Source organism: Bombina bombina, chromosome 7, assembly GCF_027579735.1.
Source record: "Bombina bombina isolate aBomBom1 chromosome 7, aBomBom1.pri, whole genome shotgun sequence".
Lineage (NCBI taxonomy): Eukaryota > Metazoa > Chordata > Amphibia > Anura > Bombinatoridae > Bombina > Bombina bombina.
This window is the reverse complement of record NC_069505.1, coordinates 507,492,674-507,564,762: the sequence shown is the minus strand read 5'-3', so window position 1 is coordinate 507,564,762 and position 72,089 is coordinate 507,492,674. Positions and strand designations below refer to the sequence as shown.

Below are 72,089 nucleotides of genomic sequence, written 5' to 3'. Positions count from 1 at the left end.
TTGTGATATATGGAAGCCTTATTATTCTATAGTAGTTCTGCTTACTATAAACCCAGTAAAAAAGAGTGGTGTCTTGCAGGGGAATAATATATTTTATATCATGCTACTGTCCCTTTAATTAGAGGCATGCACCTTTTTCTCACTCTGCCTATTTAACCACACCTCTGATAACTTTTAGTTGCTTGTTATTGTGGCATGTGTTCACTTCTCTGGAATACAGCACCTAAAGCCTATTCATTTGTATTAAAGGGACAGTCTAGTCAAAATTAAACTTTCATGATTCAGATAGGGCATGTCATTTTAAACAACTTTCCAATTTACTTCTATTATCTAATTTGCTCAATTCTTTAGATATCCTTTGTTGAAGAAATAGCAATGCACATGTGTGAGCCAATCACACAAGGCCTCTATGTGCAGCAACCAATCAGCAGCTACTGAGCATATCTAGATATGCTTTTCAGCAAGTGATATCAAGAGAATGAAGCAAATTAGATAACAGAAGTAAATTATAAAGTTGTTTAAAATGACATGCTCTTTCTAAATCACGAAAGAAATAATTTGGGTTTCATGTCCCTTTAACTGAAGTACAAGACTTGCCTGCTCATTTTCTGAGCATTCTGGATTTTCATTTACTCAGTAGCTGCGATAGCTGTGTGCAGTTCTGCCTTTCTCTGACACACCTTTCTCACAGTCTGGATCACAACCAGACCTGCAGACTGCATCAGCCGCCATAACGTGTCTCCTCTGAGCAGAGCCTGCTCTATCTGGGATCCCAGCACTGGTAACTACACTATATGCAATATTGCGTGACAAATGTAAGTTATTTTGCTACAAGTCTAAAGTAACAACTTATAACGTGTAATTTGTATTATTCTAACAGCCTTAATAGTAATCTACATACCAGTAGCCTGATTTCTAATGCTGTGGTTTCCTACCTGTATCCTTAACCAGTGTTGGTAACAATTGTTATGCTATTAACCCTTTGTGGCGCTTGGGGCTATGTGAATATATGACCTGCTCTCACATGTTATCAAGGGTTAACATACTAAACTGCCTATTTACTGACACTTATATAAAAGGTTGTATAAGGATCATAAGCAGGCTACAAATACATAAGAAATTAGATTAACCCCTAATTCCTTAACTCTGTAAAAATAGATTCAGTAAACAGCATTACAAAATAACAAGCCCTAAAAAATGGATCCTACAGAGCTGTCCTCACATGTGCACAACCTAAACCAAAGGGTAGAACAATTAGCACAGGGACTAAGGGAATTACAAATTCAAAATGAAACATTAAGGGGTGTAATTAAAGACACAGCAACACAAAAAGTTCAGTTAACTGAAGCTACTAATGAACCTAATGTTATCCCTCCTGAGAAATACTATGGGGATTGATCCCTTTTCAGAGATTTTTACAACTCATGTAATTTGATGTTTGACCTTAAGCCAAAAACTTATGCCACAGAAAAACAAAAGGTCTTGACTGTAATATCTTATCTCCGTGCAGAACCAAGGTCATGGGCAAATTCATTTTATGAAAATAATGACCCCATACTTAATTCCTTAGACTCATTTTTTAGAGCTATGGCATTGTTATATGATGACCCACTTAAGCTGTTAACAGCAGAAAATAACATGAGATCTCTGAAACAGCTTAAACGGCCAGTAGAGGACTATATAGCTGATTTTAAAAGATGGGCTAGAGACAGTGAATGGAATAACATTGCCCTAAAAAAACGGTACAGAATTGGCTTGTCTGAGGCCGTCAAAGATGAGCTTGCTAGAGTAGAGATTCCTGACACTTTAGATGAATTGATGTTACTAAGTATTAATATCGACAGGAGGTTAAGAGAAAGAAAGCGAGAGAGAGGCACTTTAGAACCAATTAAAAACAAACCTTACAACACCCCCTCATACCCATCAACAACTGAACCTATGGAAGTGGGGTTGGCTAGGGGCCCCCTCAAACCTGAAGAAAAGGCAAGGAGACGACTCTTGAATTTATGCTTATATTGTGGAACCAAGGGACATGGGGTTAAGGACTGCCCTGCCCTGGCAAGGACTAAGAAAGGTAACAAAAAAGACATTCATTATGATACTGTTTGTAACCTCTCTATTTCCCATTACTGTCATCTTCTTATTACTATACAGTGGGGACACCATCAGACTGAAGTCACAGCAATAGTGGACTCTGGCGCCTCAGGTGTATTCATAGACACATCACTCATCACTGTAAATAAAATACCCACTGTTAAACAGCAATATCCAGTCGTTTTGCGTGTATTTGATGGTACTTCTTCCTCAAATGGTCCCATCACACATCAAACCACACCGTTACTACTCACTACAAAGGAGGGTCATACAGAACATATAGTATTTGATGTTACCTGTTCACCATTATTCCCTGTAGTATTAGGTCTGTCATGGCTTAAACTCCACAAACCAGTTATTAACTGGGACACGCTCACTATCACACTAGATTCAGACTATTGCAAGGATAATTGTTACATCAGTCACATTCTAGCTTCCACCACTAATGACACAATTCCCACACAATACCTAGAATACACCGACGTATTCAGTAAAAAGGAGGCAGAAACTCTGCCTCCACATAGGACATATGACTGTCCCATTGAATTGCTTCCTGGTTCACCGATACCAGTAGGTCGTGTATAGCCCTTATCACAGCCTGAGTTACAACACCTCAAGGAATATATAGATGAGAATGTTAGGAAAGGATTTATAGCACCATCCACTTCCCCTGCGGGTGCCGGAATATTTTTTGTCCATAATAAAGACAACTCATTACGCCCTATTATTGATTACCGAGCACTAAACAAGGTTACAAAAAAGAACAGGTATCCGCTACCGCTGATACCGGAATTAATAGAAAGACTTTCCTCAGCCAAGATATACACTAAATTAGACCTAAGGGGGGCCTATAATTTAGTGAGGATCAGAAGTGGTGATGAGTGGCTCACCGCCTTTCGCACACAATACGGCCTATATGAATATAGGGTGATACCGTTTGGGCTGTGTAATGCCCCCACCACATTTCAGTTTTTTTGTGAATGATGTATTTCATGATTTATTGGATGTATTCATTATTATTTACCTAGATGACATACTGATATACTCAGAGACACTAGAACAACACATACAACATGTAAAAATAGTGCTGGATAGGCTCAGGAAGCATCACCTATTCGCAAAACCGGAAAAATGTATATTTCATACTACTCAGTTATCATTTCTTGGTTATAACATCAGTCCCCAGGGCATACAAATGAAAGATAATAAGATCACAGCAATCACTAACTGGTCTGTTCCCAACTCAAGGAATCCTCAAAGCAAAGTGTGGAAAACAGCACCAACAGATATGTGGCTTGTGGGGCACGGAACCCAGGATCTGCCTTATCCTGCAAATACTTCAAGTAGCAAAAAAGATTTGTTCCAGCCACCAATAGTTAAAAAACCTTTATTTCTTCATATAGGGTCTTTTGACAAACATACAACGTTTCAGACCTGCTATAGGTCCTTAGTCATGTATCATACATGACTAAGGACCTATAGCAGGTCTGAAACGTTGTATGTTTGTCAAAAGACCCTATATGAAGAAATAAAGGTTTTTTAACTATTGGTGGCTGGAACAAATCTTTTTTGCTACCCAACTCAAGGAAACAAGTGCAAAAATTCCTGTGTTTTTCTAATTATTATAGGAAATTTATACAGGGTTTTTCTGGAATAAAAACCACTAACCAGATTGACCAGTACAGCTACAAAATTCCAGTGGACTCCTCAGGCACAACACTCATTTGACCTCCTAAAACTTAAGTTCACCACTGCTCCTATCCTCCGCTTTCCGGACCATAATCTACAGTTCATTCTAGAAGTGGATGCAAGTGACTACGCCATTGGAGCCGTTTTATCTCAACGGGAATCCTTGGAACATCCTATGCATCCTATCGCTTATTATTCCAAGACGATGTCCTCCTCAGAACTTCATTATCCAATAGGTGAGAAGGAGCTATTGGCAATCAAAGTTTCATTGGAACATTGGAGGCATCTCCTAGAGGGTACAGAAAAACCAATCATAATATATACCGATCACAAAAACTTGGAGTACCTACAAACCACTCGTACCTTATCTGCACGTCAGGTTCGCTGGAGCCTCTATTTCTCCAGGTTCCACTATCTTATAATGCATAGACCCGGATCTCGTAATGGAAAACCTGATGCACTCTCTAGGTTGCCACCTCAACCAACTAAAAATACTACACCAGGTTCTGTTATACCAAATACTCATATAATTGCTATGAACATATCCTTCCAACAACAAGTTCGTGTAGCACAAAATCAAGATAAGGAAAAGCCTCTGCATAAACTAACAATACATCCAGATAGATTGTATTACCATGACCAGATGTTGTACATACCTCCACAACTTCAAAATGAAGTACTATCTTATGTTCATGATTCGGTTCTCTCAAACCATCTGGGTGAGAAGAAAACCTTAGAATTATTACAGCGTAACTTTTGGTGGCCAAACATGACTCACACCATTAGTAATTACTTAAAAACTTGTACTATCTGTATACAAACTAAGCCACAACACAAAAAAAGGTATGGTTTGCTACTCTCCCTACCAATAGCAACTAGACCATGGAGTGATATAGCTATGGATTATATCGTTGAATTACCATCCTCTTCAGGATATATAATGATACTAGTTATCGTGGATCTATTCACAAAGATGGCTCATTTTATCCCTACAGAAAGACTTCCAACTGCTTCCATCACTGCTCGCCTATTCCTTGCTAACGTAGTAAAACGTCATGGATTACCTGATACCATAACATCAGATAGAGGAAGCCAATTTACCTCCAGATTCTGGAAGGAGCTCTGCAGCCAACTAAACATTAACCAAAGACTCAGTTCTGCCTTCCATCCTCAGTCCAACGGACAAACTGAGAGAGCCAACCAATGGTTGGAACAATACCTACGCTCTCATTGTAATGAACAACAGGATAAATGGACAGATTACCTTCCTTATGCAGAGTTTGCTTATAACAATTCTGTCAACTCCTCTACTAAATACTCACCCTTTTATGCGAACTACGGATACAACCCTACTTTTCACCCTCTTACAGAATCTACCACCAATACCTTAACTACTGAACAACTTGTGAGGGATCTCGCCAAGATCCATGAGGTCATGAAGCATAACATTCAAGAAGCCCAAGCAACCCAAAAGTTTCATTATGATCTCAGGAGACGTGAACCACCCACCTACAACATAGGTGATAAAGTTTGGTTGTCAACAAAGCATTTGAACCTTCATGACCCATCAAAGAAACTCACCTCTCTATATATAGGTCCTTATTCAATCAGCAAAATAGTGAATAAAAATGCTGTGACTCTCAGCCTCCCATCAACTATGCGTATACACCCGACTTTCCACGTCTCCTTACTAAAGCCATACCATCAAATTCGGGGTAAGCCTTTGCAGGTCCCACGAGTTGATCTCTCGGATCATCCGGAATATGAGATTTCTGAAGTTCTGGACTCATGACGACGTGGACATATTCTTGAATATCTCGTTCATTGGAAGGGCTACCCCCATGATGAAGATTTGTGGGAGCCCTCGACTAATCTTCGTGCCAACCGTCTGGTATCTCTATTCCATCGTCGCAATCCGGACAGGCCGTCTCCGTGAACACCTTTGGCGTTCCTTGTGAGGGGGGTACTGTCATGCTACTGTCCCTTTAATTAGAGGCATGCACCTTTTTCTCACTCTGACTATTTAACCACACCTCTGATAACTTTTAGTTGCTTGTTATTGTGGCATGTGTTCACTTCTCTAGAATACAGCACCTAAAGCCTATTCATTTGTATTAACTGAAGTACAAGACTTGCCTGCTCATTTTCTGAGCATTCTGGATTTTCATTTACTCAGTAGCTGCAATCAGCTGTGTGCAGCTCTGCCTTTCTCTGACACACCTTTCTCACAGCCTGGATCACAACCAGACCTGCAGACTGCATCAGCCGCCATAACAGCGTGTCTCCTCTGAGCAGAGCCTGCTCTATCTGGGATCCCAGCACTGGTAACTACACTATATGCAATATTGCGTGACAAATGTAAGTTATTTTGCTACAAGTCTAAAGTAACAACTTATAACGTGTAATTTGTATTATTCTAACAGCCTTAATAGTAATCCACATACCAGTAGCCTGATTTCTAATCCTGTGGTTTCCTACCTGTATCCTTAACCAGTATTGATAACAATTGTTATTCTATTAACCCTTTGTGGCGCTTGGGGCTATGTGAATATATAACCTGCTCTCACATGTTATCAAGGGTTAACATACTAAACTGCCTATTTACTGACACTTATATAAAAGGTTGTATAAGGATCATAAGCAGGCTACAAATACATAAGAAATGAGATTAACCCCTAATTCCTTAACTCTGTAAAAATAGATTCAGTAAACAGCATTACATTTTAATACTACAAATGTAAAGTGTTTTTTCACTATAGGCAGGTTGTTTCGCCCTTATTGGGGCTGTTCAGTATGATGTAGATGCTATGTTATTGGACTCAAACATTGATTTTAGTTTTATGGCTATATGCTAGTTTTGCTGATGATTACATTCATTTTGTAACCACACTTACAAAGTGGGAAATGAATGCTTGAGCAGAACAGCAGCACCAACCATAGACAGCCTGTTTGGTCCGTTTGGGGCTCATTCCTCCATTGTATTAATCTTAGCAAAAAATAAATATACTTATGTGTGCAAAATTGCAACACTTAGAATTCAAAATCCATTTCAATATAATGGGCAGCCCTATAGCAAAGGGTGGAATGCTCGAGGACATCAGCATCAACCATAATGACTTGAGTGAGAAAGAGTCAGAAAGTAGCAAAACAGGCTGCCCATGATTGATGCTGTGTTATTTAAGCCACATGTATTTCACAGTTTGCTACACTACTGGTTTAAACTGACAGGAGCATAAGGGGTGCCATATTAAAAATGCATTTTGAATTAGTAATACATTCTGTGGAATCATTTTTATATTCTATCCATTGTATATGTATTCCTTGCTGAACTAATTAAATGGAGGGTTTATCTCACTATCAACAACAATACATTTATTTGGTACAATGGGAGTCCCTGCTTTAAAGGATTTCCATGGGTGCAAGTTCAGACCCTGTTCCAATGAGCTTACAATCTAGTGTTTCAGTGCTTTGCTCAAAGAGCTTACAATCTAGTATTTAAGGAGAACTTACCTCTGGGTATTTACAGTCTAGAGAAATAAAAGAAATCCCACAATTGGTGGCAAGCGACGGGATTCAAACCGCACAGCAAGTCGTAGGACATGTGATGTATATGAACAGACGGTGAATGGGGACAGATTATACCAGACTAAAGAGAACTGCATTGAAGGAATTACTGGAGGCGAGAGGAATTATTGCCAGCAATAAAACCAAAGCAAGGCTGATTGCAGAGCTCATGGAGGGAGACCGGGTAGCAGGTACGGCCGTACCCATGGCGAACAACGAAACTGAATTCCAAAAAGAGATGCGGACCCGGTTGGCTTTTTTTCCGCTACCCCATTCGGAGGAGCTCCTGACACGGACATCAGCAGACGTACACGAGTACTTGATGGTAACCCGACAAACCACCCCGAGACCCGGAGAGGTGCTACCAGTACACTCCAGTGCTGGTACAGGGAAAGCTAAGATTCCCTACCACGCATTCAAGGATCATACCGACACGGAGGATATCGATGGGTACCTACAGGACTTTGAGCGATTATGCCAACTGCATAATATTAGTACCGCTGACCAAGTTCCCCTACTGGCTGGCAAGTTATCCGGGCGGGCCGCTGAAGCCTACCGCACCATACCAGATGAGGACAGCAGGGACTACCAGAAGGTAAAACAGGCCATCCTGACTACATATGCTATTACCCCGGAGGCATACCGACAGCGGTTTCCGAGACCTGAAGAAGCTGGAGAAAGATACCCACACTGAGTGGGCGCATCGGCTAACCAGGGCCGCTAAAGGCTGGTTGCAGGCAGCCCAAGTTACCCAGTTGGAAGACCTTTTACAACTCCTGTTGATGGAGCAATTCTTCCAAGGGGTGTCCACTGAATTGCAAAACTGGCTGAGAGATCGAAAACCGTGCACGGTACATACCGCAGCGACCTTGGCCGACGAATACCAAGACGCTCAGAGAGCTCAACGAACACAGCAACGCTCCAGTATTGGGGTCACCCCAACCCCCACTGCAGCTCTCACACCTCTGCTACCCCATCCTGGAGGGGTAATCTACCCACCCCCTCCCCGATACCAGACTCGATCAGCTTTCCGTTGCCATCTTTGTAACCAACAAGGGCACATTCAGAGAGACTGTCCCAGGAACAAGAACCGATCCACCTGGAACAACCAGAACAACTTGTCAAACAACCGGGCAGCTGTACACTGCTACCAGAACGAGCCCCGACTACAGACCCAACCTGCAGTCTTCCACGAGGAACCCTTGGGCATCTTACATGAGGTAAACCCAGTACAGACCGCTTCAGACAACCTACAAAGCCACCGCCAGGTGGTCTATATAGAGGGCCGACGTGTCCAAGGGCTGCGTGACTCTGGGGCCACCATAACCTTGCTCCGGCAACATTTAGTTTCCACCAATCAACTCGCCGGAGACTGTGTAGCTGTCCGGGTGGCCGGGGGAGCCATTTATAAGATTCCCACGGCCAAAGTACACTTGGATTGGGGAGCAGGGTCGGGGAATGTAGAAGTGGGCCTTATGCAAAATTTGCCCGCAGACGTTATTTTGGGCAACGACTTAGGGGAGCTGACTTCAGCGTTTGCACCCCGAACCTCCCCACAAGCAGCGCTGCCCGTGGTTACCCGACAACAGGCCCGCACCAACGCACTGGCTGATCACTCTGAGGCTCAGGTAAGCAATCACCCCCCTAATGTCTCTTGGGCCCCTCCACTAGAGTTTGGTAGCGAAGTGGCCACTGACCCCTCGTTGCAAGTATATAGGGATAAGGTAGACCAGAATCAGGCGGGGTTGGAAGGAGAAAGGTACAGTTGGGACAAGGGGTTACTGTACAGGTATGCAGAGAAGATAGTGGCTGGATCTATTCCCCTGTCCGTTCAGCAGTTAATAGTACCTCAGAGGTATAGACGAGAACTGCTACGGGTTGCCCACGATATTCCGCTGTCAGGCCACCTAGGAGTTAGTCGGACGAAGCACCGCCTAACTCAGAATTTCTTTTGGCCAGGGATCACCAAAGATATTAGGCAGTATTGCCAGACGTGTAACACCTGCCAACGAGTAGGGAAAAGAGGAGACCGATATAAGGCGAAGCTACACTCCCTCCCCATAATAGAGGAGCCTTTTAGTCGAGTGGCGGTGGACCTCATTGGCCCCCTAGCCAAGCCTAGCCCCTCGGGGAAGAGGTATATACTCACGGTCGTGGATTATGCCACCCGATATCCCGAGGCAGTGGCTCTGGATAATATTCATGCCGAGACCGTGGCGGATGCCCTCATCAGAATCTTCTCCCGCATGGGATTTCCCCGGGAGATTATTTCGGACCGGGGCACCCAGTTTACGGCCGAGATTACCCACCAGTTGTGGAGAGCATGTGTGGTGAAACCCATTGTAAATTCCGCTTATCACCCCCAGTCTAATGGGCTCTGTGAACAGTTTAATGGAACACTAAAACAGATGCTCCGCACGTCATGGATACCCAGAAGAACTGGGAGCGGTTTCTACCCCATTTGCTTTTCGCCTACCGGGAGGTACCTCAGGAGTCCACGGGGTTCTCTCCCTTTGAATTATTATTCGGAAGGAGGGTACGGGGTCCCATAGACTTAATCTGAGAGCATTGGGAGGGGGAAGTCACTAGTGACGGTACTCCTATCGTACCATACGTGCTGGAGTTTAGGGAGCGCCTGGAGGCCCTGACTCGGACCGTCCGCTCCAACCTTCAGGCGGCTCAAACCCGTCAGCGCCTATGGTATGATAGGGGCGCCAGGGACCGCAGTTTTCAGACTGGGCAGAAGGTGCTAATCTTAAAACCGGTCAAAAATGATAAACTGCAGGCCTCCTGGCAGGGCCCATACAAGGTAGTGGAACAAATCTGTGACACCACCTATGTGATCGGCCCATGTACTGGAGCAGGCGGTAGACGCATGCTCCATGTAAATATGTTGAAGCTGTACCATGAGCGCGCAGAGGAGGTGAATGCTATTTGCGCCCCTGCCGCGGACGACGCAGACAGTTTACCTCTTCCCGACCTCCTAGGAATGAAGAACCGGAACGAAGGTCTGGGAGAGGTACAATTGGGTGAGCGGTTAAGTCCTCGGGAATGAGCTCAAATAGCAGAGCTACTGCAGGAAAAGAGAGACACGTTCTCCAACGTGCCTGGATATACTCGACTGGCCACCCATAGGGTAGAAACCCCAGGTCACCTCCCCATGCGTCAACCTCCTTACCGCATACCAGAATCGGTGAGAGAACATATGCGGAAGGAGATTGACGAGATGCTACAGTTAGGAGTGATTGAGCACTCGGACAGCCCCTGGGCCTCGCCGGTAGTTCTAGTGCCGAAGCGGGACGGCACAACCCGCTTCTGCGTAGACTACCGGAAACTTAATGATAAAACCGTCTCTGACACCTACCCTATGCCCCGGATAGATGAGCTCCTAGATAAAATGGCTCGAGGCCAGTACCTCACCACCATAGATCTGTGTAAGGGGTACTGGCAGATCCCACTAGCCGAGGATGCCATCCCCAAATCAGCGTTCGTCACCCCGTTTGGCCTGTACCAATTCAAGGTCATGCCATTCGGGATGAAGAACGCTCCGGCTACTTTCCAGCGAATGGTAGATCGGCTACTGGATGGGTCCCAAGAGTACGCATGTGCCTATTTAGATGACATAGCTATATTTAGCAGCTCCTGGGACGAGCATTTGAACCATATAGGGGCGATCCTAGATCGCATTAGGGAGGCAGGATTAACCCTTAAGCCTAGCAAATGTCATATAGGGATGGCGGAGGTCCAGTACCTAGGGCACCGAGTAGGTAGCGGGCAGCAGAAGCCTGAACCGGCCAAGGTAGAGGCCATAGCCAAGTGGCCCACTCCCCGTACCAAGACCCAAGTGCTAGCCTTTCTAGGTACCGCAGGCTTTAATAGGAAGTTTGTACCTAATTATAGTACCCTAGCCAAACCCCTCACCGACCTCACCCGTAAAAACCTTCCTAAGATTGTTACCTGGAGCCCAGAGTGTGAACAAGCATTCCAAGAACTGAAAAACGCTCTCGTAAATGCCCCTATCCTTGCTGCCCCGGATCCAACTAAACGCTTTCTCGTCCATACAGACGCTTCTATGTTTGGATTGGGAGCCGTGCTGAGCCAAGTTGGGGCTGATGGCAGTGAGCATCCTGTGGCCTACCTAAGCAGGAAACTTTTACCCCGAGAAGTTAGCTACGCCGCCATCGAAAAGGAATGCCTGGCCGTGGTGTGGGCCCTCAAGAAACTTCAGCCATATCTAAATGGACAACAATTTTCCCTGCTCACAGATCACAACCCGTTGGTGTGGCTGAACAGGGTATCCGGAGACAATGCCCAGCTGTTGTGCTGGAGTTTGGCGCTGCAGCCGTTTGACTTAACAATCCATTACCGACCTGGGAAGCAAAACGGCAACGCCGACGGGTTGTCCAGACAAACTGAACTTGAACCTTGATCTGTGAACACTCCTCCGGACCTCCCCAAGCCAATCCGTTGGGATCAGACTGGGTATGCTGGCTTGGTTCTGGGGGAGCATTGTGGCAAAACTCACCACTTATGAACTATGCAGGAATTGTTATTTAGGCTAATGGTTAAACTGTATGTTACACTGTATGTTACTGTTTAAACTCCCTGCTGTTTCAGTTGGGAAACCCCTTGTAGGGGAGACTGTTTTTAAAAAGTGTTTGTTTGTTTTTTCTGTTAAAGAAATAGTTGTTGTTGACTCCCAAGCTATGTGTCGTCTAGTTCTTGGTGGAAAGGGGTTATTATTACAATTACCAAGAGTAGTTACTTGCTTGTCTCTGCTTACTAAAAAGATATTACAGATCCTACTGCCTCTCTGCTACAATTACCAAGAATAGTTACTTGCTTGTCTCTGCCTACCCAAAATATATTACAGATCCTACTGCCTCTCTGCTACATGAACCTCCTAGGTTTAGCTTTCAACTAAGAATACCAAGAGAATAAAACAAAATTGGTGATAAAAGTAAATTGGAAAATTGTTTAAAATTACATTCTCTATCGGAATCATTCAAGTTTATTTTAGACTAGAATGTCCCTTTAATATCAGTTTATTAAAGTTATAGCAGTGTAAGTGTAATTATGCTTTATTTTTGGTGTTATGATTCAAGTTCTAGTGTCACAGAGATGAAATGGTTAAGAAAAGGAAAAGCACATCTGCACATGTCTGTAGACTCTTGGAGCAGGATCTGTATTTACAATCTAGTGTGGTAATGAGATGTCTTGATCAAAGAGCTTACAAACTTGTTAATCTTAGAAAATTTTACCTTAGATACTTACAATTTAGTAATATAAAAATCCTTGAAGGACATCTGCCATCAGTGCGTATACTGCAGGCCAGATGCGCATCAGTCGGATCTGAATTTATTTCAGATCGCCAGTTGTCTTTTCTTCATCTGCGTCAAGCAGAACAAACAGCTGCATCAGATGCTGCACCTTACAGTACAGTGTTTAATGAGGGTCCCAGCACCAGTGAGTTTGCAGTATATAAATTGCAGACCCATGCCGTGGGGTTTATATTCTAGGCCTTTACTAGAAGTCCTTGCTTTAGAGCATTTGCAGACTAATAATGCAGTAATTCTTTCCATCCTTGAAGCTGGTTTAAAGCCTTTACTGCTAGCTGCAAGTCTTATAAAGATATGTAGCGGAAGCACAGAAAGGCATTTATGTGTCCTACAGTTATGGCTATAATACTTCTAATGCTATAATATGTTTAACATAATTAGTTTAGAAATTAAAATATTTATTAAATTATATGTATTTTTAAAATTAAAGGTGTGAAGATAATGTTGATGATTATTATGTACGGTTTGTATGCTATGTATTGTCTCAGGTTGCCATTTGCATTGTGTTGGAGGTGGTCACTGTTCTTCATACCAGCACATATTCAGAGGTGCTGTACCATGGAATAGTATTGGCCCCCTGTACATACCACAGTATAGGGTAGTCATTGAGGGTGTATTAGACACCCTGTTAATAACATGGTATAGTGTAGACTGGGAGGGTACATTAGGCATGCTGTACATGATATGCTGTAGTGTAGGCTGTGAGGGCGCATTAGGCAGGCTGTACATTATATGGTGTAGTGTAGGCTGTGAGGGTACATTAGGCATGCTGTACATGATATGGTGTAGTGTAGGCTGTGAGGGTACATTAGGCATGCTGTACATGATATGGTGTAGTGTAGGCTGTGAGGGCGCATTAGGCATGCTGTACATGATATGGTGTAGTGCAGGCTGTGAGGGCGCATTAGGCATGCTGTACATGATATGGTGTAGTGTAGGCTATGAGGATGCATTAGGCACGCTGTACATTATGTGGTGTAGTGTAGGCTGTGAGGGTACATTAGGCATGCTGTACATGATATGGTGTAGTGTAGGATGTAAGGGTACATTAGGCATGCTGTACATGATATGGTGTAGTGTAGGCTTTAAGGGTACATTAGGCATGCTGTACATGATATGGTGTAGTGTAGGCTGTGAGGGTACATTAGGCATGCTGTACATGATATGGTGTAGTGTAGGCTGTGAGGGTACATTAGGCATGGTGTACATGATATGGTGTAGTGTAGGCTGTGAGGATACATTAGGCATGCTGTACATGATATGGTGTAGTGTAGGATGTGAGGCACATTAGGCACGCTGTACATAGCATATAGTGTAGGCAGTGAGGCACTTTAGGCACACTGTACATAACATATAGTATAGTGTAGGAAGTGAGGGTGCATTAGACATGCTGTACATGATGTGGTGTAGTGTAGGATACATTAGGCACACTGTACATAACATATAGTATAGTGTAGGCAGTGAGGCACATTAGGCACGCTGTACATAACATATAGTATAGGCAGTGAGGCACATTAGGCACGCTGTACATAACATATAGTATAGTATAGTCAGTGAGGGCACATTAGGCATGCTGTACATAACATATAGTATAGTGTAGCCAGTGAGGTACATTAGGCACGCTGTACATAACATATAGTATAGTGTAGGCAGTGAGGCACATTAGGCACGCTGTACATAACATATAGTATAGTGTAGTGTAGGCAGTGAGTACTCATTAGGCACACTGTACATAACATATAGTATAGTGTATGCAGTGAGGGCACATTAGGCACGCTGTACATAACATATAGTATAGTGTAGGCAGTGAGGTACATTAGGCATGCTGTACATAACATATAGTATAGTGTAGGTAGTGAGTCACATTAGGCACGTTGTACATAACATATAGTATAGTGTAGGCAGTGAGGCACATTAGGCATGCTGTACATAACATATAGTATAGTGTAGCCAGTGAGGTACATTAGGCACGCTGTACATAACATATAGTATAGTGTAGGCAGTGAGGCACATTAGGCATGCTGTACATAACATATAGTATAGTGTAGTGTAGGCAGTGAGTACTCATTAGGCACACTGTACATAACATATAGTATAGTGTATGCAGTGAGGGCACATTAGGCACGCTGTACATAACATATAGTATAGTGTAGGCAGTGAGGTACATTAGGCATGCTGTACATAACATATAGTATAGTGTAGGTAGTGAGTCACATTAGGCACGTTGTACATAACATATAGTATAGTGTAGGCAGTGAGGCACATTAGGCACGCTGTACATAACATATAGTATAGTGTAGGCAGTGAGGCACATTAGGCACGCTGTACATAACATATAGTATAGTGTAGCCAGTGAGGCACATTAGGCACGCTGTACATAACATATAGTATAGTGTAGGCAGTGAGGTACATTAGGCACGCTGTACATAACATATAGTATAGTGTAGGGCACGCTGTACATAACATATAGTATAGTGTAGCCAGTGAGGCACATTAGGCACACTGTACATAACATATAGTATAGTGTAGGCAGTGAGGGCACATTAGGCATGCTGTACATAACATATAGTATTGTGTAGGCAGTGAGGCACATTAGGCACGCTGTAATATAGTATAGTGTAGGTAGTGAGGCACATTAGGCACGCTGTACATAACATATAGTATAGTGTATGCAGTGAGGGCACATTAGGCACGCTGTACATAACATAGTATAGTGTAGGCAGTGAGTGCTCATTAGGCACGCTGTACATAACATATAGTATAGTGTAGGCAGTGAGGCACATTAGGCATGCTGTACATAACATATAGTATAGTGTAGGCAGTGAGGTACATTAGGCACGCTGTACATACCATATAGTATAGTGTAGGTAGTGAGGCACATTAGGCACGCTGTACATAACATATAGTGTAGGCAGTGAGTGTGCATTAGGCACGCTGTACATAACATATAGTATAGTGTAGGTAGTGAGGGCACATTAGGCACGCTGTACATACCATATAGTATAGTGTAGGTAGTGAGGTACATTAGGCACGCTGTACATAACATATAGTATAGTGTAGGCAGATCCCTGTGAGGGTACATCGGAAATAGCCAACAAAGCATCAGAGGACTCAGTATTCACTTTGATTCCTGTCCTACTGCGTTTGCCCTGTAACACTGGTAACTTAGATAATACCTTTGTAAGGGTAGTTGACATAACTGCAGCCATATCCTGCAGAGTAAATGAATTAGACGCGGTTGAGGAACTCGGCGTCGCTTGGGTGGGCGTTAAAGGTTGTGACACTTGGGGAGAATTTGGCGGCATATCCTGATTCTCTTCAGACTGAGAATCATCCTTAGGCACACTATCTTTACATAAGATATGCTTTTTACATTGTAAGGCCCTTTCAGTACAAGAGGTACACAAAGTAAGAGGGGGTTCCACAATGGCCTCTAAACACATAGAACAAGGTGTTTCCTCAAGTTCAGACATGTTAAACAGACTAGCAATAGCCACAATAGTCGTCTTTAACCTTATTTATTGATTCAAAGAATTTTTAGAAAAAAAATGTACTGCGCCTTTAAATAATAAAAGCGCTACAATTTTTCTGTACTGCACCAAAACGAATTTTTAGCACTAAAAAATTACACTGAACAGTTCAAATTTGCCAAAAATTGTTGCAGCATATGAGAAAAGCTAAATCATCATGTATAGAGACTTATTATTATGAAAATAAACTTTTAACAACGATAACAGCCCCTGCACCTCGCCACAGCTCTGCTGTGGCGCCTACCTGCCCCCAGGGTACTCAAGATTGACTCAATAACGATCCGGTGACTGAAATTCAACTTTAGTCCCCACCGGAGCAAGTGCCTGCTGCCTTCTAGAGAGAAGAAAACTTTGCGTCTGAGCACGCAAAATAGGCCCCGCCCACCATGGACGTCGCATCAACTGCCTTCATAACCGCATGGGAAGCGGTTTTTAATAAGCCATGTGGTCCCCTTCACTCACACTTATATCATCCAATATTAAATATATAAAGTGCCACAGCTGCCTTCCCCAGTGTCAAGCCCCCATTGAGATACACATACCGTAGCAATCAATATGTATAAAACAGAAATTTCAGTAACCCCCTAATCCATATAGGTCTACTGCTTACCCCTTCCCTTACAGGGAATAATATAAGCCTGTTCTGATATAACAAGTCTCCTCAGAAATAAAAGACTGAACATACCTCAATGCTGCTTGTAGCATGACACCGTTCTCCACACTTGCACTACCTTCAGAAGCTCTGTGGGAACCAGAATGGATCTTAGTAACGTCTGCTAAGATCATCAGCCTCAGAGCAGAAAAAAGATCTCTTCATTCCCCTTGGGAATCCAGACTGACGAATTCTCCCTGAGGAAAATAGTACTCACCGGTACCATTTTAAAATAAAAAATTTCTTGATTGAAGAATCTAAAACCAACACCTCACTTTACCTCTTCCTATTACTAACAGAGGCAAAGAGAATGACTGGGCGTGGAGGGAAGGGAGGAGCTATATATACACAGCTATGCTGTGGTGCTCTTTGCCACTTCCTGTTAGCAGGAGGATAAATCCCACAACTAAGGATGAAATCCGTGGACTCGTCATATCTTGTAGAAGAAATACTGTTAGCATGTTCTTACATATAACATATAGGGAGAATGTGTGACTGGCTAAAATAAATGACACAATTTGTGTATGTATTGTTAGCCTGCGGATATATGTGGGAGAAACTGGTACTTACCAAGGAAATGTCCACTCCACTGGTCTTACCCAGTTAAAATTCCTGAGAATGCAGTAATGAGCCTATCCAATATTGTAACAGTAGAAGATATACAAGAGTACATCTTCATGGTGAAGCAGTAGGGGGCTAAGAAACTATCCCAGCAATGTCCGCGGCAACTCCAGATGGAAGATTTACATTGCACAGCCAGTATTCATCCTAAATCCCTCTTTTGCAGGTAAACTATTTATTTGAGAGACATTTTTTAGAACAATTATTCCTTGGATATCAAATAATTCTTAACAACTCCATCTTCAGGTCTATGGCTTGACAAGGCAAAGGACTTCTGGGAAGAAAGGGAAAGTGGGAGGGATATTTAACCCCTTCAATGCTGCCCTAACTGTCCTGGGCTTTAGCGCCGTTAGGACCGCATGGAACGCCCTAGCCATTTGGCTGTCCTGAAGCCATATAAGCTTATTAAATGGGATTGCGGGCTGGAGGGCGTGCCTAGCGTCTTATGCACTCCCCCCTGACCAGATCCAATTATTGAAATAGCGTGATTTAAATTTTTACTTATTTGTTTACATCAGAACTTTGTTCCGATAGACAAAGAAATATAAATTCCCCTAGTATATTTATGGGTGTTAAAAATGTGCACTATATTTTCTTTATTTATTTTGCCACTAGAGGTTGGATTGCATCCTGCAAAATATTGAACTCTGACCCTACAACATACTACATAGTGTATTCTGGATTAGTGCAGCAAATTATATCTTACGCAAATTGGGATACAGTAGAGGAGATAAAAATAACCATACAAGAGTGTTTCCAATAGTTGTACACCTGGACTGCAAAACAATGCAAATTTTGGTAACATAATATTTTAAAGACATTTATTTTTATGCAAATCTTTTGCAAAACAGCGCTTAATTGTCAATATACACTATGCATATATATAAAAAAATATGTCCTTGAACAAACATTATCTAGCAACAAAGGTATCGTTCCTTGTTGAATGGTGAAAACAAAAACTAAATTCTTCCACAAAAGCTGGGTCTATTTATATACAATGGCAAATTTTCAGCAACTGAGAAAGATGACTGACGATTCACATTAGTCACAATATTTTTTAAATAATACAATTCCTGAAATTTATTTTAAACTATGTACTGAAGCTCAACATACCAATAAAGACATTTCATCAGGGTTATTTATATTTAAAACATTTGGTGATTTTCACATTCATTGTAAAAGGTTGTTCTCCGAAGGGATGCGTATGATATTTTATTAATATTTATGAAACATTGTTCAGTTGTGTTTTTGGTCTATTTTTTTATCCATGCTATATTCTGAGTGATATGAAGATGGCCATATTCTAGACAGAGCACCACAGCTTCAACTCCAGTTTTTAATTTAAAGGGACATACATCTTACTCATCTTCAAGTCTTACCTTATATTAAGCTGCAAATTACCTCCTGCACCTCTTTCTATATCATGTAGCAGGAACAGTAAAAAAAGTAATTTATTGTTTCTGGCCAATTTTAAATGGCTGCCTAGATCCACCCACTGATGACATCATGATCTGAGCTGCATCTGGGCACACTGCTGAATCAAACTAGTTGGCCTTTTGTGATTGGATGCCATATGCAGCCCAGATTGTGATGTCAGAGCTTGACAGACATTTTAAAGAGAGCAGAAACAATATTCATTTTAAAATAACTTTGTACCGTTCCTGCTGCATGGTATAGAAAAGATGCAGGAGGCTATTTGCAGCTTAATCTAAAGTAAGACTTTAAAGGGACAGTCAACACCAGAATGTTTGTTGTTTTAAAAGATAGATAATCCCTTTACTACTCATTCCCCAGTTTTGCATAACCAATACTTATAATAATACACTTTTTACCTTTGTGATTAACTTGTATCTAAGCCTCTTCTGACAGCCTCCTGATCACTTGACATTTTATTTATTATCTATTGACTTTCATTTTAGCCAGTTAATGCAGTGTCTGCCACAATCCACAGGTGTGATCCCAATGTTATCTATATGGTTTAAATGAACTAGCTCTCCCCTGTTGTGAAAAGAAAAAAAAAAAGCATGTGTGGCCTTCAAGGGCATTAAAAATGATCATATGAGCCTTCCTATGTTTAGCTTACAACAAAGAATACTAAGAGAATAAAGCAAAATTGGGGATAAAAGTAAATTGGAAAGTTGTTTAAAATTACATGCCCTATCTGAAACATGAAAGTTGTTTTTTTGACTTGACTGTCCCTTTAAGATGACTAAGGCGTAGACTGTCCCTTTAAGATGACTAATGTGTAGACTGTCCCTTTAAACAAGATAAGGGACATAAAACCCACAAAGAATTCACCGTAAAATGTTTAATTTTACATAGTAAAAATACTTTGTATTGTAATTTTGACTATTTATCTTGTCCTTTCCTTGTAATTTAACTCAGCAAATTGTAATTGCTTGCAGGAGAGCTAATTTGCATCTGTCCTTAACTGGCCACAACAAAGGAGATAAACTTAGCAAGCTTTTTTAAAGGGTTATTTCCATTGACTGCAAGTAATATTAAAGCAATGCAGCGCTGAATTGTTGGTATTTATTACACAGTAACAACAAAAAAAAGTTGCATATCACTTTAAAGGGAAATCATAGCTTGAAGCCAACCAGTAAAGAAATATGGGGACTGAGAAAGGAAGTGCAGGTTAGATGTAGTCCTAACCCCTCCAGACACCATAAACAGGACTTATAGGCGACATGGCAGAATGAGGTAGTATCTACCTTTGCAGTCTATTGACAAGACTGAAAGGAATTAAAAGGGACACAAAACCCAAAAAGATTGAAACAACTTTCCATGTTGCTATTCTCTTGGTATCCTTTGCTGAAGGGCCAGCATTTCACTACTGGGAGCTAGCTGAACACATCAGCCCAGCCAATAGCAAAAGGCATATATGTGCAGCCACAGTAGCGCATTGCTGTTTTCTGAGCCTACCTAGGTATGCTTTTCAACAAAGGATACAAAAAAACAAAGAAAATTAAACAGTAGACGTAAATTGGAACGTTGTTTAAACTTGCATGCTCTACATGAACTATGAAAGAAAAAGTTGGGGTTTCATGACCATTTAAACAATAAGGATCTGTATATTTGTTCCTTGCAGTACACAATATATAGGACAGAGGAATGACAACCAGCAATGTTATGACAGCTTTTAAGCAGGGACATAAAAAGAAGTGAAAAGCAACACTCCCTTATCAATGAAACTAAAAAAAACTCCAGCGGAAGGAAAGGGAACAGGCTCAGAATGTTTGCTAAACTGTCTGCTTATGTCCATAAACGTATGCTGTTCTGTGTGGAATATAGCCATATTCATATGATATTTACAGCCGACTAGGAGAAGTTCTTTCATAGTGGAGGACATGCATTTATTTACCCCAAGCTATCTCCAAAATCCCACTATAAAATTATAAGGGTGGCAGAGCCAGCAGCTTCTTGAAACTTTGTAGCAAAATGTGTGTCAGTTTTTGGGAAGCACTCTCCAAGTATGATTTAACATTTGATGATAATGGTCGCATTGGTCTCTTTGGACTTTTGCAAGATATATTTCTCAACCATTTATATTGAACCCAAAATGCGACACAGGAGGAGTACGCACACTGCATAGTACCAATGGAACAGGCTGTGAATCATATGAAGGCTTATCTAGAAAACCTTGTGGTATGCCACACAATGACAGTATATTAAAGACACAAGACCATGAGGGGTTTTGTCTGCTTTACCAGCTGCACCATATAAATATTACACAGTAACCAGGGATTGAATGCACACTGCACGCAGCTATACAAAGGGGTAAACCCTGCCCCACTTTGCCAAGTACTGGAACCAAAATGTCTATCTCAGGACTCCAGTTTGCCCAGAAAATGAAGGTTGAGAATCTTAAGCTGCTCATCCAGGTCCATGCGTACAATGCCATCTTCGTTATCAATACTGAGCAGCACACCCATTGCCTCCCGGTCCTCTCCAAGGATCACTTTTACCTAGGGAACACAAATAAAAGGAAGTGAGATCAGAGGGAGCAAAGCCTGGGGGGGGGGGGGGGATGGAAGGATGAGGCAGGAAAGACAAAAAGACAAAAAGTGATTTGTTGTGAGATGCCAGCTTTGCATAACCAACAGTTATATTAATACACTTTTTACCTCTGTGATTACCTTGTATCTAAGCTGACACATGACTATTTATTATCTATTGACTTGCATTTTAGCCAATTAGTGCTGTGTTGTGCACAACTCCACAGGCATGAGCACAAAGTAATCTATATGGCCCACATGAACTAGCAGTCTACTACTGTGAAAAACAAATAAAAAGCATGTGATAAGAGGCTGTCTGTAGTGGCTTAGAAACAAGCAGAAATGTAGAGGTTTAAATGTTATAAAGTATATTATTACAATGTTGGTAGTTCAAAGCTGGGGAATGGGTAGAAAAGGCGTTATCTATCTTTTTAAACAATAACAATTTTGGAGTTGACTGTCCCTTGAAGGAGAGTTATGAGTAACTGGGGGATTTATGAGAGTTATTAGTAACATGGGAAGAGAAATTGAGGAAGATGTGAATAGGTGGGGATAGAGATTGCAGGATCAATAGGGAAAGGGTGGTATAAATAGGGTGACAGACTAAGGGACGAAATGATGAGAGCCAGTAATCAATACTAGTAGATACAGCCAAGGAAAAACGAGAGAAACAGATGATCACATGATGTCACAGATCCCTGCCATCTTTACCCGGCTATTTTTCGTTGGAGTGACGGGTTCCAAGTGATCTCCAGAGAGGCTGATGACTTTCTCACTGTCCTGCAGGAGCACGGAGCAGAGACCACCCTGTGAGACAGAAGTGAAATGAGCTTTAAAAAACAGAATTTATGCTTACCTGATAAATTACTTTCTCTTGCGGTGTATCCAGTCCACGGATTCATCCTTTACTTGTGGGATATTCTCATTCCCTACAGGAAGTAGCAAAGAGAGCACACAGCAAAGCTGTCCATATAGCTCCCCCTCTAGCTCCACCCCCCAGTCATTCGACCAAAGGTTAGGAAGAAAAAGGAGAAACCATAGGGTGCAGTGGTGACTGTAGTTTAAACAAATTTTTTTTTTACCTGACTTAAATGCCAGGGCGGGCCGTGGACTGGATACACCGCAAGAGAAAGTAATTTATCAGGTAAGCATAAATTCTGTTTTCTCTTGCAAGGTGTATCCAGTCCACGGATTCATCCTTTACTTGTGGGATACCAATACCAAAGCTTTAGGACACGGATGAAGGGAGGGAACAAGACAGGTACCTTAAATGGAAGGCACCACTGCTTGCAAAACCTTTCTCCAAAAAATAGCCTCCGAAGAAGCAAAAGTATTGAATTTGTAAAATTTGGCAAAAGTATGCAGTGAAGACCAAGTCGCTGCCTTACAAATCTGTTCAACAGAAGCCTCATTTTTGAAAGCCCATGTGGAAGCCACTGCTCTGGTAGAATGAGCAGTAATTCTTTCAGGAGGCTGCTGGCCAGCAGTCTCATAGGCCAAACGGATGAAGCTTTTCAGCCAAAAGGAAAGAGAGGTAGCAGTCGCTTTCTGACCTCTCCTCTTACCAGAATAGATAACAAACAAGGAAGATGTTTGTCTGAAATCCTTAGTTGCTTGTAAATAGAACTTTAAAGCACGAACTACATCAAGATTGTGTAATAGACGTTCCTTCTTCGAAGATGGATTAGGACACAGAGAAGGAACAACTATTTCCTGGTTAATATTCTTGTTAGAAACAACTTTAGGAAGAAAACCAGGCTTGGTACGCAAAACTACCTTATCTGCGTGGAACACCAGGTAAGGTGAATCACACTGTAAGGCAGATAATTCTGAAACTCTTCCAGCAGAAGAGATAGCTATCAAAAACAAACTTTCCAAAATAACAACTTAATGTCTATGGAATGTAAAGGTTCAAACGGAAGCCCTTGAAGAACTAGATTCAAACTCCATGGCGGAGCCACAGGTTTATAGACAGGCTTGATTCTGACTAAAGCCTGAGCAAACGCTTGAACGTCTGGTACCTCTGCCAGACGCTTGTGTAACAGGATAGACAAAGCAGATATTTGTCCTTTTAAGGAACTAGCTGACAATCCTTTCTCCAGTCCATCTTGGAGAAAGGACAATATCCCGGAAATCCTAATCTTACTCCATGAGTAACCCTTGGATTCACACCAACAAAGATATTTCCACCATATCTTATGGTAGATTTTCCTGGCGACAGGCTTTCTAGCCTGAATCAGAGTATCTATAACTGACTCAGAGAACCCACGCTTTGATAGAATTAAGCGTTCAATCTCCAAGCAGTCAGACGTAGAGAAACTAAATTTGGATGCTTGAACGGACCCTGTATTAGAAGATCCTGCCTCATTGGCAGTGACCATGGTGGGACAGATGATATGTCCACTAGGTCTGCATACCAAGTCCTGCGTGGCCACGCAGGCGCTATCAGAATCACTGAAGCCTTCTCCTGCTTGATTCTGGCAACCAGACGCGGGAGGAGAGGAAACGGTGGAAAAACATAAGCCAGATTGAAGGACTAAGGCGCTGCTAGAGCATCTATCAATACCGCCTTGGGATCCCGGGACCTGGACCCGTAGAGAGGAAGTTTGGTGTTCTGATGGGACGTCATCAGATCCAACTCTGGGGTGCCCCATAGCTGAGTCAGCTGGGCAAATACCTCCGGGTGGAGTTCCTACTCCCCCGGGTGAGAAGTCTGACGGCTTAGAAAATCTGCCTCCCAGTTGTCTACTCCTGGGATGTGAATTGCTGAGAGATGGTAGGAGTGATCCTTCGCCCACCTGATTATTTTGGTTACTTCCGTCATCGCTAGGGAACTCTTTGTTCCCCCCTGATGATTGACGTAAGCTACAGTCGTGATGTTGTCCGACTGAAATCTGATGAATTTGGCCGCCGCTAGTTGAGGCCATGCCTGAAGAGCGTTGAATATCGCCCTCAGTTCCAGAATGTTTATCGGGAGAAGAGTTTCTTCCCGAGACCACAAGCCCTGAGCTTTCAGGGAGTCCCAGACCGCACCCCAGCCTAACAGACTGGCGTCGGTCGTTACGATGATCCACTCTGGCCTGCGGAAACATATTCCTTGAGACAGGTGATCCTGAGACAACCACCAGAGAAGAGAATCTCTGGTCTCCTGGTCCAACTGAATTTGAGGAGACAAATCTGCATAATCCCCATTCCACTGTTTGAGCATGCATAGCCGCAGTGGTCTGAGGTGTATCCGAGCAAAAGGGACTATGTCCATTGCCGCAACCATTAGTCCGATTGTCTCCATGCACTGAGCCACAGATGGCCGAGGAATGGAATAAAGAGCTCAGCAAGTAGTTAAGAGTTTTAGCTTTCTGACCTCCGTCAGAAATATTTTCATTTCTACCGAGTCTATCAGGGTTCCTAGGAATGGAACTCTTGTGAGGGGGGAGAGAGAACTCTTTTTGATGTTCACCTTCCACCCGTGAGACCTCAGAAAGGCCAATACAATCTCCGTGTGAGACTTGGTTCTTTGGAAAGTTGACGCCTGAATTAAGATGTCGTCTAGGTAAGGCGCCACTGCTATGCCCCGCGGTCTTAGAACCGCCAGGAGGGACCCTAGCACCTTTGTGAAAATTCTGAGAGCAGTGGCCAACCCGAAAGGAAGAGCCACAAACTGAAAATGCTTGTCCAGAAAGGCGAACCTGAGAAACTGGTGATGATCTTTGTGGATAGGAATGTGCAGATACGCATCCTTTAGATCCACGGTAGTCATATATTGACCCTCCTGGATCATTGGTAAGATTGTCCGAATGGTCTCCATCTTGAATGATGGGACTCTGAGAAATTTGTTTAGAATTTTGAGATCCAGGATTGGTCTGAATGTTCCTTCTTTTTTGGGAACCACAAACAGGTTTGAGTAAAACCCCAGTCTTTGTTCTGCAATTGGAACTGGGTGGATCACTCCCATTGCATGTAGATCTTCTACACAGCGTAAAAACGCCTCTTTCTTTGTCTGATCTGTAGACAGACGAGAAATGTGGAACCTTCCCCTTGGAGGAGAGTCCTTGAATTCTGGAAGGTATCCCTGGGCTACAATCTCTAATGCCCAAGGATCGTGTACATCTCTTGCCCAGGCCTGAGCGAAGAGAGAGAGTCTGCCCCCTACTAGATCCGGTCCCGGATTGGGGGCTACCCCTTCATGCTGTCTTGGTGGCAGCTGCAGGCTTTTTGGCCTGCTTACCCTTATTCCAGCCCTGGTAAGGTTTCCAGTTTGCCTTGGGCTGTGAAGCATTACCCTCTTGCTTTGCAGCCGGAGAGGATGAAGCGGGGCCGTTCCCGAAATTGCGAAAGGAACGAAAATTAGCTTTGTTCTAAAGGCTTTGTCCTGAGGGAGAGCATGGCCTTTTCCCCGGTGATATCTGAAATAATCTCTTTCAATTCAGGCCCGAAAGGAATGTTCAAAAGCTTGGATTTAGACGACACATCGGCCGACCAGGACTTTAGCCATAGCGCCCTGCGCGCCAAAATGGCGAAACCGGAATTTTTCGCCGCTAACTTAGCTATTTGGAAAGCGGCGTCAGTGATAAAAGAATTAGCTAGCTTTAGAGCCTTAATTCTATCCATAATTTCCTCATATGAGGTCTCCGTCTGGAGCGAGTCTTCCAGCGCCTCAAACGAGAAAGCAACTGCAGTAGTTACAGGAATAATGCAGGCAATAGGTTGGAGAAGAAAACCTTGTTGAACAAAAATTTTCTTAAGTAAACCCTCTAATTTTTTATCCATAGGGTCTTTAAAAGCACAACTGTCTTCAACTGGTATGGTTGTGCGTTTAGCTAGTGTAGAAACAGCCCCCTCCACCTTAGGGACCGTCTGCCATGAGTCCCGCATGGGGTCAGATATGGGGAACATTTTCTTAAAAACAGGAGGGGGGACAAAAGGGACACTGGCCTATCCCACTCCCTAGTAACGATATCCGCAATCCTCTTAGGGACCGGAAACGCATCCGTGTAAACAGGGACCTCTAGGTACTTGTCCATTTTACACAATTTCTCTGGGATCACCAAAGGGTCACAGTCATCCAGAGTAGCTAATACCTCCCTAAGTAAAAACACGGAGGTGTTCTAGTTTAAATTTAAAAGCCAATGCATCTGAATCTGTCTGGGGAGGAACCCTTCCTGAATCAGAGACTTCTCCCTCAGACATCAAATCCCTCGCTCCCACTTCAGAGCGTTGTGAGGGTATATCGGATACGGCTACCAAAGCGTCAGAATGCTCATAATCTGTTCTTTAAACGGAGCTATCACGCTTTGCAGGTAACACGGGCAGTTTAGATAAGAAGGCTGTAAGAGAATTATCCATGACTGCCGCTAAGTCTTGTAATGTAAAAGGGTTAGACACACTAGAGGTACTAGGCATGGCTTGCGCGGGCGTAACTGGTTGTGACACTTGGGGAGAGGCAGACGGGCTACCCTCGTTACCTTCAGTCTGAGAATCATCTTGGGCCACATTCTTAAGTGTAACAATATGATCTTTAAAGTGTATAGACATATCAGTACAAGTGGGACACATTCTGATAGGGGGTTCCACCATGGCTTCTAAACACATTGAACAAGGATTTTCCTTAGTGTCAGACATGTTTAACAGACTAGTAGAGTACACAAACAGGCTTGGAATCACTTTAATCAAATAAAAAACACAATTTGAAAAAAACGTTACTGTGCCTTTAAGAGATAAAAAGAGAACACAATTTTACAAAACGGTGAAAAATGCACCAATCTTTCTGAATTGTTTTACAGTATGTAGCTAAAGCCTTAATAAGATTGCACCCCAAGTTTCAAAACGATTAACCCCTTAATGCCCAAACCGGAGCAGCCTAAAGCCAACACCTGGTTAAATCACTACAGCACCTTGCCACAGCCTTGCTGTGGCCCTACCTTCCCTTAGGGATCAGATTTGGGGGAATATAGCTTCTTTTAGGCCCTCAAACATCAGCAGGACCCTCCATGTGAAACAGCATGAACTTATCTGCAATTCTAAGTGCGCATCTGAGGCCTAGTAAATCACTCCTAAGTGACTAAAAAACAGCTTTTTAGGGCTTTTAAAGTGTCTTGCAAAACAATTTTTCCTTAGCCAAACAATCGATTGCCCTGAATAAGTGTCAACCAGTATATTAGCCCTATTATGTAAGCATTCAATTCCTTACTAAGTCTGTGAACATAGCTTACCCTCCCCACATGGGGATCTTGTCAGTCTTCTAGCATTATCTCAGTCTTGTCTAGAAATAATTGACTGAACATACCTTATTGCAGATCACCCTGCAAACTGTTCCCCCCAACTGAAGTTTTCTGGTACTCCGCAGTCCTGTGTGGGAATAGCAGTGGATTTTAGTTACAACATGCTAAAATCATTTTCCTCTCAGCAGAAATCTTCATCACTTTTCTGCTAGAGAGTAAATAGTACAAACCGGTACCATTTAAAATAACAAACTTTTGATTGAAGATAATAAAACTACAATTCTAACACCACATTCACTTTACACTCCCGAGAGAGACCCTAGTGCTTAGAGCCAGCAAAGAGAATGACTGGGGGGGTGGAGCTAGAGGGGGAGCTATATGGACAGCTTGGCTGTGTGCTCTCTTTGCTACTTCCTGTAGGGAATGAGAATATCCCACAAGTAAAGGATGAATCCGTGGACTGGATACACCTTGCAAGAGAAAGAGCCCCTAACTGTGAGCTGCAAACAGACAGGGTCCCTCAGAGCAAGACGCACATAAACAAGCCAATTGGTGCATGATACAGACAGACCAGGCTCCTCAGAGTGAGAGAGAAAGGCCAAATGAATGTGACTCAGAGACAGGCTGGACCTGTCACTTTAGTTTGCAAGTTTACTGCCCCTTTAAATAACATAACTTATAACTACATTCATAACCAAAGCCAAAGGGCTATATTCCTGAGAGTATCTATTAAATATAAAGTAGGTATGTAGCGTAGGAGTGGAAAACTAGTCGTGCTTAATAACCATTCTCAAATCTCAGTAAATAAAGTAGCGCACCTAATAGGTATTTTCAACATATGGTATACTACTGGACAGACAAAATGTCACAAGATAAATATGTACTAGCATATTGTATACATCTAATATAGGAAAAACATAACCTGCAAAGACATAACTAGCGATAGGTACAAGGATACATTATATATTGCAGCCCTACTAACCGTTTTACTGAACCTTCTATAGAGTAATCAAGTTTTAGCATGACTTTATATAATTCTGTAAATTATTTAGCTTTCCCTGCCAATGTAAATAAGAGCGTATTGCCATCTAGGTCTGTAATAGGAAACTATATGTAACTATTGAAGGAGAGGAATTCCAAGGGTGTTTGTGATGGACTGAGTCTTTTAACATAAGACATATTCAGACAGTTCCTCTCTGTGAAGAAACCTACTAACAGGACTCCACAACAAAAGACAAGCAGACTTGGCCTCCAAGTTTGAAACGCAATTCTACTCATACAGGGCCGCTCAGCCTGATACAGACTGGGCTTTTCAGCACAGGACATACACAGATGTGGCAACTTGGCAAGAGACACAGAAAGACAGGGCCTCTCAAAACAAGACCTATTTAAAGACCCCTTCACCACAAGACATGGACAGAAAGGGACCCCAAGTATGAGACTAAAAGAAAGGGTGCTGTGACATTAGAAGCTTTCTAACTAGGTGACAGTACTTACTGTAACACTGCGTATGATTCCGGTCTGTCCAACCACCTGGTTGTCTTGGCATGTATCACGCACCTTCACTTGGATATCTGTGGTTACCCATTCACTAGATACTTGTTCTATGGATGAGCCTGGGGTATGAGGATTGTACCCACCAGGAGAGGGTGCTCCAGGTGTCATGGGGCTGTAACCCATAGGGCTGGGACTCGGACTGGCCTGAAAAAAAAAAGAAAAAACACAATGTAACACTCAAATGTTGAAAATTATGTGTACAAGCTGCTGCTCACAGTGCCCTACCTGGTATGCCATGGGTGAGGGAGTGGGGTGGTAGCTGGCTGGTGAGTGGGTATTCTGGTAGCCTACAGGACTAGGTGCCACTTGGTGATAACTTTGAGGGCTGGGACTAGGTTGGTAGGAACCCTGCGGTGAGGTGGCAGCGTATGGAGAAAACTGGTCTGTATTGTACCTGAAAATAAGAATGAATAAAAAACCAAGAGGAAGTCAAAAAGGTGAATCAGAGATACTGTAAAGGACAAACATCACAAGTAACATTGAAATATATCACAAAAGGAACATAAGCATAAATGTGGGAAAAAGAAAGAGAAGAACAACAAGAGGAAAACAGAGGATGATATAGAGCAACAGAAAGAGAATAAATACCCTAGAAAGGAATGACAGAAAGAGGATTATTAGTTATTAGAAGCAATTAGGCTGTCACTCACATGGCAGGTGTTCCAGGCGTCTGGGGGTGATACGGTGCATTGACTTGAGGTGAGGGCACATCAGGGTACCCAGGAGTTTGAGGATTTGGTGTCCCACCATAGCCCTGGGGTGAGGGCGACGGCTCATCATCGTATCTGTAATCATACTCTTCATCCGCCCTGTGAAAATAACAAACAAGTGAGATGGATAAAAAAAATTGATATTGAGTGTGGAAAGAAAGTAAAAAGGTAATGTGAGGAAAGAAGCAAGAGGGAGAAAAATGGAGTGGGAAGAGAGATGATTACTCACCTGGATGGGGTATTGGGGTTGTTAGGGTCCCATGCCCCACTCTGTGCTGGGGTTCTGCTGCCATCATGCAGCGGGGTCTGAGAGCCATAGTGAGGGGTCCGGCTTCCTGCAAAACAATTGGGCGGAGACGATGGAAGAGGTTGCAGGGGAACAAAGAGTGAAGAGGAAAGTACACAAGAAGGAAGAGTGCTGCAAAGGAGTCTATAGTTTCAAGGAAAAGAGCAAGCTAGTAAAGGAGTTGTGTGGAAAAGAAAAAGCCATGACAAAAGCAGAGTACAGCAAGGAAGGGTACAAGTGTGTAGAGAGTGTTGAAGTAAATGCAAAGAGACTGTAGAGTGTGTGTATGTGAGGGAGGGGCAATAGAGAGCAACTCTACAAGGAGTTGTGAAAAAGAGACAGAGTAATGCAAAAAATACAAAAATGCAGGGAGCCAGAATGTTCCAGGGAAGAGACCAAGTATGCAGGGAAGCAGAAACTGACCATCGTGAAGTGGTGTCTGGGACCCATACATGGGAGTCCGAGAGCCAGTTCCATACATGGGAGTCTGAGATCCATATATAGGGGTACGGAGGTGGGTGGACGCCCTTCCTATGACACGCTGAGAACCGCTGATGGACAAAAGAAATAATTTATCAATAAATTATTGCAGATTTAGAGTGACTGCTCATAAAGCTAAACAACATATTAATGGGAAATAGAGGCTCTTGCACAGCTCAATGTATAATTTGAAATAAAAAAAAAACGTAACCCTCCAGAAAAAGTGAGCTGGTATAATCCAAGACACCCGGATCTCCCACACATCTGAAAGAGGACTGAACCACAATGCCCCTAGTCACGAGTATTCTGCCATACAGAATACAGCACTGGACAAAAGACATCAAACCTCTGCCCCCATCCAGACTTGGTGGCCCCTTATTACACAGAACCTTTACTTGGTTGAATGTGACAATGTATGGGCAGCTCAGGTCATGTGTTACCATGAATTTGCCTTAAATGCAAACCAAATCCACCCTAGTAATCTCGCTCTTTGTGTAAAGTGTTAAGATGGTGACAAGCACACCAGGTCACACAACCTTTATTTCAAACACAGGCAAAGTAGTTTGCCTTTCCTGCTAAGGAGATCTTTAAAGGGATAGTCTAGTCAAAATTATACTTTCACAATTCAGATAGAGCAGCAATTTTAAGCAACTTTCTAATTTACTCCTATTATCAATTTTTCTTTGTTCTCTTGGTATCTTTATATGAATGCAAGCTCAGGAGCTGGCCTATTTTTGGATCAGCACCTGGGCAGCGCTTTCTGATTGGTGGCAATATTTAGACACCAGTCAGAAAGCGCTACCCAGGTGCTAAGCAAAAAATGGGCCGGCTTCTATGCTTACATTCCTGCTTTTTCAAATAAAGATACCAAGAGAACAAAGAAAATTGATAATAGGAGTAAATTAGAAAGTTGCTTAAAATTGCCTGCTCTATCTGAATCATGAAAGTTTAGTTTTGACCAGACTATCCCTTTAACTATGATTGAACCCTGACTGGCTTACTAGTTAGCAATGAACAAACCTGGCTCTCAGTATGTGCAAGGATACAATAATGCCCAACCCACTCTCTGAGACCTTCAAGATAACAGCAACTTTTCCAACCAAGATAGCGTCATACTATTGTTTATGTTGCTGCAACTGTATTATTTAATGCTACTGTAGTAAAAACACATGCTCTCTGGCATTACTGTGCCCTCTAACATTATTGTGCTCTAATTGTATATTCTGTATGTCTTACAAACACATAATGTCATATTCAGAAACTAAAGAAATCTATTGCCTTCTAACACTTAAAACTCTAGACACATACATAATGAACTGATTTTCATAAACACATACAGAGATATTAACAAGCACGTGCACAAAACACAAACACAGCTACTAACACAGTGGTGAGTCGCTGTCTATCCACAGATATAGTCTGACATGTGGAATGTAGTTCAACTCTAGCTGTAGATTCTGTGGCATCCTTCACAACTCCAATGTAACCTAAAAGACGAAAGGAAAAAAAATGAGCAACAGCATCCCAGCACTCACAGGAACAGCACAATGTGAAGATGCACTCCTTGTTACAGGGCTGCTGGGTAACACACACAGAAACTCACCTTTGTAGGGACCTTGAGATATTCGTACAGTCGCACCAATCAAATCATTGTCTCTTCGTCCCCTCCCCCTTCCTGCAGCACCACCTGCTCCTGCTGCACCACCACGCTGTCCTGCTGGCAAGATGGAGACCAGTAAATCTAAAGTAACTAGTTTGTTTCATTGGGCTCTCTTAATGAACCAAATAGTGTTGTATAGTTACCATTACCTGCCCCGCTGGGATGCAGCGGGCTGCTAATTCGAGGACTCATTGGTGCAAATCCACCCATAAAGTTTGTGACATCACGAGGCTATAAGGATACAGATGTTTGGTCAATGATATATAACTCCAAATTGCACCTTCAAATCCTGTACCTTACAGTGCCCTGTCCGGATCAGGCAGTGAACTTTAGACCTGGACACACCTAAATCATGTATCCTAATCCTAATCATGTAAAATCCACACTTTAGTGGTCTCATCCTAAAGTGAGTCTTACCCCTAGAAACCCCCCACCCATATACTTTACACATTAGGATTCCGCTTTACCTAGACGTGCTAAGCCTTAACACAGCAAGCATTCCATGTGGACATTCCCAAATCATGTACCCTACCCTAACAAGGTAATCTATACCTCAGATCACCAAATCATGCCTCTTCCAATAGATTCATTCTTACCTTGGAGCCTCCAGCCAGGACGAGGTATCGTGTTTTACAAACAAACATCCCGCCGTTCTCAACTAGCTTTTTACAGTGAAGAAAAGCATAATTACGGAACAAATGACGAATTTCTCCTTCGCGGCCCTGATGGAAATAAAGTGTATGAGCAACAGAGGAGAAATAGAAGGAGAGAATGCATATGATGGAGTATGCAAGGGCTATAGGGAGTCTCTCACCGAGTGGGGTCCATCGATGACTTTGACAATGTCTTTAACATGAATATTATTCTCTTCTGAGTCCAGAGCCACTGCAAATCGATTATCCTTCTTTCTGTTGACAGCTTGATGTCTAACAGTAACCAGCTTTCCATGCATATTCAGAATCTGCCATAGGAGGGCAGTGTGAGTGGGACTCAGAAACATATGGATCATAAACTAACTTAAGTAGCTGTGGGAGAGTTGGGTGTCAGACAGAGGTGGAAGGGAGATCAGCATCAGATAGGAGAAAGGCCATTGGTAGGAGCAGGAAGACTGGCAGGGTAAGGGAAACATGTTCAGAGTGCCAGAATACAGAGATAAATAACTAGTAAAGGACTTCTGATAATTAAGAGGGTATAAGAAGAGCAGAGGGTATGTACTCACCTGAAAGGTCTCTCTCTCCAGGCGCACAATAACCCCAACCGTCTGAGGGTCTAGCTGCACCATCTCGCCCCACTCATGCTGACCTCCTACATCCACCCCAGAGGCAGTCTCTGAGCACAACTGCAAGTCTCTGGGAAGAACCTTCAGCTGTAGGTATGAGAAAGCAATGAATAAGGAGGACAAAACATGAGAGAGAGTCATGTAGCGTAAACAGGAGGAAATGAGAATATGCAGAAAAACACAAGTAGATGACATGAGACACATGAAAAAAATTATATAGAGAAATAAGTGACAAGACAGATGTGAAAATCAAGAGTGAGAAGTGAAAAGGAAACAAATGAGTAATGTCTCAGTAGCCAGCCAACTACCCAAATAAAGACAGAGCTTACTTCATGCATCGTGAGGTCTGAGAAAAGGATGACAAAATTCTCCTCCACTCGTACAACCAGACCAGTGTCTCCCTCATAGCGTCCAGCGATCACCTTGACATGATCTCCCATACGGAAATATTTCCGCAACTCTTGAGCTGGGAACTCCAACATGTCCTGCAGGGCAGAAAGAAGAAAATGAAGCAAACAAAGGAAGAGTTGGATAAAGTGACGTGAGGTAGAACTATAGAGTAACGCGAGGCAAAGATAAATCGAGGAACAGGACAAAAGATGACAATGGCCCCTTGAAGAGAGCCAAGTGAATGATGGGGGAAAAGGAAGAGCGGCAATGATAGAGGCAGAATATCGCACCTTAAGGTCTTCGTGCTTGGGCAAGATGGTGATTTTGTTTCCATCCACACTAAGAATTTTTCCCTGTAGGTTTATCAACTCTCCTTCACAGACTTCCACATTATCTCCTGGCTGCAGGCTATGCTCCCGCTCTTTACCTGCAAACGTTCAATGCTGTGTTTTTATCCAACGCCAACATGGATCAGAAGTGCGCTGTGTATCAATGCATTGTACACATGTGAAGGTAACATGAGTACGCTCTGTGATACAGTAGGCAGCTTAAAAAGATATGAAACCCAAACATGTTCTTTTGTGATTTAGACAGAGTATATCATTTTAAAAGTTTCCGATTTAATTTTATTATCAAATTTGTTTTGTTCCTATAATATTCTGTGGTGAAGAGGTACCTAGGTAGGGCAATGGGAGCACTACATGGCAGGAAATAGTCCCGCCAACTAGTGCTCTTGCAAATGGATAATATAAAACTGCTTACATCCCTGCTTTTCAACAAAAAAATACCAACAGAACAAAGAAAAATTGATAATAAAAGTAAATTAGAAAGTTGTTTGAAAATCACATGCTCTACCATAATCATGAAAGAAAAAACATAATTTATGCTTACCTGATAAATTCCTTTCTTCTGTTGTGTGATCAGTCCACGGGTCATCATTACTTCTGGGATATAACTCCTCCCCAACAGGAAATGCAAGAGGATTCACCCAGCAGAGCTGTATATAGCTCCTCCCCTCTACGTCAGTCCCAGTCATTCGACCAAGAATCAACGAGAAAGGAGTAACCAAGGGTGAAGTGGTGACTGGAGTATAATTTAAAAAATATTTACCTGCCTTAAAAAGAGGGCGGGCCGTGGACTGATCACACAACAGAAGAAAGGAATTTATCAGGTAAGCATAAATTATGTTTTCTTCTGTTATGTGTGATCAGTCCACGGGTCATCATTACTTCTGGGATACCAATACCAAAGCAAAAGTACACGGATGACGGGAGGGATAGGCAGGCTCACTATACAGAAGGAACCACTGCCTGAAGAACCTTTCTCCCAAAAATAGCCTCCGAAGAAGCAAAAGTGTCAAATTTGTAAAATTTGGAAAAAGTATGAAGCGAAGACCAAGTTGCAGCCTTGCAAATCTGTTCAACAGAGGCCTCATTCTTAAAGGCCCAAGTGGAAGCCACAGCTCTAGTGGAGTGAGCTGTAATTCTTTCAGGAGGCTGCTGTCCAGCAGTCTCATAGGCTAAACGTATTATGCTACGAAGCCAAAAAGATAGAGAGGTAGCAGAAGCTTTTTGACCTCTCCTCTGTCCAGAATAAACGACAAACAGGGAAGAAGTTTGGCGAAAATCTTTAGTTGCCTGCAAGTAGAACTTGAGGGCACGAACTACATCCAGATTGTGTAGAAGACGTTCCTTCTTTGAAGAAGGATTTGGACACAAGGATGGAACAACAATCTCTTGATTGATATTCCTGTTAGTGACTACCTTAGGTAAGAACCCAGGTTTAGTACGCAGAACTACCTTGTCTGAGTGAAAAATCAGGTAAGGAGAATCACAATGTAAGGCTGATAACTCAGAGACTCTTCGAGCCGAGGAAATAGCCATTAAAAACAGAACTTTCCAAGATAACAATTTTATATCAATGGAATGAAGGGGTTCAAACGGAACACCCTGTAAAACGTTAAGAACTAAGTTTAAACTCCATGGCGGAGCAACAGCTTTAAACACAGGCTTGATCCTAGTTAAAGCCTGACAAAAGGCCTGGACGTCTGGATTTTCTGACAGACGCCTGTGTAACAAGATGGACAGAGCTGAAATCTGTCCCTTTAATGAACTAGCTGATAAACCCTTTTCTAAACCTTCTTGTAGAAAGGACAATATCCTAGGGATCCTAACCTTACTCCAGGAGTAACCCTTGGATTCACACCAGTATAGGTATTTACGCCATATTTTATGGTAAATCCTTCTGGTAACAGGTTTCCTAGCCTGTATCAGGGTATCAATAACCGACTCAGAAAAACCACGTTTTGATAAAATCAAGCGTTCAATTTCCAAGCAGTCAGCTTCAGAGAAGTTAGATTTTGATGTTTGAATGGACCCTGTATCAGAAGGTCCTGTCTTAGAGGTAGAGACCAAGGCGGACAGGATGACATGTCCACTAGATCTGCATACCAAGTCCTGCGCGGCCATGCAGGCGCTATTAGAATCACTGATGCTCTCTCCTGTTTGATTTTGGCAATCAATCGAGGAAGCAGCGGGAAGGGCGGGAAGACATAAGCCATCCCGAAGTTCCAAGGTGCTGTCAAAGCATCTATCAGAGCCGCTCCCGGATCCCTGGATCTGGACCCGTAGCAAGGAAGTTTGGCGTTCTGGCGAGACGCCATGAGATCTATCTCTGGTCTGCCCCAACGTCGAAGTATTTGGGCAAAGACCTCCGGATGAAGTTCCCACTCCCCCGGATGAAAAGTCTGGCGACTCAAGAAATCCGCCTCCCAGTTCTCCACTCCCGGGATGTGGATTGCTGACAGGTGGCAAGAGTGAGACTCTGCCCAGCGAATTATCTTTGATACTTCCATCATTGCTAGGGAGCTTCTTGTCCCTCCCTGATGGTTGATGTAAGCTACAGTCGTGATGTTGTCCGACTGAAACCTGATGAACCCCCGAGTTGTTAATTGGGGCCAAGCCAGAAGGGCATTGAGAACTGCTCTCAATTCCAGAATGTTTATTGGAAGGAGACTCTCCTCCTGATTCCATAGTCCCTGAGCCTTCAGAGAATTCCAGACAGCGCCCCAACCTAGTAGGCTGGCGTCTGTTGTTACAATTGTCCAGTCTGGCCTGCTGAATGGCATCCCCCTGGACAGGTGTGGCCGATAAAGCCACCATAGAAGAGAATTTCTGGTCTCTTGATTCAGATTCAGAGTAGGGGACAAATCTGAGTAATCCCCATTCCACTGACTTAGCATGCACAATTGCAGCGGTCTGAGGTGTAGGCGTGCAAAAGGTACTATGTCCATTGCCGCTACCATTAAGCCGATCACCTCCATGCATTGAGCTACTGACGGGTGTTGAATGGAATGAAGGACACGGCATGCATTTTGAAGTTTTGATAACCTGTCTTCTGTCAGGTAAATCTTCATTTCTACAGAATCTATAAGAGTCCCCAAGAATGGAACTCTTGTGAGAGGAAAAAGAGAACTCTTCTTTTCGTTCACTTTCCATCCATGCGACCTTAGAAATGCCAGAACTAACTCTGTATGAGACTTGGCAGTTTGAAAGCTTGAAGCTTGTATTAGAATGTCGTCTAGGTACGGAGCTACCGAAATCCCTCGTGGTCTTAGTACCGCCAGAAGGGCACCTAGAATCTTTGTGAAGATTCTTGGGGCCGTAGCCAATCCGAATGGAAGAGCTACAAACTGGTAGTGCCTGTCTAGGAAGGCAAACCGTAGATACCGGTGATGATCTTTGTGGATCGGTATGTGAAGGTAAGCATCTTTTAAATCCACTGTGGTCATGTACTGACCCTTTTGGATCATGGGCAAGATTGTCCGAATAGTTTCCATTTTGAACGATGGAACTCTTAGGAATTTGTTTAGAATCTTTAAATCTAAGATTGGCCTGAAAGTTCCCTCTTTTTTGGGAACCACAAACAGGTTTGAGTAGAACCCTTGTCCTTGTTCCGACCGCGGAACCGGATGGATCACTCCCATTAATAACAGATCTTGTACACAGCGTAGAAACGCTTCTTTCTTTATCTGGTTTTTTGACAACCTTGACAGATGAAATCTCCCTCTTGGGGGAGATAATTTGAAGTCTAGAAGGTATCCCTGAGATATGATCTCTAGCGCCCAGGGATCCTGAACATCTCTTGCCCAGGCCTGGGCGAAGAGAGAAAGTCTGCCCCCCACTAGATCCGGTCCCGGATCGGGGGCTCTCGGTTCATGCTGTCTTTGGGGCAGCAGCAGGTTTCCTGGCCTGTTTGCCCTTGTTCCAGGACTGGTTAGGCTTCCAGCCTTGCCTGTAACGAGCAACAGCTCCTTCCTGTTTTGGTGTAGTGGAGGTTGATGCTGCTCCCGTCTTGAAATTCCGAAAGGGACGAAAATTAGACTGTCTAGCCTTAGCTTTGGCTTTGTCTTGAGGTAGGGCGTGGCCCTTACCTCCTGTAATGTCAGCGATAATTTCTTTCAAACCGGGCCCAAATAAGGACTGCCCCTTGAAAGGTATATTAAGTAATTTGGACTTAGAAGTAACATCAGCTGACCAGGATTTTAGCCACAGTGCCCTACGTGCCTGTATGGCGAATCCTGAGTTCTTAGCCGTAAGTTTGGTTAAATGTACTACGGCCTCCGAAATGAATGAATTAGCTAGTTTAAGGACTCTAAGCCTGTCCATAATGTCGTCTAGCGTAGATGAACTAAGGTTCTCTTCCAGAGACTCAATCCAAAATGCTGCCGCAGCCGTAATCGGCGCGATACATGCAAGGGGTTGCAATATAAAACCTTGTTGAACAAACATTTTCTTAAGGTAACCCTCTAATTTTTTATCCATTGGATCTGAAAAAGCACAGCTATCCTCCACCGGGATAGTGGTACGCTTAGCTAAAGTAGAAACTGCTCCCTCCACCTTAGGGACCGTTTGCCATAAGTCCCGAGTGGTGGCGTCTATTGGAAACATCTTTCTAAATATTGGAGGGGGTGAGAACGGCACACCGGGTCTATCCCACTCCTTAGTAACAATTTCAGTTAATCTCTTAGGTATAGGAAAAACGTCAGTACTCGCCGGTACCGCAAAGTATTTATCCAACCTACACAGTTTCTCTGGTATTGCAACGGTGTTACAATCATTAAGAGCTGCTAAGACCTCCCCTAGTAATACACGGAGGTTCTCCAATTTAAATTTAAAATTTGAAATATCTGAGTCCAATCTGTTTGGATCAGAACCGTCACCCACAGAATGAAGCTCTCCGTCCTCATGCTCTGCAATCTGTGACGCAGTATCAGACATGGCCCTAGTATTGTCAGCGCACTCTGTTCTCACCCCAGAGTGATCACGCTTGCCTCTTAGTTCTGGTAATTTAGACAAAACTTCAGTCATAACAGCAGCCATATCATGTAATGTTATCTGTAATGGCCGCCCAGATGTACTAGGCGCCATAATATCACTCACCTCCCGGGCGGGAGATGCAGGTACTGCCGCGTGAGGCGAGTTAGTCGGCATAACTCTCCCTTCGCAGTTTGGTGAAATTTGTTCACATTGTACCGATTGACTTTTATTTAAAGTAGCATCAATACAGTTAGTACATAAATTTCTATTGGGCTCCACCTTGGCATTGGAACAAATGACACAGATATTTTCCTCTGAGTCAAACATGTTTAACACACTAGCAATAACTTGCAACCTGGTTATAATCTTTTTTAGCAAAAACGTACTGTGCCTCAAAGAGGTACTTAAACGATTAAATGACAGTTGAGATAATGAACTGAAAAACAGTTATAGCATCAACTTTAAAATAACACAACTTTTAGCAAAGGTTTGTTCCCATTAGTAAATAACAATAACTAAATTTACATAAAATTACAGAGAAACGTTTTTATTCACAGTCAATATAAAATTCTCACAGCTCTGCTGAGAGAATGTACCTCCCTTCAAAGAAGTTTGAAGACCCCTGAGATCTGTCAGAGATGAGCCGGATCATGCAGGAAATATAATAGTAGCTGACTGGAAATTTTTTGATGCGTAACAAAGAGCGCCAAAAACGGCCCCTCCCTCTCACACACAGCAGTGAAGAGAAACGAAACTGTCACAATTTAAAGCAAACTGCCAAGTGGAAAATAATGCCCAAACATTTATTCACTCAGTACCTCAGCAATGTAAACGATTCTACATTCCAGCAAAAACGTTTAACATGATAATACTTATTAAAAGGATTAGTAACCTTAACAGAGTAGTTCCGGTGAAATACCATTCCCAGAATACTGAAGTGTATACATACATGTCATTATAACGGTATAGCAGGATTTTCTCATCAATTCCATTCAGAAAATAAAAACTGCTACATACCTCAATGCAGATTCATCTGCCCGCTGTCCCCTGATCTGAAGCTTTTACCTCCCTCAGATGGCCGAGAACAGCAATATGATCTTAACTACTCCGGTTAAAATCATAGTAAAAAACTCTGGTAGATTCTTCCTCAAAGTCTGCCAGAGAAGTAATAACACGCTCCGGTGTTATTGTAAAATAACAAACTTTTGATTGAAGTCATAAAAACTAAGTATAATCACCATAGTCCTCTCACACATCCTATCTAGTCGTTGGGTGCAAGAGAATGACTGGGACTGACGTAGAGGGGAGGAGCTATATACAGCTCTGCTGGGTGAATCCTCTTGCATTTCCTGTTGGGGAGGAGTTATATCCCAGAAGTAATGATGACCCGTGGACTGATCACACATAACAGAAGAAATGTTGGATTTCATGTCCCTTTAATGTGATGAGCATTACATGTAGAGCTTATGTCATAAAAATTACAGAATTACCTGTTGCCTCAGTAACCACTTCCAAGTCGACCCCCTCTGGTTGGTCCTCAAACTTTTCTAACTCTGACAGTGTTGGCTTCACCCCTTCTGTGATCTATCAGGATAGAGAAAAATAGCATGTATCAGAGTATTAAACGCCCGCAAGACCCCCATATAAAGGTCACAATCATCATACATAGATTTGTGGATCTCAAAATAAGACTCACCACTGCGGACATTGCAAAGCTCTTAAACAGGAACCCCTTTCGACTGTAACGGTTCCCTTCAAAAATAAGAAAATCTCCATCTGAAGAAACATCGCCTCCAAGAGACCTTTGAGGAAAAAACAGAAGTTGTCACAGATAAATCTATTTCACCACAACCAGACTGAAAGCAAAGAAGATGGACTCAGTATATAAGGATCCTCTAAATACTGTGAAAATGCAGAATATTATAACAGAAACTTCAATGCCCACAAAGACCCTCTCTCTTACAGCTTCAGTTTTACAAACAGCAAATGACAAAGAAAGAAGCTTGAAGAAAAAAGGTGAGAAAATTCAAGAGAGTATTGCAAAGGGTTTAAACATATAGCTAAAGGCCCGCCCAGGTGCCGCAGTGCATTGCCCCTCCTGAACAGGAAATGGCCAGTGATCCAATAAGATGCAGCTCCTGTTGGAGGACCTTAGTTATGTGTAGGGAATAAAGAGATAGCTATCAAGGCACATTTGTGAGTAAGCCTAACATATAATACACAGGTACAAGCTGCACCACAGCATATCTTGCATACTCCTAGGGGTAGACAATATTTACTACCCACCTGATCTTCTCTGCATCAAACAGTCTCTGTGGTGGCCTCCGATACTTCTTCCTCTTGGCAAACCAATCTTTCTATAGAGAGAAAACAAAAGAGCAATGTGTGGAGGGAAACATAAAAAACTAAATTTATGCTTACCTGATAAATTTCTCTCTCTTGTGGTGTATCCAGTCCACGGGTTCATCCATTACTTGTGGGATATTCTCCTTCCCAACAGGAAGTTGCAAGAGGACACCCACAGCAGAGCTGTCTATATAGCTCCTCCCCTAACTGCCACTCCCAGTCATTCGACCGAAGACAAGCAAGAAAAAAGGAGAAACTATAGGGTGCAGTGGTGACTGTAGTTTAAAAATAAAAAACATCTGCCTTAAAGTGACAAGGCGGACCGTGGACTGGATACACCACAAGAGAAAGAAATTTATCAGGTAAGCATAAATTTTGTTTTCTCTTGTAAGGTGTATCCAGTCCACGGGTTCATCCATTACTTGTGGGATACCAATACCAAAGCTTTAGGACACGGATGAAGGGAGGGACAAGGCAGGAACTTAAGCGGAAGGCACCACTGCCTGCAAGACCTTTCTCCCAAAAATAGCCTCCGAGGAAGCAAAAGTATCAAATTTGTAGAATTTAGAAAAAGTATGAAGCGAAGACCAAGTCGCCGCCTTACAAATCTGTTCAACAGAGGCCTCATTTTTAAAAGCCCATGTGGAAGCTACCGCTCTAGTGGAATGAGCTGTAATTCTTTCAGGAGGCTGCTGGCCAGCAGTCTCATAAGCAAAACGGATTATGCTTCTCAGCCAAAAAGAAAGAGAAGATGCCGAAGCCTTTTGGCCTCTCCTCTGTCCAGAGTAGAAAACAAACAATGCAGATGTTTGACGAAAATCCTTAGTAGCTTGTAAATAAAACTTTAAAGCACGAACCACGTCAAGATTGTGTAATAGACGTTCCTTCTTTGAAGAAGGATTAGGACACAGTGACGGAACAACAATCTCCTGATTGATATTCTTATTAGATACCACCTTAGGAAGAAACCCAGGTTTGGTACGCAAAACTACCTTATCTGCATGGAAGATCAGATAAGGGGAATCACACTGTAAGGCAGATAACTCTGAAACTCTACGAGCCAAAGAGATAGCTACCAAAAACAGAACTTTCCAAGATAAAAGCTTGATACCTATGGAATGCAGAGGTTCAAACGGAACCCCTTGAAGAACTTTAAGAACTAAATTTAAACTCCATGGTGGAGCAACAGGTTTAAACACAGGCTTGATTCTAACTAAAGCCTGACAAAACGCCTGAACGTCTGGAACATCTGCCAGACGCTTGTGTAGAAGAATAGACAGAGCAGAAATCTGTCCCTTTAAGGAACTAGCTGACAATCCCTTCTCCAATCCTTCTTGGAGAAAGGATAATATCCTAGGAATCCTGACTTTACTCCATGAGTAACCCTTGGATTCACACCAATGAAGATATTTACACCATATCTTATGATAGATTTTCCTGGTGACAGGCTTTCGAGCCTGAATTAAGGTATCAATGACCGACTCAGAGAAACCACGTTTTAACAAAATCAAGCGTTCAATCTCCAAGCAGTCAGCCGCAGAAAAATTAGATTTGGATGTTTGAATGGACCTTGGAGTAGAAGGTCCTGCCTCAGCGGCAGAGACCATGGTGGAAAGGATGACATGTCCACCAGATCTGCATACCAAGTCCTGCGTGGCCACGCAGGTGCTATCAAAATCACCAAAGCTCTCTCCTGCTTGATCTTGGCAATCAGACGAGGGAGGAGAGGAAATGGTGGGAACACATAAGCCAGGCTGAAGGACCAGGGCGCTGCTAGAGCATCTATCAGCGCTGCCTGGGGATCCCTTGACCTGGACCCGTAACAAGGAAGCTTGGCGTTCTGACGAGACGCCATCAGATCCAGTTCTGGTTTGCCCCATAGTTGAATCAGCTGGGCAAATACCTCCGGATGGAGCTCCCACTCCCCCGGATGAAAAGTCTGCCGACTTAGAAAATCTGCCTACCAGTTCTCTACTCCTGGGATATGGATAGCTGAGAGATGGCAAGAGTGAACCTCTGCCCATAGAATTATCTTTGAAACCTCCAACATTGCCAGGGGGCTTCTTGTTCCCCCCTGATGGTTGATATAGGCTACAGTCGTGATATTGTCCGACTGAAATCTGATGAACCTGACCGCAGCTAGTTGAGGCCAAGCCTGAAGAGTATTGAATATCGCTCTCAGTTCCAGAATGTTTATCGGAAGGAGGGCTTCCTCCTGAGTCCATGAACCCTGAGCCTTCAGGGAGTTCCAGACCGCGCCCCAGCCCAGAAGGCTGGCATCTGTCGTCACTATAGTCCACTCTGGCCTGCAGAAACTCATTCCCCTGGACAGATGTACGCGAGATAACCACCAGAGAAGAGAATCCCTGGTCTCTTGATCCAGATTTAGCAGAGGGGACAAATCTGTGTAGTCCCCATTCCACTGATTGAGCATGCAAAGTTGCAGAGATCTGAGATGTAGGCGGGCAAACGGAACTATGTCCATTGCCGCTACCATTAGGCCGATTACTTCCATACACTGAGCCACTGGCGGCCGAGAAGTGGAATGAAGAGCACGGCAGGAAGTTAGAAGCTTTGATAATCTGACCTTTGTCAGAAACATTTTCATTTCTACTGAAACTATCAGGGTCCCTAGGAAGGAAACTCTTGTGAGAGGGGAGAGAGAACTCTTTTCTTCGTTCACCTTCCACCCGTGAGACATCAGAAAGGCCAGAACAATGTCCGTATGGGACTTGGCGATTTGAAAAGTCGACGCCTGTATCAGAATGTCGTCTAGGTAAGGAGCCACTGCAATGCCCCGTGGTCTTAGAACCGCCAGTAGGGACCCTAGAACCTTCGTAAAGATTCTTGGTGCCGTGGCTAACCCGAAGGGAAGAGACACAAACTGGTAATGCCTGTCTAAGAAGGCGAACCTGAGGAACTGATGATGATCTTTGTGAATCGGAATGTGGAGATAAGCATCCTTTAAGTCCACGGTAGTCATATATTGACCCTCCTGGATAATAGGAAGGATGGTTCGGATAGTCTCCATCTTGAAGGATGGGACCCTGAGAAATTTGTTTAGGATCTTGAGATCCAAGATTGGTCTGAAAGTTCCCTCTTTTTTGGGAACTATAAACAGATTTGAATAGAAGCCCTGCCCCTGTTCCTCCATTGGAACTGGATGGATCACTCCCATAACCAGTAGGTCTTGAACACAACGTAAGAATGCCTAAGAGATGAAATCTCCCCTTGGGAGATGAAGCTTTGAAGTCCAGAAGATATTCCTGGGAAACAATCTCTAATGCCCAGGGATCCTGGACGTCCCTTGCCCAAGCCTGGGCGAAGAGGGAAAGTCTGCCCCCTACTAGATCCGGTCCCGGATCGGGGGCTACTCCTTCATGCTGTCTTAGAGGCAGCCGCAGGTTTCTTGGCCTGCTTCCCCTTGTTCCAAGCCTGGTTAGGTCTCCAGACTGGTTTGGACTGGGCGCAATTTCCCTCTTGTTTTTCATTAGAGGAAACTGAAGCTGCGCCACTCTTGAAGTTTTGAAAGGAACAATAATTATTCTGTTTGGTCCTTAACTTAGTGGACCTATCCTGAGGAAGGGCGTGTCCTTTTCCTCCAGTAATATCAGAAATGATCTCCTTCAGACCAGGCCCGAATAGGGTCTGTCCCTTGAAGGGGATGTTAAGAAGCTTAGACTTTGAAGTAACGTCTGCTGACCAGGACTTAAGCCATAGCGCCCTACGCGCCAAAATGGCAAAACCTGAATTCTTAGCCGTTAGCTTGGCTTAATGAAAAATGGCGTCAGAAATAAAGGAGTTAGCTAACTTAAGAGCTTTAATCCTGTCTAGAATATCGTCTAGCAGGGTCTCCACCTGTAGAGCCTCCTCAAGAGACTCAAACCAAAAAGCCGCTGCAGCAGTAACTGGGGCAATGCATGCAAGAGGCTGGAGAATAAAACCTTGATGTATAAAAATTTTCTTAAGGAGACCCTCCAATTTTTTATCCATAGGATCTAGGAAAGCACAACTGTCCTCGACGGGGAGAGTTGTACGCTTAGCTAGGGTAGAGACTGCTCCCTCCACCTTAGGAACCGTCTGCCACGAGTCCCGTATGGTGGCATTTATGGGAAACATTTTGAAAGCAGGAGGGGGAGAGAACGGCACACCTGGTCTATCCCATTCCTTAGTAATAATTTCCGAAAACCTCTTAGGGACTGGAAAAACATCAGTGTAAACAGGCACTGCAAAGTATTTTCCATTTTACACAATTTCTCTGGAACCACAATGGGGTCACAGTCATCCAGAGTCGCTAAAACCTCCCTAAACAATAAGCGGAGGTGTTCAAGCTTAAATTTAAACGCTGTCATTTCAGAATCAGACTGAAGTAACGCCTTCCCTGAGTCTGAAATGTCACCCACATATAGAAGCTCACCTGCCTCGGCTTCTGAGCATTGTGAGGGTATATCGGACACAGGCATTAAAGCGTCAGAAAGCCCTGTAAGCCCCAGAGCTGTCTCGCTTTCCTTGTAACCCTGGCAGTTTGGAGAATACCTCTGAGAGGGTAGCATTCATAACTGCCGCCATGTCCTGTAAGGTAAAAGAATTAGACGCGCTAGATTTACTTGGCGTCACTTGAGCGGGAGTTATAGGTTCTGACACATGGGGAGAGCTAGATGGCATAATCTCCCTCTTTTCAGTCAGAGAATCCCCTGGAGATAAATCTTTAAGCGCCATAATATGGTCTTTATAGGGCAGTGGGGAGTAAGTCTGGACAGATACTGAAATGAACTCAGGCCAACTCTAAAAGAACTGTGATCTCTCAAACACAGTCCCGTAGAAGGTCAAGTAGGTCTAAGGTGGATGATAGAGTGGCGCACAAGGCTAAGTTCATAAATCCTATATATAATAGTGATAAAAACCAATAAAAACCAATATCCTTACCAAAAAATTATATATATACAATATACACGCTGTTATTAAGCACTAAAATACACGCTGTAATTAAGCACTAAAATGGACGTACGATCAGAAAAATCATTTAATAGTCAATTCACAAACTTAGAATAAAACAGATAAGTTAAATAAATAAACATAGGAAAAAACTTATACTCGATAAATCAATTGGGGCAGTTAATAATGCATAGAATTTAAAAATAATCTGTAAGATGTGGCCACATCGTCTAAAATCTAGTATTAAATGCTAAAACCTGTCAATTAATAAAGTGTTAGATACAAGATCATAGATATACAATGTACGATAAAGGTGATACGTTTTGGAGGATGTTAGTACTCTAAAAAAAAAGACGCTAGATATAAGGCAAGAGCGCTCACAAATATAATAAATATATATATATAATAAAACTTCTGCTTGTACTATAATAGTCAATGATAAATGATATTAACCCGGCAAATATATTAGTAAAAATTCCAGTTTCCCTTTTTGTGCACAGACAATGATTGGCAAATAAACCAGTCACCAAGAGCAAATATGATATTTGGTAGTTCATATATCCTAGAATCTCAGGAATGTGGGTCTTTTCCAAGTACTTATAAGTAAGATACTGACCGGTCAGATAATTTGAAACTCCAAAAAATGATAAAGTATAGTTGGAATTGTATTCCACGTACCTGACAGACTTGCGGCTAGGAGTAGCTCCGATACTGTTTCCAGGCTCACAGCAGAGTGAGCAACGAAGAGCACTGCACGCTGAGCTTGTTTCCTGCTCCCAAGCGTGACTCCTGCGTCTTCACTGTCTGCGTGCGTGGAATTTTTACTAATATATTTGCCGGGTTAATATCATTTATCATTGACTATTATAGTACAAGCAGAAGTTTTATTATATATATATATTTATTATATTTGTGAGCGCTCTTGCCTTATATCTAGCGTCTTTTTTTTTAGAGTACTAACATCCTCCAAAACGTATCACCTTTATCGTACATTGTATATCTATGATCTTGTATCTAACACTTTATTAATTGACAGGTTTTAGCATTTAATACTAGATTTTAGACGATGTGGCCACATCTTACAGATTATTTTTAAATTCTATGCATTATTAACTGCCCCAATTGATTTATCGAGTATAAGTTTTTTCCTATGTTTATTTATTTAACTTATCTGTTTTATTCTAAGTTTGTGAATTGACTATTAAATGATTTTTCTGATCGTACGTCCATTTTAGTGCTTAATTACAGCGTGTATTTTAGTGCTTAATAACAGCGTGTATATTGTATATATATAATTTTTTGGTAAGGATATTGGTTTTTATTGGTTTTTATCACTATTATATATAGGATTTATGAACTTAGCCTTGTGCGCCACTCTATCATCCACCTTAGACATAATATGGTCTTTATAGTTTATAGAAATATCAGTACATTTGGTACACATTCTAAGAGGGGGTTTCACCATGGCTTCCAAACATAATGAACAAGGAGTTTCCTCTATGTCAGACATGTTTAACAGACTAGTAGTGAGACAAGCAAACTTGGAAAACACTTTAATAAAGGTGAAACAGCAATTAAACAAAAACGTTACTATGCCTTTAAGAGAAAAAAACTAGCACTTAAACTGAAAAACAGTGTAAAAATAAAGTAAAGTCTTTGAAATTTTTACAGTGTGTGTAAGGGACTAAAGCAACATTGCACCCACTTGCAAATGGATGATTAACCCCTTAGGCCCCAAACCGGATTGAAAAACGTTAAAAGTCAATTGAGCACCTTGCCACAGCTCTGCTGAGGCTCCTACCCCTGCCCTCAAAAACGATTTTGTGCAGAAATAACCCCTTTGAAATGGTCCTCAGATGCCAGAGGACTCCTCTAGGGAAGCTGGATGTCTCAGTCTGAATTAAAACTGCGCAGTTAGAGCACTAAAATAGGCCCCTCCCACCATGTACTGGATGCCAGAGGGGCCTTAAGAAAATACTCCTAGGAGGATCTGATTAGCCATGTGGAAACTAGGCCACAAATAAAGACTTATCTCCCTCAGAGAAAAAACGTCCTATTTATGAAATCATGTAAACGTTTTGTCACTAAGTAATATGATTATTAACATGAGTATTACCCTGTTTTGTAAGCATGATCCCAGTCGCTGTTAAATCACTGCATCAGGCTTACCTCAAATACAAAAAGGCTCTTTCAGCATTTTCTAGAACTTATTCATCTCTCTAGAAATAAAAATACTGAACATACCTCAAAGCAGGTAATCTGCAGACCGTTCCCCCAACTGAAGTTTTCCCATATTCTTCAGTTATGTGTGAGAACAGCAATGGACCTTAGTTACAAACCGCTAAGATCATCAAACCTCCAGGCAGAATTCTTCTTCTAATTTCTGCCTGAGAGTAAAACAGTACAACGCCGGTACCGTTTAAAAATAACAAACTCTTGATTGAAGGTAAAACTACACTAAGAGATAGAACAAATAGAATAAGCGCCACAGGTGATTACCCTTAAGCTTTATACGTGAGGCCTCCTAGCTGGCCTCAAGTGAACTGTCAAATAGTAAAGAATGTGTATAAGGCGCCTAAAAAGGCTGGGTAATGTCTACACTACACTAAGACACCACACATCTCTTGATACTTCCTTTCTTGTCGAGAGTTGCAAGAGAATGACTGGGGGTGGCAGTTAGGGGAGGAGCTATATAGACAGCTCTGCTGTGGGTGTCCTCTTGCAACTTCCTGTTGGGAAGGAGAATATCCCACAAGTAATGGATGAACCCGTGGACTGGATACACCTTACAAGAGAAACATAGATATTGACGGCAGATAAAGGTCATAGGCCCAGCAAGTCTGTCGATATTTCCTAAAGGTAGTAACGTATCTAGTGCATAGGTTAGCCTAATGCTTACCCCAGGCATTCTTAAAGTCCCACACAGTGTTTGTCATTACCACCTCTTTATTCCATGAATCAATCACCCTTTCTGTAAAGAAGTTCTTCCTCAAATTACTCCTGAATATACTACCCTTCAGCTTAAGATCATAACCCCTTGTTCTTGAATTATCCTTTTTATGTAAAATACTGACTGGCTCAGTTTTACTAAGCCCTTTAATATACTTTAAAGTTGCTATTATATCACCTCTTTCCCTTCTCTCCTCTAAGCTATACATATTTAGGTAATTGAGCCTCTCATGGTAAGTTTTATTTTTTAGACCATGTACCATTTTTGTAGTCCTCCTTTGTACAGATTCAAGTTTGTTTATATTCTTCTGAAGATATGGCCTCCAGAACTGCACACAATACTCTAGGTGAGGCCTAACTAATGATCTGTATGTAACAGACCGATAGTAACATAAAAACCTTACTATTTCTGCTGTAAATACCTCTACCAATACATCCAAGCATTCTGCTGGCCTTACTCGCTCGATGCGGTACTACATTGTTTACTAAATTTTAAATAAACTGAAATAATAATTCCCAAGTCCCATTCCTCATTTGTAGCAGTCAGTAAAGCGTCATTGAGTCTGTAATTAACATTTAAAGTTTTGTTCCCTAAATGCATAATTTTACCCCTTTGCTTTGTTAAGCTTTATATCCCAGAGAGAACAAAATATTACCAACTACCAGTGGCTGTCAGAGATTAAGATTTTGGCTACAGATAGATCCTTTTCTTCACACTCAGTAACAGCAATGGTTGTTTTCATTATGCATTTAATTCCCACCGTACATCCCTTGCCAGCCTCCAAACCACAACGTGCCAAATGAGAACAGATAACCATGAACATAACCAACAAAAAACATACAAAGGCAGCATATGAAGCAGTAGGCTCTGTGTGTGTGGTCACAGTGAATCTGAAGAAAGGGGGGGGGGGGGCTCCTTTTCCATTCTGAAACTGGCCTTGCAGCACTAACAGCCTTTTTGAAAAATAGAGGCTTCCCTGAGCACATATAAATGTAACTCATGGCAAACTGTATCCATCACCGAAGTGTTATTTCAGGCTTATTATGTGCCCAAGTATGGCTACTTTTATTAGGATATTCAGAGTCACATCGCCATATAAATTTCAAGACCCGACAGCCTTGTGCAGTTTAGCAAAGGGCTTGGAGCAGTAAACTGCAGTAAAATTTAGGACTAACGTGCAATCACTTATTATACTAGAAGAGCATTCTAATGGAATATGAAGTAGATATGTATATTTAAATATTCCTCTCTTTACTATATGCTTAAAGTAATGGTAAACTCTGTGTAGCCAAAAGATGTAACTATAATCTCTGTGTTCTAATTATAATATAATCCATTTTTCGTCTAACCATGTATATGTTAAATAACTTACAATTGCTGTTTTTACATGAATCTCTGATGTAAGCCCCCTCCTGCCCCTCGCCGTTGCATAATAAATCATTCTGAGCAGCATCCAATCAGTAAGCTTGTCGTCCAACAGGCTTACTTATATGTCGGCATTGTACGCATGTGCAATATAGGACACTTCTTCCAACACGCTCTTCCCATCAGTAGCATTGCAAAACGGCACAGAATTTGTGGGTATACACACTTCCCCCTATTTATTCAGCTTTGTCACATACTTCATAATAGTAACATGTTTGTTTTCGTGTAAGGGGACGATTGCTTGCTCGCTCACTCATATGTCATCTAGAGCTTTGTGCATGCGCTATTAGAGAGCAGTGTTGGGAGCGCACAGAGGCTCTGACATGTATAGCGGGTGGGACCGATATGCACGTCACATCGGCGCTTGAAGTAAAATTGTGTGGTAAAAAAAAAAAACACACAAGGCTCTATTTCTGTTTAAATGGAGTGATAGCAAAAATTCTTAAAAATTCTCTGGTATTTTTGGCAAGTTTTTCTCTGAAATTCCTGGTAGCTAAGGGGTTAAAGGGGAAATTAAAACAGTAAATACAGACTAGATATGATGATGTATTCAAAGCAAAGAATAGTCTGAATCATGCAGATTTATTTTTTATATGCATGTTAGTAGTTGAAATAATATAAGAAATAAGGGTAAAGTTTTAGTTTCTATAAAGTAATGGGTGCTGGCACGTTGGAGCCTAGATTCCCCCTTATCTTTATTTTTCTGAGGATAATTAGAAACAAATATAAAACAGGCAATAAAATGTCCAAACACTGAATTGTGCAAACAATGACTGTGGAATATGATAACTATCTAACATGGTTTCCAAGCAACTTTGTTTGCACACTCTCTTACTGCCTGCTTTATAGCTGTCCCTAATCACCCTAAACAGGAGACACAGATAAGGGGAAAACTTAGGTTGCAACACAGAAACGCCCATTAGTTTATAGAAACTTTGAGGAATCGGAAAGCCCACAATAATTATTTACTTATAGGAAAAGGAGACAAAACAAATAACAAAAGCATATTGCAAGCTTTTTTTTTGCAATCTAATAATGTTTAATGTCCTTAAAGTACCAGTAAATATAGTAGATTTGCATAAGCAACAAATGAGTGATACAAAGACAATGTAATAGCACTTAGTCTGAACTTTAAATGAGTAGTAGATTTTTTTGGGACAAATTTCAAAGTTATGTCTATTTCCACTCCTCCTGTATCATGTGACAGCCATCAGCCAATCACAAATGCATATACGTATATATACAGTGAATTTTTGCACATGCTAAGTAGGAGCTGGTGACTCAAAAAGTGTAAATATAAAAAGACTGTGCAAAGTTTGTGAATGGAAGTAAAGTTGTTTAAAATTGCTGCTCTATTTGAATCATGAAAGTTTCATTTTGACTTGAGTGTCCCTTTAAGAGAGCACTCAAAACAACTATGAGTTTTAGCATCTCCAATGACAGACGGTAAAAATGTTAATGTAGTTAGCAGCAACATCATACGAATAAGTGAATTTGGTACAAGCCCATCCACGACAATCTCAACACAATTGACAAGAGTTCATCCTTGACCAATACAACTAGGCAACTGCAGACTTACCAAGCTCATGCGAGCTTTGATTCGGTCATAGTCAATCCTCGGAATCATTTTCAGCGAGATCGTATTCTGACTGGGCTCTACGTAGTCCACCTGGAACCAAGAAAAAAATTGAGGAAGAAAAAAAAAAAAAAAGTAAATGCAAGAAGAAGAATGGAAGAGAGACATGGGAAAGAAAGAAAGGTAGACAGGAGAGGAGAGGAACAGCAAATGAGTGAAGGAAATACAAGTTGTAAAGCTAAAGGAATACGACAAAATTAGAATCAACCAATCATTTCTTTAATTTAAAGGTAACGTGCCCGTTCCCTGTGCCTATCTTTGCATATTCCTCTGGTACAAACCCAATTCTTTGCCACCATGCTCATCCTACTGCCCCTTACTTTTCGTCCATCAGTTCAATACCTAAGTCTGTTCATTTCGCCACAGATGCAGTGCCCATTCCCTAATCCCTTCTCATTCCGCCCACAGCACCAAATACTTGTCCCCTTCTTATTCTCCTCACAAAGAGTGCTACTTCATTCCCTCCTCCCCAAGGGACAGTGCCCATTGAATGTTTCCCCTTTATCTCCCAGGGCAAGGAACATTTCTTGCCCTTTCCTCCTCAAACAGCAAAAAGCTGTCATTGCTTGCCTCCACCTCTGCACTGTGCCCATTTCTTATCACACATCTACAGAGCTTATTCCTTGCCGAATTCTCCTCATACAGTGAACAGTGCTTGCCCCCCTCCTACTCCCACACGTAAGTTCCAGTTTACTTCAATGATCAAATAAAGCTTGTTCTCTTGGTATTGTTGTTTTAAAAGCATATCTAGATAGGCTCAGGAACGTGCGCATGTCTGTGGCACGCTATGAAAGCAGTTTCGCAAGAATGCTTTTAACAATGTTATACACTGTGCAAACATTTCTTCATCTAGTGCTCAAAAGAATTCTTTCCAAACGGCTGCCATATAGTGCTCCGATAACCTTCATGCTGCCTACGTAGGTATTCTCCCTTCAACAAAGTAAATTTGATAACACATGTAAATTAGAAACTCTCCTAAAATTGTATGCTCTATCATGAAGATAAAACAAGTATGTCAGGTCCATTTAAAATGCACAACCCTTGGCCCATACTGGTCCATAGAGAGAATTGCTCACCTGGGCAATGTCGTCCTTGTAGATGCCTCTCTTGAGTCGTACCCAGGATTTGGGCTTAAGGTTGGTGACTTCCTTCACAACTTTCAGGACATCTGTCATTTCCTTTATGGGTACCATCTGCTGATTCCAGAAGCCCATGCGCAGGTTTCCCACACCCTCAATGGCCTGCTTTACATGGGTTTGTTTGTAAGCCTCCACATAGATGTATCCCTTCACATGTTCAGGGGCAACCACAGACTTTATCTGCAGGGGCTATAAAAAGTATCCAGACATCAGTATAAGAGGAGGGGGGGGGGGGGATTAAAAAAATAAATAAAAAGGGAGGTGAAAAAGAAAGGGAGAGATGAGACTTCACTGAGGAAGAACACATCAGTGACAGAGAGTGAAGACATCAGAGGAGGGGCATCATATGGGTATACATACAGGTGACAACCAAGGAAGAGTAAGAGAAGACCATCTGACTTACTGTGTCTGTAAACTGGTATGCAATGAATTTCCTCATGAGGGAGATCACTGTAGCTCGTTCCTCTCCAATCTGCATTGAGAAAGTGAGATATCCACGTTGGGAACAAAAAACAGCAATTGTGCATGTGCCCAAGTACAAACACCTATAAAGCTTACGATTAACAAAGCCCAATCAGAGCACAGGTACCCTGACAAAAAGCAACTCATCAGCACACAGGTCAACAGTCAAAAGCAGCAGCAAATCAGAGCACAGGTACCTGATGAGTAAGATGAATAAACTGCAGACCCAATGACAAACAGCAACAGATACATGCAACGATACATTACAATGAGAACCACATGATCTGTTCTTGAATACCCAGCATCAGATCTGTGCAAATATACCTGACAACAAGCAGCACTTGATCTGCACACGGATACCTGAGCAATACTTGTCCAGTGTTAAACACAAGCAGGGTATACATCACCAATAATATACACCAGAATGGGGTACGGACATCAAAAAAATGACACACCAATATATGTATAAACACCTAAATGGTCCTCTCACCAAACAACAATAATCTGATCATTGTAAACACATCTAAAAAGGGACATGATACTGTTCTTGGTTCCGTCTATAACAGAATGTTTAAAAATGTATAGCACTGCATGTTTTTTTAAAAATTAGATGTTACCATGCTGAACCCCCCCCCCCAACTTTTTAACAGCCATTGAGTAATAAGAGCCCTGTATACAATCATGCACTTAGTTTCACATTCAATTAAGGCAGCTTTCACTTAACCTTTAACAAAGTTTAAATGCTTTTAAAACATTATCTATAAATTTCTATATTGAGATATATAACATTTTTCAAAGCTTTTTGCACAAATGTTAAATAAATACATGTATGTTAAATTATGAAATTAATTTGTGCTTTAGATGGCAAAAAACACACTGAGATTCAAAGCAAGCCAAATGTTGTAACTAACGTGCCCATTTTGTTCTGGTTGAAGGCTGCATTGTGTGTCTGTAGGTTAGGAACCCAGGGAGGAAGAGACCTTGACGTGGTCCTGAGCCTTTCACCATCTGGTCAAGTGCTGTAACAAACTCTTTCATGTTGCTCTTAATCTAGCTGTGTGCTTGCAAGAGAGTGCCAGACTTTCTATGTGCTGTGTTAATAATTTTGTTTTATAATTTTCCCTATGGGCTTTGCACCCAGGCTTGTTTGGGGTTAAATGCCTGAGTCATGAAAGCTGTGCAGCTGGCTGCGAGTGCTGGTGAGCACCCAGGGCTATGAGTTTTGCAGGATTATGGGATGTGTACCCAGTCTGGTTTTAGAGTGCAGTCCAATTCTGTGTTTTGTATATGTCTATGGAAATTACAAGTGGCTTGTGTCACCCTTGTTTGTATCTCAGTGTGTTTGGTTGAAGGCATGCATTATGTGGCTGTAGTTTAGGGACCCAAGGGATTAAGAGACATTGGTGTGGTCCTGGGCCTATTAGCATTTGGCCAAATAATATAACTAATTCTTCCATTTTGCTTTTAATCTTGTTGTGTGCTTGCAAAAGAGTGCCAGACTTTCTATGTGAATATATGATAAATTTAAAAATAAATAAATAGTTAAAGGTCCCTTTTATCATAAACACATGAAAACCATGCACATAACCAACCAATTACTTATGGTGCACACCACAATAGTTGTGTGTATAGTACATATACGCCCAGGGAAAAACACCTGCACATAGTATATCTACTAACAGCCCAACACAATCATACACACAAGATGGACCCCACTCATCTAGTGCAGAGCAAGCAAACCAGTAAATTATTTTCTAAAATGGTGGATACTATCCGATACCGAGAGTATCCACCATTTTAGAAAATAATTTTCTCTCCATGATACATAGCCCCTATGACCCTAGATAGGTATACAACAAATGGACCATAAATAGGGAATAACAAGGTTCTAATACATACTTAGATAGTGCCATTGGTTTTTCTTTTTTCTTTTGTCACAAGCAAACCAGTAACCTCCTAGCTTGCGTGAATGCTACTCACTGTGTGACTTGTACAACAAAAGCAACGTAGAGTAACGCACCTTACACTTCACTGTCCACAAATTAGGGTCTCTGCAAAAGGAGGAGAGAGGCAGATAAATTACTGGGAATGCATTTTATGGAACGATATGGGAAACATTAAGCATACAGAAGGGTAAGGACAAGTTGGAATGGTTATGTATATATATGTGTGTGTGTGTGTGGGGGGGAGAGGGATAGGCGAAATATCAAATGTGGCAGAGGAGTGAAATGCAAAAAAGCATAAAAAGAAGAGAGTTCCTTACTTGACTCCAGGAAGCAGCTGCTGCTGGGTAATGTCATCTGACAGCTCATCTGATCCTCCATATATACTGAAAGAGAAGGAGGTGAAAATTTTGTGAATGGTCTCTTCCTTATCAAGGGGACTGCACCACTCCCATATTTTCAAGAAAGTGCTGCTAGCACCCGATCCCCCCAGATCTGCAAGATAGTGCAGCTACAGCCCAAACACTGGACACGTGCAAGACAGTGCCCCTAACACCCAATCACCCTGTTTGAGCAAAACTACAATTTTTCATGCACTCCTGTTTCTCCCAAACAAGAGTGAACCACTAACAAATTGCCCTTGGTACCACCCTCTCCCCGCACCATGCAATGCCATACTGCTATCTTATGTCATTACCCATATCGCTACCTTCCTCCATTAACACATGTAGGGTCATATCCCTACTTTCCTTCACCCCTATATATAGGGTTGCCTTTCTCAAACATTGTAATTGCTTCTTCGATCTTGTGCACCACATTGCATGGTACCACTCGCTCCAAGAAATATATATGTCTTTAAGAAGAAATACTCACTGCTCTCCCACAGATGATTTAGCATATTTCTTCATGTAATATTCCCCCAGCTCCTCTTCTCTTTGATCTCTGTGTAGGGTACAAAAAGATTGTGAATGTGTCAGACATCCTATACAAAAGTGCAAAAACCGCTAACCATTTGTGTCCTTCTAAAGTTGAAATCTAGGACTTTGCTGACACTTCTGCAACTCAGCTATCGCTAATGAGTCAACCTGTTGCTTCTCTGTCAATCTACTCAATCTTTGGTATATCTAATGAGTCACATTGGCCCTGTTTTAACCTTACTAAATGCATCTATCTTTATTACGTCAAGCTGCTCCGCCTCTGGCGTATCTAATGTATCAGTCTGCTCTGCCTCAGCAATATCTAATGCGTCACGTTACTCCATCTCTGGCATATCCATTGCATCAGTCGATTCCTGACATATCCAATTCACCAATCTGCTCTGCCATATCAAATCAAGCAATCTAGTTTGTCAACGTCATCTACAATCAACCTGAAATCTTCTGCATATACCTAATAAGGATACAAATAAAATAAAAATGCATTAATTGCATTAGGGTCTTACCTCCACAGGTTTTGCAGGCGGCGAGCACCAGACCGGTCCTCATCCAGAACCACATTGTCAATGTTAGAGGCTGAAGGAAATGTGAGCAGCAAATGAAAAAAAAATACACAAGCCACTTCCCATGTGGCTTTGCAGACGACAGATCACCCCGTGCTAATTTGACATAACACATAAAACTTACTAGCACCCTCTAATATGGTGGGATCTTGTCACATATGAATATTGTCCCCTCTATATTGCACACCCGGTTGCACCCCTTCAAAATGATACATCTGCTCTATGAAAATTTCTTATTGTGGGATGACTATCTAGTAAAGCTGCATTTTACTTTACTCTGGCTGATGCAACGTCTCTTAACTCTCACAGGGTGTTTACCTACACACATATGGTGCTGGATACATTTTAACAAGCTCAGTACCTGTGAATACATTCTGCTAATTACAGCTCTTAAAAAGACCTTTGGTCCAATGCCGGAGGTGGACTGATGACGCTGAGTCTCTGATTTGATGTCAACCCCTACGTGACTAAATTTTTGGGGCCCTAAAATTGGGCTGGCTACTTGATTGACAAATTTGACAATCCCTGTGTATAGTCACTAAATTGCGTAAGGTCACACAGAAAAGTCAGGAATTCATAAACCAGCAGTAGCTAAAATAGCAAATATATCAGAAAAAACACTGTAACACAATGAAAACGGAAACGTCTCAGAGATGTGGAAAAATCTTATGACACAAGAAGGAGTAAATTCTAATAAAGAGATCTTTTTAGGGTTTACAAAAGGACAGAAGAAAAAAGAAAATATTGTGCTACTACTCTTTGGAACAAGCTATTAATAACACTAGTTTGAGTTATTGTGGGAAACAAGAAATGAAATCTGTCAAGGCAAGAGGGGGGGGGTTTAGTTTGCAAACGTATGAACAAACCGCCTTCGTCTCTCGGTCACAGAGACCAGCATGAAGCAAAGGGCACAGAGCAAGAGACATTGCTCTGCACACAGGGAATGACTATCAAATCAAAAACATTATTTGCCTTTTATTCCCTCTATGTTCATTTCACTGAAATGTGCATGAGTGCAGCATATACACATATGCTACAAACTCCCCGTGTACGCTCATTCAAACACTGCAGCAGAGTCTACCGTGCCAATTTGTGTTGTACGAGCCACCAGTGACACAGTGTTTAAATTAGGGTGCACTGGGCAAATATGGGCGTATGCTGTGGAAACTTTTGCAACAGGGTTTCTATGCAATTTTAAAAAACTATTATTACATTTGCTTTGTTTTCTTATTGTCCTTTGTTGAAGGAGCAGCAATGCATTACTGGGGTCATAACCACTAAACAAGGAAGTCTGGGGTAGAGAGCCTGAAATCCCATCTGAAGCAAAAGTTAGGCCATAAACAAGGAAAAAGCTTAAAGGGACAGTAAAGTCAAAATTAGACTTTCAAGTTTCAGATAGAACATACAATTTATTTATTTTTTAACAACTTTCCAATTTACATTGGTTATCTAATTTGCTCTCTTTGTATCCTGGCTCACCCAACATGTTCAGCTAGCTCCCAGAAGTGCACTGTGACTGCATCAAAGGATGCCACGAGAATGAAACAAATTTATCAAAAAAAGAAGTAAAATTGAACGTTGTTTAAATTGTATGCGCTATCTGAATCAAGAAAGAAAAACGTAGGGTTTCAATTCCCTTTAAGCATTGCATAGACGTGACTAGTGTGTGTTTTAGAGGTAAATCAGAAAGTACATAAAATCATCAAGCATTTTATTAAAGGGACATGAAAAACAAAATTGTTCTACCATTATTCAGCTAAAGCACACAATATTGAAAAACCTTCTCATTTACTTTTGTATCTAATTTGATTAATTCTCTTGGAATCCTTTGTTGAAAAGCATGCCTAAGTAAGCCCAGGAGCTGAACGCCAGCTGCTGATTGGTGGCTGCACATAAATGCCTCTTGTCATTGGTTTACCAATGTGTTCACCTAGCTTCCAGTAGTGCATTACTGCTTTTTCAATAAAGGGTATCAAGATAATGAAGCAAAATAGGTTATAGAAGTAAATTTGAATTAAAATGTATGCTCTATATGAATCCTAAAAGAAATTTTTTGGGTTTCATGCCCCTTTAAGGATGGTGAATAACTTGACTTGGGCCCATTGCTATACACAAAGCTCTGCAGTTGGGCATATCGCAACCAAGAGAAAAATGTGGCGCCTCTGAGAGACTCTAATGACGGTTTGATTGGAAATAAGTAAATGAAAAAGATACACATCTTGAATTACACGCAAGACACTGAACTTATCTACCTGTTAAGAACCGTACTAATTGTGCAGAGAGAAGCTGAGCCAAGACAGTGGTTCCAGGAAGCTGCAGTAAAGCGGCACATGGCATTTGCTGCATACTTAAAGACAGGTCAGTTCTCTGTACTTTCTGCAGTCATGCATTGGGTCCACTTATGTAAAATCTAGGGACACTACCTATGAAACTCCCAGCGGCCCATACTACACCCTGCCCCAGCCACATATATAAGACTTTTCTAGCCTGGCCACCCCCAAACACACACAATGACCCCTTCACAGTTACATACAAGGATCTACTGGTAACACAAGGGCTTGTCCAGTCATAAACTGGGCCCACACAGCTACAAAATGATGGTTTATTCTCTTACCTTCTATTTCCTCAGCTGTGAGCAGTGATGGAGCCAGACAGAATGGAGCAAAACAATCAGCAAAACCAACGACGAGGGAGAGTGGACCGAAAATGGGAAGGGGAAAAATTATAATGTTTGGCACAAAAAGCAGCATGGAGTGGAAGACAGAGCAGAAGAACACAAGACGTACTCATGGGGGGGAAAATGCAGTGAAATGGGGGAATACTCATAATGAAAAACACTAGAAGGAAAGAGCATGCTTATAGGAGGCTAAAGAACAAAATATACTTGTGGGGATACAGCAGAAGGGATGCACTCATGCAGGTACTAGGCCCAGTCTCCCCCATGAGAGAGAGCAGAGAAAAAGAAAAATAGAGAGGCAGAAGCAGAAGGACGTAATCATGTGAGAGAGAAAGACAAGGACAGAGAGCAGACAGAAGTACTTATGGGGACAGAGAGTAGGGTGCAAACAGGGGATGAGAGAGAGAGAGAGAGAGCAGAGACATGGAGTGATGGGATAATATATGGAATAAAAACCTAGGGACAGGTTATATAACGTGCAGGGGATGGGGACAGAGAGCATAGTAAGAGGTGGCAGATTGCAGAGCAGAGTGAGGAGGTGACACCCCATCTCATACAAAGTGAGAGGAGAGATACCTTGAGCTAGATCACAAAAGTCACAAGACAAAATTTAGTAAACACCTATACATGGTTACACGCACACTAGACAAGCATAGAGAGGGAGTCATTACCAGACACTGAGAGGAGGCGTGCAAAGAAATAAGAAAGGACAAGCTGAGCCGGGACACATCACATTATAACACACATGTTCGACACACAAGCTCTCGCTTTCACTAGCACACACACATGCGCATTTGTTTTTACTCACAAATGTTCACTTCAGCACAAGTTCTCACGCACACAAAGACTCTCACCAACATAGGCTCTCTCTGAGGGCCCGATATTTAAAACCTCACCAGCATGGATGAATATCAGGCCCCGAGTCTTGTACAAAGGTCAACTCACACACAAATGTACACAGGCATAAGTGCTCATTAACACACATGCTCTCAGCCTCACACCTATGCACACAAAGACTCGCACACAAGCAGATGAGCAGGCTCAATGGCAGATGCAGTGCACCCTAATCACCCACCGACAAGCTGGATCACACAAATGCATACGCAGTCATGCATGAATACGAGGCCACACACACGTTCTCTCACACAAGCAAGTACGCAGGGTAACACCTATGCCCACACAGATAAACCATTTCTTGCACATCACACATGTAGGCTCCTCAACTCTTTGCATCCACAGGCACGAGTACTAATGCACACACCTGTGCATGCAGGCTCTCTCAACGCACACACAGGCCAGCGAACTCAGACACAAACATACATGCTCATGTGCCGGCAAGCAAGCTCACATGCATGCACAGACTCTCTCACACCTTTGTGAGCACAAGCAGGTTCTTTCCCACCATCACATGCAGGCACAAATGCTCTGTCACACTAATATATTCAGCCACATACGGGATCTGTAAAACACAAAGACTCTCAGACACCCGCTCACACATCTACACACAGGCTGGAGTGCTCATGCGCACACAGGCTTTTCCACCCGTTCATACAGGCTCACCCGTTCATACATACCCTCACTACACCAAAGTTAAGTAAAGAACAGATGCAATAAACTGGCTGGATCAGAACCATGTCACACACACACAATATCCTTATTGCCCAGCAGATGCGTACACATTCATGCAGTACCTTTCTCCAGGATATCTTCTGCTCCGTCTTCCCACTGATCTTCATCTTCATATTCATCATCAACATCTGAAGTGAGGAAAGAGCTCAAATTAGTGGCCATAAAAGCAAATATAAGGAAGGATGAGTAGGTTGTTACATCTATATCCCACCAGTGATGAAAGGTCTGAAACCTGCACTGTCCTCAATCTGTGTCACCCGGTGATAAAGTGTCCGAACCCAATGACCACCCCCATCTGTGTAGCTCTGCAAGTAAGGAACAGATGCCTTGGTTCCTTCTCTCTACATCACCTTGTGATTGATAGAGATGGTTGGCCCCCTCCCTCTAAGTCACCTCGTAAAAGATAAAAAATGTGATGCAAGGACTATGCCCAGTGTTTCCTGCTCATACAGGGTGTGTTGATCAAAAACTCGCTGGCATTGAGACAAGTCAGGCAAAAATCTTTTGGGGAAATTTTGGAGCATTAGAATGCAAAGTATGTGACCCCTTCATCTCCAGAACCAAGCACAGTTGGACAAACAGTTCTCAATTTGCCTTTCTAAATTTTTTTGAGGAACCCGATAGTAGTGGCGAGCGTTCTTAGATAATTCTCGCCAAAGCGGAGAGCTTTAGATAGCTGCGCAAACATTCTTACCGGCCTCATCCAAAATGAAACCTCCATGACGAGGCTTCTTGCGTGGTCGGTCATCATCCTCTTCTTCTTCCTCTTCATCATATTCCTCCTCATCTTCCTCCTCCACATCCTCTTCTTCACCCTTTTCGCTACCTGCAGCGCTGGCTCTCTCCACCACTTCCTATGAACACAGAATGGCATGTAAAATTGCCTAGAGAGCGACATTACAGGAGGGGCCATAAAAGAGATATTACCTCATTATCGTTCTCCTCCACCTCCTCAGCTTCGCTGCTTCTCTCACTCTCTTCATCCGAGAAGTTACTGTCCTCGCTGTCTGACATGGTTACTGGAGTATGTATGAGGGCTCTATGGGGACACAAATGCCGTTATAATGCAGCCATAATAGCAAAATCAGTAACAGTGCACACATTTACCTTCTATCTTGGGGGATTGTACAAAATCAGTAACAGTGCACACATTTACCTTCTATCTTAGGGGATTGTACAAAATCAGTAACAGTGCACACATTTACCTTCTATCTTAGGGGATTGTACAAAATCAGTAACAGTGCACACATTTACCTTCTATCTTAGGGGATTGTACAAAATCAGTAACAGTGCACACATTTACCTTCTATCTTAGGGGATTGTACAAAATCAGTAACAGTGCACACATTTACCTTCTATCTTGGGGGATTGTACAAAATCAGTAACAGTGCACACATTTACCTTCTATCTTGGGGGATTGTACAAAATCAGTAACAGTGCACACATTTACCTTCTATCTTAGGGGATTGTACAAAATCAGTAACAGTGCACACATTTACCTTCTATCTTGGGGGATTGTACAAAATCAGTAACAGTGCACACATTTACCTTCTATCTTAGGGGATTGTACAAAATCAGTAACAGTGCACACATTTACCTTCTATCTTAGGGGATTGTACAAAATCAGTAACAGTGCACACATTTACCTTCTATCTTAGGGGATTGTACAAAATCAGTAACAGTGCACACATTTACCTTCTATCTTGGGGGATTGTACAAAATCAGTAACAGTGCACACATTTACCTTCTATCTTAGGGGATTGTACAAAATCAGTAACAGTGCACACATTTACCTTCTATCTTGGGGGATTGTACAAAATCAGTAACAGTGCACACATTTACCTTCTATCTTGGGGGATTGTACAAAATCAGTAACAGTGCACACATTTACCTTCTATCTTAGGGGATTGTACAAAATCAGTAACAGTGCACACATTTACCTTCTATCTTAGGGGATTGTACAAAATCAGTAACAGTGCACACATTTACCTTCTATCTTAGGGGATTGTACAAAATCAGTAACAGTGCACACATTTACCTTCTATCTTAGGGGATTGTACAAAATCAGTAACAGTGCACACATTTACCTTCTATCTTAGGGGATTGTACAAAATCAGACCCTCTGTTGCTAAAAATGCCTTAGATGCCGCTATTTGTTTACTGACGTTTTTATGATAAAACACTGGATGGAAAATAATTCTTAGATTAAAGGAACCCGAAATAATTTCTTATATATATTAAAAAGATCAAGTCATAACAAAAACTGAGTTAAGTGATATAAGGATAACCGAGTAGTTCTCCCTAATTAATTATCACTAATATGAAGACAAATAAACAGATTTTTTTTCAGTAGTTTATTTTCTAGATTGTGAGACATAATTGTGTTTAACATATGAGCCATGCAAGTAAACACACAATTTGTTTAGTAGTCTGTAAATTACTTCATATAACTAATGTAGAACAATGTACATGTTTTTATATATATAGCAGCAGTTTTCCTACAAGTTTTGCTGGTGTTGTGAGACATGCCGTTTTGATCATGTATTCATGGATTGTTTTAAACTGAAATAAATCAAGTTTTGGATCTGCAAAAAGTCTTCTGCAATTCGTTTTCTTTATTGATAGATATATATATATATATATATATATATATATATATATATATATATATATATATATATATATATATATATATATATATATATATATATATATATATATATATATATATATATATATATGTAGCCCTCAGTTTACGCCGGGGTTAGGTTCCAAAAGGAATAGTTGTAAATTGAAACCGTTGTAAATTGAAACCCAGTTTATAATGTAAGTCAATGGGAAGTGAGGGAGTTAGGTTCCAGGCCCCTCTCAAAATTGGATAAGTAACACCTAATACATTATTTTTAAAGCTTTGAAATGAAGACTTTAAATGCTAAACAGCATTATAAACCTAATAAAATAATCACACAACACAGAATATATAATTAAACTAAGTTAAATGAACAAAAACATTTGCTAAACAGCATTATAAACCTAATAAAATAATCACACAACACAGACTTCACTTGCATTTTTCTGCAAACAGTTCTTTCTATGCATTCCAATCTGGACTGATTTATAGACAGGAAGATCTTGTTCCTTTGAAATCTGCTCGATAGCTCAGGTCTGGTTAAACTGATTAATTTCAGCTTGCTTGGCTTTGCTGCAACACAAGCAGACAGCTCCACCTTCTGGCTATTTTAATAAATGCACTGCTTCTCAATGCTTTTCAATAGCAGTCACATGACTGGAAAAAAGGTTGTTATTCTGAAACGGTGTAAATTGAACCGTTGTAAAACGAGGGCCACCTGTATATATATATATACACACATATATATATATATATATACACACATACACACTGTTCAAAGAGAGCACTCTCACTTCCAAAATGTAAATGCCAGGGTGCCAGCAGGTACGTATATAAATGAAGGAAGGCACTCTCTGGTCTTTTAAATGAATATTTAATAAATCAAGCGTGACGTTTCGGGGGGACACTCTGACGGTCTGAGGAAGGGGAGTGTGTCCCCGAAACGTCACGCTTGATTTATTAAATATTCACTTAAAAGACCAGAGAGTGCCTTCATTTATATACGTACCTGCTGGCACCCTGGCATTTAAATTTTGGAAGTGAGAGTGCTCTCTTTGAACAGTATATATATATACTGTATATATATATATATATATATATATATATATATATATATATATATATATATATTCGATTTCATGAATTAAACCCTTGTTCATTTTTAAAAGTCTATCCAATGCCGTGGGGCAATATTAGTAACTTGACATTCACTTTAAAGGGACACTGAACCCAAATTTTTTCTTTCGTGATTTAGATAGAGCATGCAATTTTAAGCCACTTTCTATTTTACTCCTATTATCAATTTTTCTTCATTCTCTTGCTATCTGTATTTGAAAAAGAAGGCATCTAGGCTTTTTTTTTTGGTTCAGGACTCTGGAGAGCACTTTTTTATTGGTGGATGAATTTATCCACTAATCAGCAAGAACAACCCAGGTTGTTCACCAAAAATGGGCCGGCATCTAAATGTACATTCTTGCATTTCAAATAAAGATACCAAGAGAATGAAGAAAATTTAATAATAGGAGTAAATTAGAAAGTTGCTTAAAGTTTCATGCTCTATCTGAATCATGATAGAAAAAAAATTGGGTTCAGTGTCCCTTTAAGTAGGATTTAGAAAGAAGAGAAAATGTAACAAAATTGGAAAAGAAACTCAAAAATATGTTAAAGAAAACCAGATAACTATTATGTTTTTTAAGTAGTTTCATAAGTAGTTCAGCGCCCCTTTAGATGTTGTCTGATTATTGGACGATATCGAATTGTTTTTAACTTATTTCGTTTTGTGACATAACAGGTGCAAAGCACCATTAAAGGGACATTGTACACTAGCTTTTTCTGTGCATAAATGGTTTTGTAGATGATACATTCATATAGCCCATCTGGGAGTGTTTTTGTAACAATGTATAATTTTGCTTATTTTTTAGCAACATTCTGATGATTTTCAGACTCCTAACCGAGCCCCACAGTGTCAGATGTATACACGTGTTTACAGACCACTGCTGGCTCCTGATTATGTTATGTCTTTTCATATTAGTCTGCTCTTCTTGTTTTTCCAGCCCCTTTCACTGGGTGTCCCAGCCAAACCTCATCAACAGTGCTAAAGTTTTTAAAAGGTTTTATACTGGATTTTTATATTAGTATCTGTGCATATTCTTCTTTATAGTAGTGTTGATTACATACAGTTATATAAAAATTGTTGTACACTGTCCCTTTAAATATATATATATATATATATAGCATCTGCATTTCAAAATTATGTTATGGCAGAAATAACACTTGATAGCCCTTACTTATTGGTGGCTACATTTATCAAACCAATAAGCATAACCCAGGTTCTGAACCAAAAATGGGCCGGCTCCTAGGCTTTACATTCCTGCTTTTAAAAATAAATAAATAAAGATAGCAAGAGAATGAAGGAAATTTGATAATAGGGGTAAATTAGAAAGTTGCTTAAAATTGCTGTTCTATCTGAATCATGAAAGAAAAAATTTGGGTTTAGTATCCCTTTAAAATAAAAAGGAGTCATTTCATACATTTTTTTTTACATACAAGGACTTCCTTATGCAAAGCCACCCCAGGCAGTTGTGCAACCAATAGCGCAAAAGCAGGGCCGGGCAATGACGCTGAACGAACACTGCATATGAGCAAGCCTGCCCCGCAAGGCCTCAAAAGCTGCATCCACTGCAGCCCACAATCTTTTGTATGGTTAACATGTAAATATTGTATCTTTTACATGGTTATCATGTGCAGAGTCAAGTTTTCTATTGGTGAATTTGAGACCACATTAAAAAGGACAGTTAAGTCAAAATTAAACTTTATGATTCAAATAGGACATGCAATTTTAAACAACGTACCAATATATAAAGCGTCAAATTGTTCTCTTGGTATTCATATTTGAAAGCTAAACCTAGGTAGGCTCATATGCTAATTTCTAAGCCCTTGAAGGCCGCCTCTTATCTCAGTGCATTTTTCACAGATAGTTCATATGGGCCATATTTGATAACGTACTCACTCCCGCGGAGTTACTTATGAAAGGGCACTGATTGGCTAAAATGCAAGTCTGTCAAAAGAACTGAGATAAGAGGGCAGTCTGCAGAAGCTTAGATACAAACACAGAGGTAAAAAGTAAATTAAAGTGAAGGTAAACTTACCCTAATGTCGACAGAGTATAGCATTTTGCTTGTAAAATAAATATGACTTTCATTCATCAATTCTAATATTTTTGTGTAGATGTAAAGTTATCGCCATATAAATCTATGCATAAATGAGCCGCAAATTCAACCCGTTTTTTTTGGGAGTTTTTACCTGTTGATCACGTTTTTCTTAAACCCAATTGAAATTCTGGCCGTTAGGCGGCCGTCACTCCACGTCATCCGCCCCTTCTTTCAGCTGCTCATGCGCTATTAAATTTTTCGCCTCAATGAAATCCAAACGCGCTCCCGTTTCGCGCATGAGTATTTGTACGAGCTATGTATTAAATATGGAACGGGGATTATCGCATGCGCATTGAAAAGCGGCATTGGCGATTTGCGCATGCGCATTGTAATCCAATATCGCGAGCGCGCATCTGGGAGCACTTAGAGAGCGGGTGGGACCGCTGAAGACGTAACACAATACACAATAAGGAAGTAGGGCTTGGGAGGAGTCCGATCAAAACAGTGGTGAATTATAACTATAATTTTTAATAAAACTATGGCAGAAAATGAAAAAATAACTAAGCGACTACATGAAGGGGATAATGATAAATGGTAGGTTGTCTTTAAGAAAGGCTAACTTTACCTTCACTTTAATATAACAGTGTTGGTTATGCAAAACTGGGTAATGGGTAATAAAGAGATTATCTTTTTTACACAATAAAAATTCTGGAGTAGAGTAGACTGTCCATTTAAAGCAAAGATGGGGAACCTTGGCACTCCTGATGTTTCAGAACTACATTACCCATGATGCTTAGGCACTCTAAAGTCCAGTTGAGCATCATGGGAAATGTAGTTCTGAAACATCTGGAGGGCCAATGTTCCCCACCCCTGCTTTAAAGAGGTAGAAAAGTCAAAATTGAAAACGTGAACTGGTGCGTTTCAAATTTAAATATAATAATTTTTGCAATATACTTCTATTAGCAAAAATGCTTTTAGTAAAAAGTTACTAGTTTTTTTTCAGTGACATACGCACATATGCTGTGAGGGTCCGTGCACTAGTATTCAAACATTACACCTTCTTACAGAGTCTCACATACACATTTACTGTGACAAGTGGGCTACATTACTGGGAACTAGCTGAACACATCGGGAGTGCCTACCTGGGTATGATTTTCAACAAAGGATACCACGCTCATGAAGCAAATTAGATAAGAGGTAAATTGGAAAGGTTTTTTTGTTGTTTTTATGACATGCTCTATCTGAACCCTGAAAGTATAATTTTGACTTTACTGACCCTCTAAACGAGGGATGGGGAACCTTGGCTCTTCAGCTGTTTCAGAACTACATTTCCCATAATCCTCAACTGGACTTCAGAGTGCATAAGCATCCTGGGTAATGTAGTTCTGAAACAGGAGTGACAACGTTCCCCATCCCTGCTCTAAATGTTGCAAATTGATTAAACAAGTAGTTAAAGGGACATGAAACCCAACACTTTCTTGATTCAGTCAGTACAAGCTTAAAAAAGTTTTCGATAAAGCTTCTATTATCAAATTTGCTTTGTTCTAATGGTATTTTTTTGTTGAAGAGATACCTAGGTAGGTAGCGTGCGTGCATGTCTGAAACACTTTGTAGCAGGAAATAGTGCTGCCATCTAGTGCTCTTACAAATGTATAACATTCTTGCAAAACTGCTGCTATATAGTGCAGCTAACATGTGCACGCCCCCCTGAACTTACTTCCTTGTCTTTCAACAAAGGATATAAAAAAGAACAATAACATTTGGTAATAGAAGTAAATTGTAAAGTTAATAAAAAATGGTATGATCTATCTGAATAGTGAAAGAATTATTTGGGGTTTCATGTCCCTTTAAAGCCAGCTCTAGAGCAAAAATGCACTAATGGGAGCTAGCTGAACATATCTGCTGAGCCATTGTCAAGAGGGATGTTTGTAGCCACAAATCACCAGCTAGCTCCCAGTAGCACATTGCTGCTGCTAAGCCTACCTAATTATGCCTTTAAACAGTAGATAAGAGAACAGAGTACATTTAATAATAAAAGTATATAGAAAAGTCTGCCCCACCAACATCCCCAACCTTAAATTATTATAATTTGTTTGTATAGCACTGCAACATTCTAATTTGCTTCATTCTTTAGACATCCTTTGTTGAAGAAATAGCAATGCACATGGATGAGCCAATCACGAGGCATCTATGTGCAGCCACCAATCAGCAGCTACTGAGCCTATCTAGATATGCTTTTCAACAAAGGATATCAAGAGAATGAAGCACATTAGATAATAGAAGTAAATTGGAAAGTAGTTTAAAACTAAATGATCTTTCTAAATCATATACGAACATATAAAATGGGGATATTACTTTGTGGACTTTGCACATTCTGGGGAACAACAGTTTTTGGGTTAACTTCACTAATAGCCCTTCACAGCCTCTCCTGTCTTACAAATATTATTTGCAGCCATTATCAGACAATATGTGAGTAACACTAAGCAGTAAATGCGCAGTATGACAAGACATAAAGAACAGAGGCTCTGGAGACTGTTAAGCCAATGAGCAGCACAAAATAGTACAGACTAATAACTTATAGAGACTAGTAAGGACCGTTAGTAAATGGCGTCTGATATCAGCTTTATATTTAATATTTGCCATCTTTACCTGCAAGCACCCCTGTAGTTTTAGCTCCAGCGCCTCGTCTCGATACCACTCGTCACTTCCGGGTCCGGTAAACACTCAGCACATTTCCGGTTGCGGGATACCCAGACAGTTCCGGTTCCCATGACAACACTATACGACTTCAAATTTGGGACACGAGAAGTCGGAAGAAATATGTGGTGCACAGTTTTGATGCAGCCGGAAGCGCCTGTTAGGTCACCGACTGGGCACCATTTTTGCATAGAATGAAGGCGTGAAAGGTCTGGAATGCCCTACATTAAGATGGCGGCGGCAGTACAGTATATCTATCAAACGTGGGTTCTTCTGACCTAGTGTATTCAGTATAATTGGTTACCTCGTATAGTATATTTAATCTTACTGTAAAAAGGCTACTGGTATCACATGTTTATTTTTATACAGCTATGATTTTAGTTAGTATAAGTAGTACCTAATAGCACGATTAGAAATTGATTGGTACAATAAATTAATGTGCCAACAGTGATACGTAATAATTGGTATGTGTGTTTTTGAACAGTTTTTAGTGGTGTCATTATTAGAGTGGCATTTTAATGCAACGATTATGTAACAACAGGTACCCTGGCATCTAAAAGTAATAAATAATGGGAGTAATAATTTGGATTGCACTTTGACATCTCACAAGGAAAAACACAGGGGTCGATAATGTGTATCATAACCTAAGGTCTTGCTATAATAAATACAGGATCTTGTAATAAATACAGGGAGATAAATATTTACTGCACCTCACAATAAAAAATACAAGGGGGTCATGTATACTGCACCCTAACATCTCACAATAACAAATACAAGGGGGTCATGCATACTGCACCCTAACATCTCACAATAACAAATACAAGGGGGTCATGTATACTGCACCCTAACACCTCACAATAACAAATACAAGGGGGTCATGTATACTGCACCCTAACACCTCACAATAACAAATACAAGGGGGTCATGTATACTGCACCCTAACACCTCACAATAACAAATACAAGGGGGTCATGCATACTGCACCCTAACATCTCACAATAACAAGTACAAGGGGGTCATGCATACTGCACCCTAACACCTCACAATAACAAATACAAGGGGGTCATTCATACTGCACCCTAACACCTCACAATAACAAATACAAGGGGGTCATGCATACTGCACCCTAACATCTCACAATAACAAATACAAGGGGGTCATGCATACTGCACCCTAACACCTCACAATAACAAATACAAGGGGGTCATGCATACTGCACCCTAACACCTCACAATAACAAATACAAGGGGGTCATGCATACTGCACCCTAACATCTCACAATAACAAATACAAGGGGGTCATGCATACTGCACCCTAACACCTCACAATAACAAATACAAGGGGGTCATGCATACTGCACCCTAACACCTGACAATAACAAATACAAGGGGGTCATGCATACTGCACCCTAACATCTCACAATAACAAATACAAGGGGGTCATGCATACTGCACCCTAACACCTCACAATAACAAATACAAGGGGGTCATGCATACTGCACCCTAACACCTGACAATAACAAATACAAGGGGGTCATGTATACTGCACCCTAACAACTCACAATAACAAATACAAGGGGGTCATGC

At 41.6% G+C, this 72,089-nt stretch overlaps 1 protein-coding gene across 3 annotated transcripts; it reads right to left on the bottom strand.

Annotated features, from left to right (window-relative positions):
* Positions 1–18,296: 18,296 nt before the first annotated feature.
* Positions 18,297–70,518, bottom strand: SUPT5H (SPT5 homolog, DSIF elongation factor subunit). Of its 3 annotated transcripts, none has more exons than XM_053721723.1 (30): positions 70,456–70,518; positions 62,953–63,064; positions 62,720–62,879; positions 62,088–62,153; positions 60,334–60,348; positions 57,663–57,732; positions 57,095–57,163; positions 56,542–56,607; positions 56,299–56,329; positions 54,220–54,288; positions 53,754–54,005; positions 52,621–52,710; positions 41,672–41,742; positions 41,082–41,187; positions 40,876–40,969; positions 34,358–34,494; positions 34,007–34,162; positions 33,618–33,764; positions 33,213–33,359; positions 32,995–33,120; positions 32,542–32,629; positions 32,342–32,455; positions 32,123–32,225; positions 30,682–30,809; positions 30,202–30,307; positions 29,913–30,071; positions 29,488–29,656; positions 29,203–29,406; positions 22,199–22,294; positions 18,297–21,457 (listed from the first exon to the last, which is right to left on the bottom strand). In XM_053721723.1, the coding sequence occupies exons 2-30, from the start codon at positions 63,037–63,039 to the stop codon at positions 21,317–21,319; spliced, it is 3,267 nt and encodes a 1,088-aa protein (XP_053577698.1). In that variant the 5' UTR covers positions 63,040–63,064; positions 70,456–70,518; the 3' UTR covers positions 18,297–21,316. The 3 variants fall into 3 exon arrangements, with proteins under 3 accessions (XP_053577698.1, XP_053577699.1, XP_053577700.1); XM_053721724.1 differs by having other exon boundaries at positions 32,548–32,629; XM_053721725.1 differs by having other exon boundaries at positions 32,342–32,452; positions 32,548–32,629.
* Between the last annotated feature and the right edge of the window lie 1,571 nt (positions 70,519–72,089).

Bases quoted from the DNA above. Each gene is read 5' to 3' on its own strand.
- SUPT5H (XM_053721723.1), bottom strand. From the start codon at position 63,039: ATGTCAGACAGCGAGGACAGTAACTTCTCGGATGAAGAGAGTGAGAGA. The intron at 56,330-56,541 runs GTAAGGAACTCT...CTCCTTTTGCAG, and splicing joins CAGCTGCTTCCTGGAGTCAA to AGACCCTAATTTGTGGACAG. The intron at 22,295-29,202 runs GTAAGTACTGTC...TCTGTCTCACAG, and splicing joins GAATCATACGCAGTGTTACA to GGTGGTCTCTGCTCCGTGCT.